This window comes from Pinus tabuliformis, chromosome 9 (genome assembly GCF_031772625.1).
Source record: "Pinus tabuliformis cultivar Carrire ecotype Pingquan chromosome 9, CPIR1, whole genome shotgun sequence".
NCBI classification, from domain to species: domain Eukaryota; kingdom Viridiplantae; phylum Streptophyta; class Pinopsida; order Pinales; family Pinaceae; genus Pinus; species Pinus tabuliformis.
The window spans coordinates 1,047,860,544-1,047,932,632 of record NC_142307.1 but is presented as its reverse complement, the minus strand read 5'-3'; positions in this window follow the sequence as shown (position 1 = coordinate 1,047,932,632).

Sequence of the window (72,089 nt, the reverse complement as noted above, 5' to 3'; positions counted from 1 at the left end):
CACTTGGGAACTGAAACTTTTTCCCCTGTCGGGCTATTTGGCATAAAAAAATTCAATAAGTCTAATGAATACCAACAAGTCCTTTCTTGGCTCCTATATATCTAGTATTATTGTCTTCACTCAAAACTAATGCCAAAATACGAGAAATAGTTGATAATGGACTAGTGCCTTTTTAAGATCCATCCACATTACAAAGCTTTAGTTGTTGAATAAGAAGGGAAACAAATCTCAGAAGGTATTGGCCTTTGTTTCAATTGCAAAAGGTCACAATCAAATTAGTCATGGAAAAAGCAATCACATCTGTACTTTGCAACATATTCATACATGCAATTAAGATATCCTCAATTGGAGTATTTTCTAGAGGATTTTCTTCATAAGAAACATCTCCATTTTTCATTGGCATTGCCTTTGGGAACCTCAAAATTACCCATTGACAAGGCAAGAGCTTGATCAAGTTCATCACCTTCTTGTGTTGGCTCCTCAGGGTGGCTAAAGAGCCACTACATAGCTAGTTCAACACTATTTGTTTCAACATGCCTCAATGCTTCCTCTGCCCTGGACCTTGGAAATCCCATTTCAACCATCATAGAAATGGAAGCCTCATTAGGTGGATGACATCTAAATCGTTGACCTGTGCTTCTAGGAATACTATTTCTACTTCCTTTAACATCACCTATGGCAGTGTATACATGGGTAATAATGGAAACAACAAAGGTAATCAAAGATGGATTACAACGACAAAACATTGGATTGCTCCAGATAGCTAGAACACCATTGAACAGTGATAGAGCCTCCAACAAATGGTTGCACTAACTATGATGCAGAGGGCATAGTTAACAGTGAAGAAGAATTCACAAGGTACTCCAAAAGCCTGCAATAGCTTTGTAATGCCTCTAACAACCAAGGTACATGCTCTAGCTTGTCATTTTTTGTTTCCATTCCTTGCTGTGACATAAATGGTACTGTCCACAGAGAATGACCTGTTGTTGCTTCAAAAGTAGTCAAAAGACTTTTAATTGTACCATGAGCATAGAAATAATTCACCACTGCTGTATTGCACATTCGCTTATGGTTGTCATATATAACTGTTGTCATGTCATCCACAACTTTCCTAGGGTAGTGACACTTTGAAGAAAGTGATGACTCAAACTCAAATGAGCTACAGTTCTCATCCACATCAAGACTTTGGATCCCTTGGAATAGTGACAGAGCCTCCAACAAATGGTTGCACTAACTATGATGCAGAGGGCACAGTTAACAACGAAGAAGAATTCACAAGGTACTCCAAAAGCTTGCAATAGCTTTGTAATGCCTCTAACAACCAAGGTACATGCTCTAGCTTGTCATTTTCTGTCTCCATTCCTTGCTGTGACATAAATGGTATTGTCCACAGAGAATGAACTGTTGTTGTTTCAAAAGTAGTCAAAATACTTTTAACTGTACCATGAGCATAGAAATAATTCACCACTACTGTATTGCACATTCGCTTATGGTTTTCATATATAACTATTGTCATGTCATCCAAAACTTTCCTAGGGTAGTGACACTTTGAAGAAAGTGATGACTCAAACTCAGATGAGCTACAGTTCTCATCCACATCAAGACTGTCATGATTTTTTTTACAAAAGTAACCACCACACTTCAAGCTTCAAGCATGCTATGGTGCTATCCAAGCCTCCTAAATCCCTAAAGGAGGTTTCAGTAGGAATCTGTCCATGACCTCTATGCTAAGAACAAGGGTGAGTGGTAGTCCCTTTATGCCATATGTGGAGAGAAATGGGATGAAGTGGTTTCATGATATCTCATGTTGATGGCCTCTGTTTCAATAATTTGTCATTGTCCATGCTAGTGACACCCTGTATCCAGTCTCTTCATTCTTTCGATGTTTGAGAGGTGGAGTTGTCAACCAAGTAGGCCTTGAAGGTCCTTGTAGGGCACATTGTCTATTAGTAACTACAACTTTCATTATTGGGGTAAGCATCTATGGTTTTGGTTTTAAAAAAAAAGTTGCAAGGGACTTGCTAGAGTCTCTATAGAATCAATGCAATCTCCCTAGTATCTTGTATTAGATGGGGCACTTGAAACATGAAGTGCTCTTTAGTCTCCACCTCCTAGAAGGAGGAGTGTCAACAAATCTTGTCCTCTTAGGGAATCTAATGATACATATCTTGACACGTAAATGGTGGTAACATGATCTTAGTTGATGTTGAGTCCATGGGATTAGTGCCTTCATATGTAGTTGGACAAACAATTTACTGTTAAGTTGCAAAAAACGCTTAGCATAAAATGCTAGCTTAGATCTAAGACATTGTCAGGGAGAAAACTAGGTGATTAGAATGTACTGCCATTAGATGTCCTCCTTGATTGATTCATTATTCTATGCCTTGGGGGGGATAATTCAAGGGAACCTATAAAGTAGGGAGTCAATAAATGGAGATAATGGAAAAATGAAGGAAAAAAGTGGCCTCAAAATCTCAATATTTCCTTCGACCAGAATGACTCAAGGAGACCAAATCTTTATAGGAAAGGAATGGAGAGACATATATGGATCTCTCTCCCAACTCAAGGTAGAGTCTCAAAGGGCCCAAAATATAACCTCTACACCAAATTCTTTTGTGGGTTGTTCCCTAGTATTAGAAATAAGCTAGAGTTTATTGTGTTTCCTCCTCAAAGCATTTTATGCAAAATTGCAAATTGGTTCTAATATCGAAGCCAAGTTACATAAGGCCATTCAATTCTTTTAGATGAAGGGAATTTTTTACTCATTTTCTTTCTACTAATTACTCATCCAAACAATATTGGGTAGAACAAAGGAGAAACTAATTTCGTATCCTCTATCCACTATGGGAAGAAGATATATGGCACCTATCATAGGAAGCTTGCCCATTCCAATGAGGAATGTCAAACATTTAGGCCAAAGAGCTCTGAAAATAAAAATACTTCCTTTCTAAGCATTATTGAGAAGTTGGAGACTTAGAGGTTGATGTCAACAATCCCAACTACATTGATCCAAACTTGATGCTAATGCCCAAAGATAGCCTTACCAGCAACAAGGAAGCTCTTTGTACATAGAACTATCAAATCAAACAAAAACTAGAATATATGGTAATTGATAATGGCAGCCAAAATAACCTTCTCTTGCTTCATTTTGAAAAGGAACTCAAGTTACCAACCTCAACTCATCCCAACACACATTAGATTGGATGGGTCAAAGATGCACATTAGCTTGTGCTAATCATTTGACAATAGATCAAACTGTTGCTAGAAGATGGAAAGATTTTTCCCAATATCGTATATGTTATTACAAACAAAGATGAGAAGACTTATGAAAGTAAGATGATGATAACAAGTGCGACTAATTGCTCCTTGTTAGGTCCTTATACTATTGGTGTAACCTCTTATTGTTATTAGCACAACCCCCTTATTATATTGTTGTTCCCATGTAGTCCCCATATTGTTATTATTGTGCCCCATAGAAGCCCACTATTGTTATTATTGTGCCCTTACATTATTATTGTTATGTCAGATCTGATTATATTATGACCCCTTAGACTCTTATATATAGAAAGGAGGTCTTGTCATTTGTATCATCTAAGAATTGTTCATTTGTGTAATGTAAAAGAGGTTTCCCCCTCGAAGAGGCTTATTTCCAAGGCATTGATCTATCATTTCTATGTTTTTGTGAGTTGGTTTCATAACACTCATTTTCCTTGAAGTAATATAGGTGGCATTTAAAAAATAAAAGGAAGACTACAAAAGAGGAATGCCACAAATGTAGATATATTGTATTACATAAAATCCAAAATATAATGAAGTCAATTAATGGAATAATTGATGGAGAAATCAACATGGTCATTGGTGGTTGTTTGTCTCCTAAACATAGGAGTTACAATTAGATGTTTACAAATATGCTGATACATTCCCACTTGCCACTTGTCACCTAGTATTATGCTCACCTCTTCCTCCTTTCTTGCAAGGAATTGATCCCTAAATTAGCAAATGGAAACTATTATGTCTTCCCTCACAAGGAAGCCACATGTTTGCCATTGAAATGGGTGGCTGTGATATTTCTTTGGGTGATGAATGGGTAAGAACACTAGGGCCTATCACCATGGATTTCTTGGAATTATACATGAGTTTTCAAGAGAATGGAAATTTCTAAATGGGTGGCTGTGATATTTCTTTGGATGTTGAATGGGAAAGAACATTAGGACCTATCACCATTGATTTCTTGGAATTATACATGAGTTTTCAAGAGAATGGAAATTCCTACATGCTCAAAGGTTTCAAAGAAACCACTACATAAATCTTGTCTTTGAGGTTTCTGCGAGTTACATCATTGTTTAGATTCTCTTCCGGATCCATCGCATAAGGATTCTTTTCCATCGACGTTTCGAACCAGCAACGATGGTTCATCTTCAGGATGTGAGAAATTATTGAAAGACTGGTCTTATTTTTTTCTATATATATAGAGATGCTTAGCCGACAAATATGATTAATTTAATAATAATTATTATTATTTATCTATTTAATCTATTTAATTAATTTTTCATTATATTTGTTTTCAATTTTTTTTTAATTGTTATTTTTTTTAATTCGTTTTAATTTTAGTTATTATAATTATTAATTGTAATTTTGATTATATAATTATTTTAGTTGTTTAATTTTTAATTGTTATAATTATATAGATTTCATAATTGTTTTATGCAAATTTTAATTATTTGTTTATTTTAATTGCTCTTTTAATTAATTATAATTGTATTGGTTGTATTTATTATGATTATTTATTTATTTTAATTATTATTTTCATTAATTATTAATTTTTAATTGTTAATTGTTAATTGTTATAATCATATTGGTTCTAGTTTATTTATTAATTGTAATTTTTAGTTTTAATTATTATTGTTAATTGAAATTTAATTTTAATTATTCTTTATTTTAATTATAATTATTCTTTATATTAATTTTAACTATTTCTTATTTTAATTATAATTATTTTTAATTATTAATTGTAATTAAATTTTAATTATTCCTTATTTTAATTATAATTATTTTTTGTTTTAATTATAATTCTTTTAACTAATAATCTTAATATTAATTTTTATTTATTTTAATTGATTTTAATTTAAGTTATTATAACTATTTTAATTATTAATTATTAATTCTTTTAATTAATAATCTTAATATTAATTGTTATTTATTTTAATTGCTTTTAATTTTAGTTATTATAACTATTTTAATTATTAATTATTAATTATTAATTATTAATTATTATAAGATTTTAATTAATATTAATTGTATTTATTATGATTATTTATTTATTTTAATTAATTATTCTCATTAATTATTAATTATTAATTATTAATTGTTAATTGTTATAATTATATTGGTTCTAGTTTATTTATTAATTGTAATTTTAATTTTAATTATTATCATTAATTGAAATTTAATTTTAATTATTCTTTATTTTAATTATAATTATTCCTTATATTAATATTAACTATTTCTTATTTTAATTATAATTATTTTTAATTATTAATTGTAATTAAATTTTAATTATTCCTTATTTTAATTGTAATTATTTCTTATTTTAATCATAATTCTTTTAATTAATAATCTTAATATTAATTGTTATTTATTTTAATTTCAGTTATTATAACTATTTTAATTATTAATTATTATAATTTTTATTTTATTTTTTATTTTTTAATGGTTTATAATTATATTGATTTCATAATTGTTTTATGCAAAATATTTTTAATTATATGTTTATTTTAATTGTTATTTTAATTAATAGTAATTGTATTGATTATATTTACCTTGATTATTTATTTATTTTAACTACTATTGAATCGAAAAGCTTTTGAAAAAGGGCCATTGGTTTGAAAATGGGAGATATGTGAAACGTGAGGGAAGACATTGGTTTCCATTTTTCTAATTGACTAGGCGAAAGACTCAACTATTTTCTGTACTTCCTCATGGCTGACATGCTATGGGTTTTTATCATGGGACCATTGGGTCCATCAAAGGGGTCAGCCAAATTTTATCCCAACATAATGAGTGTACCAAAAGAAATTTGTTGAGAGGGGCCACAAGTAATGGTATGAGATGGTCCACAAAAAATGAAAAATTAGAAAAGTGACACCACAACAATCAATGTTGCACAAGGATTTTGTTGAGCTAGGTCTCCTATAACAGTATTGGCAGGCCCTAGACATATTTTTTCAATTTTAGGGGAGTATTACTGCAGTGATGAAATTCCAAAACTCTTGATACTACAAAATGTGTAGGAACTTTGTTACCTATGTTGTAAAAGCTATGGTATAGAGGAAGAGGCTAGGATTTGTAGGGTCCTAAGGATAGAGGAGTGTCAAGTTCTATAGATCTTAATATACCTATGGTTTCCATCAATAGTAATCAACCAAATCTTTCATTGCACCAACTAATGGTGATAGATTATACCCTTAGTCATACTACCCAATTCCCTAGTATGTGAGAGTTATCTCCCAAGTGTTATTCTCCATGTACTCATGGCAATAGGATGAATAATAGGGTTAAGTAAGGTTAGTTTCAAGTGTACCGAGGGGGATTTTGATATACTTGAAGGAACATGGAAGATAATTCCATATGTAGGTGTTATTTGATACAGTGCTACACAAAGGGGTGCCAACAGATGTCACAAAGGTGTTCAATAAGGTAATGCCTCTATTATTTTCTACATGTATTCTTCCCCAATTATAGGCTTTCCCATTGAATGATAGATATTTGTGTTGTTTAAAGATGTTGAAACACATATCTAACCTAAATAATGTTTTTCTAAAATTGGAACATGCGTTGTTGGCATGAGAAAGTGCTCTGGAACACTTGTATTTGTGGTGTTTCTTGTCAGTTGAAATAGAATATTTAGAGAAAAAAGGTCATAATATAAATTCAGGAAGAAATTAAATAAGATACATAGAATGCAACTGTTGAAAGAAAATAATAGAACTAAAATTGTAAAATAACACTTTAAGTAATCCTTTATTGATATTCCAAACTAAATGCAATGTTCACTTGCCTTTTGTAGGGGGAAATATTCAACATGAGGAGCTCCAAATACTACAATATTGATTGATAACCCATTACATAGCTTCTACTACTATATATATAGTTTCTAATTGACAAAAACTGTAACCACCTAATGGACATCCATTAATGAGGCCTCAACCACTAACTAATGGACCTTCTTTAACAAGTTCACTTACATTTATTGATTTCACACTATACTATTGTGTAGATCCTTATTTAATAAATATGGTTGTCAATACATTAACAATCTATTCCACTAACTATGGAAATTAAGGTGGTTGTGGAACCCTAACAACAATGCAATGTTGTCACACTCAAACTTGACAAAGGCTCAACTAGCCTAGGACTCAAAAAAACTCAATGACTTGACATGAATCAGTGACTTGGGAAAGACTCAACAAATACAAATGAACCTCAAAATACAATAAATTCAGTGCCCAAAAATATGGCGAGTCTCGATGAGCATGGAAATTTTATGGTGAGTATAGGAAGTGGTGAGTTTTTTAGTGAGTGTGGGGGCTAGATAAGACTCCACAAGACTCAACAAAAGACTCTTGGATGAGTCAAACTACATTGGTACAATGTGTATAGTTTCAAAAATTCTTATCTTGCATTTTATTGTTATGTGAGTGTTCTCTCATTGTTGTCTTTTGTGCACATATCAGATTTGCAGGTTTAGAAGCTTCTAGCTATCCAGAGCTCTAGATTTTTGCATTGGTCAATTCATTTCAGTACTGTTTTGGATTGGTGTTCAAAATTCTTAGTTCTATGAATATAAAATACTATGGTAGGGGTTTCTCTATTTTGATTTTTGAGTTACAAGAAAACAAACTAGTTGTTTTGAAAGTCGGGCCATCTTAATTGTGGAAGGAAAACCTCAATTGAAACCATGGCATACAAATTTCAAATTTCAATCCTTTCATAAAAAAATTGAAACTATGTAATTTTGAGTTTGACTCCTAAATTTTTTTAAACAATTTTGGTATGAATCATCCTGGAAGATTATTGGAAATTATCTAAGAAAGTACCTGAAAATGCAGCCTCCCATTGTTGGTCACATGACTTGTACTATTATTTTTGGAAATAAATCTTCATACAGGTCTTCCTTTGAAATTCAATGTTTTTACCTAGAAACAAGGTTTAGATTATGAAAAGGTTACCCTTCAGTGTCAGCCTTGCCATGAATATGGCATATAGCCCTACTATTTCCCTCTCCATTGTTGATTTTTGTGTAGCTTGGGAGGTACTCCAAGCCCTAGGGTTTGGGGTTTGGAGGGTAAAGTGCCACAAGTAGGCTTGTGGGCTTGGAACCCAAGCATGGGGTTTTGCACCTGTTAGCTACCTATACCAATAGGTTTCATTTTTCATGATTGGCAGGGGAAGTGCCAAATATGCTCTACTTTGGTGATGCAAAGATCTCATATTTTTGTGGAAAACACCTATCTACAGTTGATTGATACTGTCCTACTTCTAAATGGGTGATCCAACAGTCTAAACTGGGTCATGCCATATTTCAATTTTTGTTGTAGATTAGAGAAAGAAATCTGTCCAAACTGTTCAATCTTGGCAGATTAGTAGTTAGGTAGAGAATGAAGGTTCCCAACTGCTTAATATGGGGCCTTGGAAGCAATAAGGATAGTTTTAGATAGAAAATCAAAAGAAAATGGAAAAAGAAAAGAAAAAGAGCAATTGAGGGTTTGCTAGTCTAAGTGCACCCTCCCTGAAGTAATAAAAAATGCTAGGTAATAAGATGGGTAGGTAGATGGGGTTGCAAAAGCATGATTTCTTTCATATCACTGGCCTAAGCAAAGGAAACACATGGTGGCCAGTGCAGGTCTTCCTATTCAGCTTTTCTGTGGCAGCAAAGTGAAGCATGTCTAACTTCCCAATCATTCCCTGTCAAACTTCTTTCTAACATCCCACTATCACCTTTGTTCATAACAGAAATCAAACTTATTTGTTGATTCTTGTTATATAGAAGAGCCACATTTCTTGTATAAAAATCTTTTCATTTTGATCTACTCTCCTAACTAAGTTTGTTCCCTAAAAACTTAGTGTTTGCTTCCTCTCTTCCATATCTCCCACCCAATACTAACTACTAACTCTATCATTACTTAACTCCCTACGTTCCCCTTTTCCCTATTATTATATCACTTTAATGTGAAAAACCCCAAAAATATGTATATTCCCCCCTAGGCAATATAGCCTTAAGTCCCAAAGGGTCGGAGCACAAAGAAGTTTAGCGCTAAGGAAAAAGCGTGCTAAATGGTCTATTTCGGGATTAAATCAACATCTGGTTGATTTAACAGCCCAAGCACATTTCACCAACAAATACATGAAAACCCATTTGTTCTAAAAAACATTGCAAAACCCGCAAATCCTCCGTTGTCCTAAGTTTTGTTCCTGGCGCGCCTTTCCAGAAATATCAATTGTTTATTATCCACTCCCCGTCGTATTGTCCGATCAGATCTGCTCCCCGTCGACCGTCGGATCTGGGCCCTCCCATCCGACGGTCCTCTGCAATATCGAGCTGCCTCTGGTGGTGGTATTTTAGCACCCGAAAATGTCAGAATGATGACGTAGGGCATTGGACACGCGTCACAATTTAATTGCATCGGCCGGCCTCCTGCCAAAACCGCGCCCGTACGTTAAGCGGTCCGAAATTACCGCTTACTGCCTTCTGTTTACCACCCGCCAAGTCGCCTTTACATCACCTCCACGCCATTGCCCAGTCAGCACTACATCAGTGCCCAACCCGCCATCGCTCCGAGCTGTCTGCCATGTCCCGCATCCACGTGGACCACTTACAGACCGCCACGTCATCATTCCATACCATGACCCCACCTATGACGTCATGCTGACATCATCCAACAAAAGCGCGCCAAAAGCCAAATTTTCTATATTTTTACCCAAAATCACGTTTTTTCGCACTTTTCACCAAAAAACTACTGTGCCTCCTGCATGAAATTTCACGACGTTCTCACCACCAACCTGCAGAAACTGATTCAAAGCCGTGGCTGCCCACAATTCGGCTTGGATAAGCCTCCACCCATCGCGCCGTGACCAAGTATTTACCAATTCTTCCTGCACCTGGTTCAGTTTGTTCTTCACTGTAAAAAACGCCTGGAACTGCCATTTTCTCCTGAAACTCAAGCTTCCTTGTCCTGCAAGTGACTCAACTTCTCCCAAGAGTGACCAATTGTGCCCCTTTTATGCCAGAGCTGCCCTGTTTTCGCTGTAAATCCTTTTTACCTCAATTCGTCGCGCATAGTCACATTTGCCTACATTCCTAAGTGAAATTCTACTTGAAGAGCACCAAACACATGGAGACACCAGTAGCTCTAAACATTGCACCTTTAAATGCCCCACACAGAGAGAATGGCTGCCCCTAGCTGATACAGACTACCAGATGGCAGAGGTAATCCCAGATTACATCAAATACCATATTCATTTAATCAATGCGCTAAAAGCCAAACATCTCAGTGGAACTGATATTCTAGGGATTTGGGACTCCTATTTTCCCATTTTCAATCTTCCTCAAGTCAATGTTCTCCCAGATTTAATCCATCGATGCAGTGCCAACTACGACCCATGTCAGAGAGCTGTCCTCAGTCCCTTAGGCTCAGTCTTGTTCTATGTCACCCCTGAGGCTATAAATCAAATGCTGCACTTTCATACTACAAAGCCATTGACTCCTCTATCCATGATGCACTTGATAGACCAAGGAGGCAAGCTGTCCAGTGCCCAAATCGTAGAGATTAATCAACTATTCATTCAATTAGGCTCTCAAACTTTGAGGTCTCCTCCTATTGGAAATGTATATCTCAATGAGTTGGGTAGGATTCTTGTGGACACGATCAGTTATATCCTGGGTTACAAGTCAACTGAGGATGTTTATGAAACCATTCTGGTTATGATGTCTGTCTTCTCCCCTCGAAAGCCTCCTTCGGTTCACTATGATTATGCTACATTCATTGCCAACAAAATTCATGAGCAATTGATGAATTTAGAGAGGGAAAGGATGTTTAGATACACTTCTTACATCTATCACTTGTTCCTATTTAATCATCCTGACAGTTTCCCTATTACTCTCAAGAAGTTTGATGCCCAGGGGAACCAAAGGTCTGTGGTATTTTGGTCTTCAATCTTTCATCACACATCCTTTTCACCATATAGCTACTGTGAATTCATAGACCTTTTCATCCATCCAGCCATGTCCTTGCTATTGAGTTCTCCTCCTCCAAGATTGACAGATGAGATGCAAAGAATCCTCCAGCTCTCAAAGGCCTACAACATTGGGCATTGGTACTTTTACCAACACCATACAGTGATCAGGATATATGGTTGTGAGTTAGCCCCATACAGGCTACCAAGATATGTCCCTATGAGACTTTTTTCCTTAGAATATTTCAGACAGTTTGGAAATGCAGACATGATCCATTTCCACAGCAAAAATAAAAAGGCACAGCTCAAAGTAAAAAACCAGCTAGGCCCATTTATTTATAACAAAAGAGAAGAGGCATGGCAAGAAGCAGATAAGATCCTGAAGTGCCTCGAGTTGCAAACCAGTTTCCTCTGGTTACCCTATGACCCCAATCACTTCATTAGTCTTAGAAGGGTCAAATATAAATTGGCTAGCTATGATCATCTCAGGTTACCACATATTGAAAAATATGCAAATCAATTAGAATGGAAAGAGGGCACCCTAGAAGAGGCAAGTTCTAAAGAGGAAATAACACAAAAAGCAACAAAGAAACTTGAGAAGGAAGCTGACTTGGAATATTGTGGACAGGTTTCTTCTTTTCATCTTACTCAACTTGGAGCAGCTGCCTCATCTTCTACATCTCCCCAGCAAGCAGCTCAAACCACTACTCAAGCAACTAGCACAGATAAGGGGAAAGAAATGGAGCAGGATCAAACACTCCCAATAGCAGAACAGCAGAAAGAACAGACAGAACAACAAGAAGAAATGGTTGAGGCCCCTGTATCCACAGAGCAATAGGTTCAAGAAAGTGTGCCTCCAAGGCAGGAAATAGCAGTGGAGACCTCGGTGCTCCAAACCCCGATGAATGAAGAGAGAGCCAGGAAGAGGGACAGACAGCAAGAAACTCCCCTTACTACATCAGCAATTCAACAAGGGGAAAAAAGGAAAATAGTAAACCGTTTTTCTGAAGAAGAGATGCCTATTGGACCATCCATGGGTATGGGCCCCCCTAGTATGGAAGCATCAGCCAATTCCTTCCAGCAGGAACAAGAGAGACTACTTGGAGGAGAGGTCAGCTCCTCAAACCAGCAAAGAAGGGCAGAGTCTGGAATCAAAAAACAATTTATGGATATAAAAGCTAAGAATGAGCCAGTCAGAATCCAGCTTTACAATCGTTTGCTCAAGATGGCTCCCACCAATCAATAGAGGCTCATGTCAGTATATGACATTGCAGAGGGGAAGATGACTATGAGCCATTTTATGCTTGCCATGCTGCAGCCACAGTCAGCTGCAGATTACGTCAGAACCAACCTAGAAGTGTTTGCAAAAGACATCCACCCAATGGACCAAACAGAGCTACATAAGCAAATGGGTGAGATGGTCTACTCTACTCTTGCAAATAAAACACTTCTAGCACACAAACTACAAAATTCTCTCCATAATACTACTGCCCAACTAGAATTGGAGAAAGCTTCTTCTCAAGCCAAAGACAATAGGATTAAGTCTTTGGAAGATATCATCATAGAGCTTGGGCATGACCCAAGTGATCCCAAAGCTGTGCAGGCGCTAATGAAGAAAAAAGATGAAGATATATCAGCCTTGAGGAAGATGGTCAAACTTCCAGCAACCCTTCACCCCCAAACAAAAGATGTTGCTCAGCAGAGAAAGGATCAAGATGTAGCAGCCATGCTGTTGACATTACACAAACAATTGGTAGAAACAGAAGGACGATTGGTAGCAACAGAGGGTGCATTAGAGGCAGCCCTGAAACAAAAACAAGGAGAGCAGATACCTCAGCCCTCTCAGCCAGTAATAAATCTTGAGGAGCCTCCTCAAATTATAAGTCCTCCCCTGGTGCAAACAACAGAAGCAAGTGCCTCAATTGTTGGGCCTCAAGCCACAGAAAAGGAAGCAGCAGCAGAGAAAGTCCCAGGCCTCGGTATGTGAGATATGATGAAGGAGCTACAAGCTCTTGAAACCCAAATGATTGAGCTGAAGGATGCCAAAGAAAAGCTGGCCCAGCTGGACGAGAAATATGACAAATCTAAGCAGCAAGTGGCAAAAAAAACTAGGGAAGTTAGGACACTAGAAAGAAGGATCAAGGAGCTTGAAAAGGAGCTCAGTATGAGAAAGGTTATAACTAAGGTCAAGAAGATCCTGTGGGCTAAGATTGGCCAGTCAATCACAAATCAGTGGCAATACATAGAGACAATTCATGAGCAAATGGATCTGCTGAACAGGGCTCATGCTGAAACTCAAAGGGCCAGAGCCTCTCTGGGAAGTATGCCTGATATTGCTACCAGGATGGTCAATGTCCTGAATAATAGAACTGGGCTTCAATTGGCAACAATGGGTATCAGGGATAGGACTGATACAATTTTGTTAATCAAAAGGGTGCTCACCCTCAGGAACTATGTACAGACATTAGAAAGAAAGTGCCAAGATATTCATGTAGAGATCAATGCTTTTGCCACCAAAATCACAGCATTGCATGGCAGAGGGCTTCCCAGCCTAGTGACCAGTGCAGGAAGACTGTTGTCCCATGAACAGTATGCTAAAAGGGTCAACAATTATGCAGCTAATCAGTTGACAGCTACAGCAAGCAGTCCAGAAGGAGCTGGGCCACCATCAGGGCAAGAGATTTATGATAAATTAGAGAATTTATTCTTCATTGAACATGAAATTAAGCACCTTTTTGAAGTGCCCCCTAATTATTATAAGTATACAGAGGCAGATGAGACCTAATCAAGATGCAGAGACATCAAATGCCCACTGAAGAGTGGTGGACGAATATGATTAAAACTTTGCTGTAAAATCAAGTTTAAATTTTGGTCTAAAAGTTTTTCACAACAACAGGAAAACAGTTGAATGAGGAGGACAGTGGCTATGCACAGCTTGAGCATCACAGATGAGCTGTCCGAATAGAGCAGTGCCCTGACGCAGTAGCATAAAGGCAAAGGCAATCGAAATCGCCGCAAGGAGCTCAGATGGCCCATAAACCCAAAAGTCAAGAATTTCTGACAAACAACAAACAACTGTTGTATGTTTATTTAAGTAGCTTTTAATTTTGCAAGAAATATCTTAGAGAGTTGGTACGAGCAGTTATTGTGCAATAACTCATTGTTGAGATATTTTTGTGATATTTTGTATATATGCACCCCCGCATAGCTTATTGGGGGTTGTTGTTTCTCAGTTGGAAAAGAGAACTCGGTTGTATATCCTCTGAAAGATATAATGCAAAGGAGCTATTGGTTTCCAAAAGAATGAATTTGGCTTGGACGTGATGTGATGAAACTATTGACTGCTGCAGGATTCTCGTGTTATGGCGTGATACAATAAGTGTTTTCTAACTGTATTTGTGTTTCATACCTTGCATAATCTATCTGTGATGTATGGTGATTAGTCTTGGTAGAAAAGAAAAAGAATAGTTTAGGATTTGTCCACTAAGAACACCCTAAACTCAATCTTTACTACTAAATATGTTTTCTCCAGGATTAGCTGCAACTATGGAATTCTTAAATGCTCCTATTTGCTCTAATCAAATGATAAGTCTTTATTCAGTAATTCTCATTTGCTCCTGATTACGATTTGTCTGTTGTTCCCTGTTGCACATTGAAAGAACTCTTAATTGCCTTTTACTGGTGTAATGTATACTTTTTCTTGTCTAAAAATCAAAGTTTGTATCATGAATACCCATCTGGCCCTGCAGTGAACCTCTCTTTATCACACATATCAAATTCTATTCATTTCTGGACTCCACATGCCCAATGGATTGAACTCTCTTTGATACTTGCTTGCCCTTCTTTGAACAATAGTCGACAACCAAAATTCAAACAAAACTCTCACCTCATAACTAGCCTAAAATCTTCAAAAAACAAAGTTAAAACTAAAAAAAAAAGCCCTCTCTGATTACAGGTAGGCTAGAACCTGTAATCCAAAGCTTGGTTAGTGGTTACCCCGACCGTATTCCCTCAGGAGTCAAAGGGAACAACCTGGGTGTTAACATAAATGGCGACTCCACTGGGGAGAAACCCAATTCCTAAACCCCTGTCTGATTCTTAATACTGTAGATAAAGCCTAAGTGCCAGCCAGACAGCCTTAGAAACTGCCTCTGCTTTGCATTTGCAGGAGTATATAAAAGCTGCCTCAGTCAATCTTTATTCAGTCTTAAGTTCCATACAGTTGTGCTATACTTGATCAGACCTTTTCAAAGATTAATATTTCTTAGAAAATTCTCCCAAAGGAAATCATAGAAGCTGGCTCCTAAGAAGAAAACTTGCTATACAAGATCTAACCCGGATCCGGATCCATCACCTGAGTTCCAAAATCCAAACCTGATTCCAAGAATCCTTAAGAAACAAAAATCGGAAGAGACTTTATCAGATTCAAGTTTCGAGGCAGGATTTCAAACTAATATCCCAACTCCTGCTAAGGTTTCTTTACATCCTCATACCACCATTCCACACTCTCCTAGTTCTTCATCCACTTCACAAGGTGTCCTTTCAACTCCTCCATCAACTGAACATACCCTTCTCATCCTCTTTCCTCCACTTGTCCCATTCGTTCCTGTTATCCCTATTGTCCCACCAAACATGGCTAATAGATATGCTCCACTGCAGTTACCTGCCAATCCAGGGCCTATGCCTCAAGATTATCAAACCAAGATATCATATTTTGATGGTACTGGCTCTTATTCAGCCCTTCAACATACTAAGAAAATGCAGGATTATTTTGAAAATTATGAGATAGATGATGATGGGGTTAGAATGAAATTTTTTGTGCAAAGTCTAACCGGAGATGTAAGATCATGGTTCAGGTCACTCCCAGTAAACTCCATAGCTGACCCCGAAGCCCTGTATCAAACCTTTATCAACAGATGGGAGAAGAAAAAGGATCCACTCCATATTTTATCTGAATACAATGCTATCAAAATAGGTCCCCAAGAAACTGTCTTGGACTATTGTGCTCGATTCAACAATGTGTACAATGCTATTCCCCAAAATCTGAGACCCCCACCTGATCTGGCCCTATACACCTTTCCTGATGGGTTTGATTCAGATATGGCATACCAATTGAGAGAAAGAGCTCCCCGAACTTTAGCTGAGATGCAAGATATAGCAGTTAGTGTAGAAGCCAACCTGATAGCTAAGAGAAATAGGACCAGAACTGAAAGAAAGACTACCTTCAAAGAAGAGCCTTCAGGCTGGGATCAGAAATTAGATGCAATAATCTCTGGTATGCACAGATTAGGTGACAGAGTAGAATCAGTTGAGAGGAAATCATCATGGGAGGCACCACAGAATAACCCTATAAGGAATCCCAATTTTAGAAGAAATCAAAATCCTAATGTTGGCAAGACCAGCCCTGAACCAGAGATTAGACCTCCGTTCCAAGAAAACTATGTTGAAGCATCCACTTCTAGTGAGCAGATAGATGATACCCACATTAATTTGATGGGCCTGAACGATGATCAACAAGTTTTTTTGAGTCAAGAAGATCATAAGGATGATGACATTAGTCAGTTCCAAACTAAATCAGGTGAATCATTTGATTTCAGACAAGGCTATGACACAGATTTTTTGAAGTTCATAAACAATACAAATTAAGAAGCAAAACTATAAACGTGACACAGCCTGAGAAAACAAAAGATAGCCCACAGCCCAAGAAGGTTATTATCACAGAGCCAATTAACGAAATTGATTCAATTACAAATGAAGTAACAGTTGAATAGGTAACCGAAGCATATCCCTCAAATCAACAGCCATTGGCTACACCGCCTTTACAGCGCAATCCAAGTAACACTTTTCAAAAGGTGAGAAAAAAGGATAAACCTCAAGATCAGATTGGAAGTCAAGAAGAAACCTCTAAAAAGTCAATTGACAAAGAAAAAGTTGTTAACCAGAACACCAAGATCCAATCTGAAAAACCTTTTGACTTAGAAACTGAAATTGGTAAATTAAAGATAGCCATTCCTCTTTCAGAGCTAGCTAAACATAACATTTACAAACAAAAAATCAAGAAGTGCCTTCAACTGACCCACAATAAGGATGATGTCAATGTGTTGGATGATACCCCAGAATTGCTCTTCGGTCCAGAAGTTGATGGAAAGACAGGAGGTACTGGAATCTTACCTTTTTATGTTAGCTTGCATATTCATGATAAAATATTACACAATGCAATGTTTGATTCAAGCGCCTCTCATAACCTTATGCCTAAGTCAGTAATGGAGAGATTGAATCTAGACATCACAAGACCATATAAGGACCTATTTTCATTTGACTCCAGCCAAGTTAAGTGTCTAGGCTTGATAAAAGATCTATGTGTTTCCCTTGTCCAATACCCAAATAAAACAATTTTGATGGATGTTGTGGTTGCCGATATCCCACCTAAATATGGAATGTTGTTATCAAGATCATGGGGAGCTAAACTCCAAGGTTCCCTACAATTGGACATGTCATATGCCACCATCTCTGTCTTTGGGCAACCAAAGAGGCTATACAGAGAATCACTCATGAAGTACATGGTGAGAAGTGAAGAAAAACCTCAAAATTTCCCTATTTATGCAGTCCATTCTGACATGGATTCCTTCATTCTGTTCAATGATGATATAAGTCCAATAAGTGATGACAAATCTGTCATACTTGAACAAGATTTGCATATGAATGAGCAATCAAGTTCCCAAGAAATCGAGGTTGAGCAATCAATTGATGAGACCATTCTAGAACACAAACCAGATGAAAAACAAGACCTCCAGCTTTTAATCCCAAGTCATAGAGAGGTTGTTAAACCTCCCCTAAATCAAGAAATCCTTTGGTTTGTTGAGTTTGATGGATCAGTCAACAAATTAGGGGCAGGAGCTGGAGTGTGGATTCATAACAAACAAAGCAATCATGCAGAAGGTCGAGCCTATAGGCTTAATTTCAGATGTATTAATAATGTGGCAGAGTATGAAGCTCTTTTGCTAGGCCTCAAACTGGTAAAATCCTTACAGGCCACAAAAGTTTCAATCTTGGGAGACTCAGACCTCATTATTCAACAAGTAAAAGGCAATTTTGTCACCAATGACAAAATACTAAGATCATACAGGTCTGCTGCTATTGAAGTACTCAAGACCTTCACTGAATTTCAAATGACCAAAATATCTAGAACCCACAACCTTCATGCACATAGTTTAGCTACATTTTCCAGTACATGCAAATTGCTTTTTGAACCCAACCATTGTTTCACAACTGAGATAAAACACAGACCTTCTATCCCAAACAATGTCAAAGATTGGCAAGTATTTGAGGATGACACACAGATAAATAGTTTCTTGGCCTTGCAGCATGAATTTTTAGGTTTAAACATTGATGTTGACTCTAGGAAAGACACAAAACCACTAAGTGAATAGGACCAAGCAACTATATCCACCAAAACAGCAAATCAAATACTTTGTCCGACAACCTTTGACAAGGAAAATATACAAGAACTCAAACAATTACATTTTGATGAAATAGTTGGTGCAGAGGCTGAGGTCATATAGCTAAAAGACAATTTTCTACCAACAGGCCTGACTCCGTTGGAGGACATTTTTGACTCAAATGATGTTCCCAAGAAACCAAAAATGCAACCCCTTAATGTTGCCATTGAAGAATGCAACATTGGAACTATTGAAAAACCCAAGATAATAAAATTGTCTACATCTTTGCCTCCCGACCAGAAGCCCAAATACGTTGATCTCTTTAAAGAGTTCCAAGATGTGTTTGCATGGAGTTATGAGGATTTGAAATCCTATGACACCTTTGTTATTCAACACACCATCCCTCTCAAGCCTAATCAAAATCCATTCAAGCAAAAATTAAGAAGAATCAATCCTATGCTTCTCCCTTCAATTGAGAAAGAGGTACAAAAAATGTTTAAAGCCGGTATCATAGCACCAATCAGGTTTTCAGACTCGATTTCAAATTTGGTCCCCACAAGAAAGAAAACTGGTGAGATTAGGCTTTGTGTTGATCTGAGGAATTTGAATCAAGTGTCCCTCAAAGACCATTATCCCTTATCCAAAATGGATCACATTCTCGAAAGAGTGGTGGGGGCTTCAAGAATTTCATTACTTGATGGATTTTCAGGCTTTAATCAGATCCTAGTCCACCCTAATGATCAGGATAAAACATCATTCACAACCCCATGGGGAACTTTCAAGTATGTCAAAATGCCTTTTGGGTTGAAAAATGCTGGAGCTACATTTCAGAGAGCAATGGATATTGCTTTTGCTAAAGAGATTCGTGATTTCCTTGTTATTTACTTAGATGACCTCACACCTTTTTCAAAGTCTGAAAGAACATCTGAAACACTTGAGACAAATATTCATAACATGTAGGAAATATGGAATTTCATTAAATCCCAAGAAGCCTCTATTTGGTTTGGAAGAAGGTAAGCTATTGGGTCATATTATTTCAAAGGATGGCATTAGAATTGATCCAGACGGAATACAGGCCATCTTGCAAATGCCCCATCCAAGAAATATTAAAGAATTACAAGCCTTCTTGGGAAAGATCAACTTTTTAAGGAGATTTATCCCAAACTTAGCAGAATTGATCAAATTACTAAACAACATGCTAAAAAAGGATTCAAAGGTGAAGTGGACAGTAGAAGCAAATCAAGCTTTTGAAGGTATTAAATTGGCCCTTACCCAAACCCCAGTCTTAACAAATCCTCAATTTGACAGAGAATTTATCATTTTCTCTTTTGCTTCCCAGCATACCATTGCTGCTGTCTTATTGCAGAAAGATGATCAAGGGAATGAAAAACTGATTGCTTTCTTCAGTAGAGCCCTTAGAGATGCACCTCTGAAATATCAGATCATGGAAAAGCAAGCTTATGCTTTGGTCAAGGCCATCAAAGACTTTAGGATTTACATCCTATACTCCCATGTTATTGCTTATGTACCAAATGCCATTGTGAAAGACATATTGACTCAAGAAAGTTTAGAGGGCAGAAGAGGAAAATGGATTGCTAACATTTTAGAATTTGACATTGAAATAAGACCTACAAAACTGATAAAAGGGCAAGGTTTGGCTAAATTGATGTCTGAAGCAAACTTCCAAGCCTTGGATATTAACCAACTGGACAATGAACCGGAGCTGGCGACTCCAAAGATCAATGCAGCCTTTGAACAATCCCTTTGGTATTCTCATATCTATTATATATTGCAAAACCTGTGTGCTCCCCCAGGATTGTCCAGAACCAAATCTAGATTTTTAAAAATGAAAGCTTCAAGATTTTCTGTTATAGATGGTAATTTACTATGGAAAAATCATGAAGGTATATTGTTGAATTGTTTAAATATGGATGAGACTAACAATGTGATGAAAGAATTTCATGCAGGTGATTGTGGTGGACATTTGTACTGGAAGTCCACTGTGGATAAGATATTAAGGGCAGGTTACTATTGGCCCACTCTGTTCTCTGATGTTAAAAATTTTACCACTTCATGTCACAAGTGTCAAATGTTTGAGGGAAAAAGAAAGTTACTACCACTTCCCTTAAAGCCTATTGCAACAGAAAGGCCCTTTCAGCAATGGGGCTTGGACTTCATTGGGGAAATTCATCCCTCATCTTCAGGCCAACATAAATGGATCCTAACAGCCACAGATTATTTTACTAAATGGATTGAGGCTGTTCCATGCAGACAAGCAAATGATTCTACTATCATTCAGTTCCTGGAAACTAATATTCTTTCCAGATTTGGTTGTCCGGACAAGATTATAACAGACAATGTTGCTGCTTTCAGATCCAAGAAGATGGCGAACTTTTTCCACAAATTCCATATCACTTTGGGTCATTCTACTGCATACTACCCTCAAGGCAATGGTTTAGCTGAATCATCTAATAAAATCCTTATCAACATCATAAAGAAGATATTGGAAGAGAATAAGAAAAATTGGCATAAGAAGCTTGTAAATGCCTTATAGGCAGACAGGCTAACAACCAAAAGATCTATTGGGGTCAGCCCATTTGAGTTGGCTTATGGAATGGAAGCCAAATTCCCTTCATCATTAGGGGTCCCTGTCATGAAGCTACTTCAAGAAAGTCAGGCTAAACCAAATAACATGCAAAGAAGAATCAACCAGATAATTTGTTTACAGCAAACCAGAGATCAAGTGTACATCAGAGTTCAAGTCCTACAAGAGAAGCTGAAGAAAGCCTTTGATAGAAGATCAAAGGCCGAAGATTTTTTCATTGGTGATAAAGTGCTTAAATTGGATTCAAGAAGAGAAGACAAGGGAAAGCATGGCAATTTTGACTCCCTTTGGAGGGGACCCTTTGTAATTCAAGGAGTACAAGGAAATAACACTTATTTCTTGGATGATACTGAAGTAGAAGAGGGCCCTGTGAATGGCTGGATGTTAAAGCGTTATTTTGACTACTTTCCATGTATATAGCATGGCTTTGCCTTGTACATTATCAGTTGTATATAGTATTTTCTTTCAGCATATAGATAGTTCAGCTTCAAAAGTTTTGTAAATAAGCAGGAAAAGGCTTTTTACTTCAGAAGTTCCACAATGGTGGAAGATTCCAGTTTTGAAATCCAAGGAGAAAACCTTCAAGTTTTGATAAGAAGTCAAGAGCCAAGGCATTCTGACCTGCTGTTCTTGGTCTTTCGAGTAGAAAAACCATCCCCAAGTGGAGCCACTGTTAGCTACCTATACCAATAGGTTTCATTTTTCATGATTGGTAGGGGAAGTGCCGAATATGCTCTACTTTGGTGATGCAAAGATCTCATATTTTTGTGGAAAACACCTATCTACAGTTGATTGATACTGTCCTACTTCTAAATGGGTGATCCAACAGTCTAAACTGGGTCATGCCATATTTCAATTTTTGTTGTAGATTAGAGAAAGAAATCTGTCCAAACTATTCAATCTTGGCAGATTAGTATTTAGGTAGAGAATGAAGGTTCCCAACTGCTTAATCTGGGGCCTTGGAAGCAATAAGGATAGTTTTAGATAGAAAATCAAAAGAAAATGGAGAAAGAAAAGAAAAAGAGCAATTGAGGGTTTGCTAGTCTAAGTGCACCCTCCCTGAAGTAATAAAAAATGCTAGGTAATAAGATGGGTAGGTAGATGGGGTTGCAGAAGCATGATTTCTTTCATATCACTGGCCTAAGCAAAGGAAACACATGGTGGCCAGTGCAGGTCTTCCTATTCAGCTTTTTTGTGGCAGCAAAGTGAAGCATGTCTAACTTCCCAATCATTTCCTGTCAAACTTCTTTCTAACATCCCACTATCACCTTTGTTCATAATAGAAATCAAACTTATTTGTTGATTCTTGTTATATAGAAGAGCCACATTTCTTGTATAAAAATCTTTTCATTTTGATCTACTCTCCTAACTAAGTTTGTTCCCTAAAAACTTAGTGTTTTCTTCCTCTCTTCCATATCTCCCACCCAATACTAACTACTAACTCTATCATTACTTAACTCCCTACGTTCCCCTTTTCCCTATTATTATATCACTTTAATGTGAAAAACCCCAAAAATATGTATATTCCCCCCTAGGCAATATAGCCTTAAGTCCCAAAGGGTCGGAGCACAAAGAAGTTTAGCGCTAAGGCAAAAGTGTGCTAAATGGTCTATTTCAGGATTAAATCAACATCTGGTTGATTTAACAACCCAAGCGCATTTCACCAACAAATACATGAAAACCCATTTGTTCTAAAAAACATTGCAAAACCCGCAAATCCGCCGTTGTCCTAAGTTTTGTTCCTGGCGCGCCTTTCCAGAAATATAATTGTTTATTACCCGCTCCCCGCCGTATTGTCCGATCACATCTGCTCCCCGTCGACCGTCGGATTTGGGCCCTCCCATCCGACGGTCCTCTGCAATATCGGGCTGCCTCCGGTGGTGGTACTTTAGCGCCCGAAAATGTCAGAATGATGACGTGGACACGCGTCACAATTTAATTGCATCGGGCGGCCTCCTGTCAAAACCACGCCCGTACGTTAAGCGGTCCGAAATTACCGCTTACCGCCTTCTGTTTACCGCTCGCCAAGTCGCCTTTATGCCACCTCCACGCCATTTCCCAGTCAACACCACATCAGCACCCGACCCGCCATCGCTCCGAGTTGTCTGCCATGTCCCTCGTCCACGTGGACCACTTACAGACCGCCACATCATCATTTCGTACCATGACCCCACCTATGACGTCATGCTGACGTCATCCGACAAAAGCGCGCCAAAAGCCAAATTTTCTATATTTTTACCCAAAATCACGTTTTTTCGCACTTTTCACCAAAAAACTATTGTGCCTCTTGCATGAAATTTCACGACGTTCTCGCCGCCAACCTGCAGAAACTGATTCAAAGCCGTGGCCGCCCACAATTCGGCTTGGATAAGCCTCCACCCATCGCGCCGTGACCAGGTATTTACCAATTCTTCCTGCACCTGGTTCAGTTTGTTCTTCACTGTAAAAAAACGCCCGAAACTGCCATTTTCTCCTAAAACTCAAGCTTCCTTATCCTGCAAGTGACTCAACTTCTCCCAAGAGTGACCAATTGTGCCCCTTTTACACCAGAGCTGCCCTGTTTTCGCTGTAAATCCTTTTTACCTCAATTCGCCGCGCATAGTCGCATTTGCCTACATTCCTAAGTGAAATTCTGCTTGAAGAGCACCAAACACATGGAGACACCAGTAGCTCTAAACATTGCACCTTTAAATGCCCCACACAGAGAGCTAGAATGGCTGCCCATGGCTGATAGAGACTACCAGATGGCAGAGGTAATCCCAGATTACAACAGATACCATATTCATTTAATCAATGAGCTAAAAGCCAAACATATCAGTGGAACTGATATTCTAGGGATTTGGGACTCCTATTTGCCCATTTTCAATCTTCCTCAAGTCAATGTTCTCCCAGATTTAATCCATCAATGCAGTGCCAACTACGACCCATGTCAGAGAGCTGTCCTCAGTCCCTCAGGCTCAATCTTGTTCTATGTCACCCCTGAGGCTATAAATCAAATGTTGCACTTTCATACTACAAAGCCATTGACTCCTCTATCCATGATGCACTTGATAGACCAAGGAGGCAAGCTGTCCAGTGCCCAAATCGTAAAGATTAATCAACTATTCATTCAATCAGGCTCTCAAACTGTGAGGTCTCCTCCTATTGGAAATGTATATCTCAATGAGTTGGGCAGGATTCTTGTGGACATGATCAGTTATATCCTGGGTTACAAGTCAACTGAGGATGTTGATGAAACCATTCTGGTTATGATGTTTGTCTTCTCCCCTGGAAAGCCTCCTTCAGTTCACTATGATTATGCTACATTCATTGCCAACAAAATTCACAAGCAATTGATGAATTTAGAGAGGGAAAGGATGTTTAGATACACTTCTTACATCTATCACTTGTTCCTATTTAATCAGCCTGACAGTTTCCCTATTACTCTCAAGAAGTTTGATGCCCAGGGGAACCAAAGGTCTGTGGTATTTTGGTCTTCAATCTTTCATCACACATCCTTTTCACCATATAGCTACTGTGAATTCATAGACCTTTTCATCCATCCAGCCATGTCCTTGCTATTGAGTTCTCCTCCTCCAAGATTGACAGATGAGATGCAAAGAATCCTCCAGCTCTCAAAGGCCTACAGCATTGGGGATTGGTACTTTTACCAACACCATACAGTGATCAGGATATATGGTTGTGAGTTAGCCCCATACAGGCTACCAAGATATGTCCCGATGAGACTTTTTGCCTTAGAATATTTTAGACAGTTTGGAAATGCAGACATGATCCATTTCCACAGAAAAAATAAAAAGGCACAGCTCAAAGTAAAAAACCAGCTAGGCCCATTTATTTATAACAAAAGAGAAGAGGCATGGCAAGAAGCAGATAAGATCCTGAAGTGCCTCGAGTTGCAAACCAGTTTCCTCTGGTTACCCTATGACCCCAATCACTTCATTAGTCTTAGAAGGGTCAAATATAAATTGGCTAGCTATGATCATCTCAGGTTACCACATATTGAAAAATATGCAAATCAATTAGAATGGAAAGAGGGCACCCTAGAAGAGGAAAGTTCTAAAGAGGAAATAGCACAAAAAGCAGCAAAGTAACTTGAGAAGGAAGCTGACTTGGAATATTGTGGACATGTTTCTTCTTTTCATCTTACTCAACTTGGAGCAGCTGCCTCATCTTCTACAGCTCCCCAGCAAGCAGCTCAAACCACTACTCAAGCAACTAGCACAGATAAGGGGAAAGAAATGGAGCAGGATCAAACACTCCCAACAACAGAACAATAGAAAGAACAGACAGAACAACAAGAAGAAATGGCTGAGGCCCCTGTATCCACAGAGCAACAGGTTCAAGAAAGTGTGCCTCCAAGGCAGGAAATAGCAGTGGAGACCTCGGTGCTCCAAACCCCGATGAATGAAGAGAGAGCCAGGAAGAGGGACAAATAGCAAGAAACTCCCCTTACTACATCAGCAAGTCAACAAGGGGAGAAAGGCAAAGACTAAACCCTTTTTTGAAGAAGAGATTCCTATTGGACCATCCATGGGTATGGGCCCCCCTAGTATGGAAGCATCAACCAGTTCCTTCCAGCAGGAACAAGAGAGACCACTTGGAGGAGAGGTCAGCTCCTCAAGCCAGCAAAGAAGGGCAGAGTTTGGAATCAAAAAACAATTTATGGATATAAAAGCTAGGAATGAGCCAGTCAGAATCCACCTTTACAATCATTTGCTCAAGATGGCTCCCACCAATCAACAGAGGCTCATGTCAGCATATGACATTGCAGAGGGGAAGATGACTATGAGCCATTTTATGCCTGCCATGCTGCAGCCACAGTCAGCTGCAGATTACATCAGAACCAACCTAGAAGTGTTTGCAAAAGACATCCACCCAATGGACCAAATAGAGCTACATAAGCAAACGGGTGAGATGGTCTACTCTACTCTTGCAAATAAAACACTTCTAGCACACAAACTGCAAATTCTCTCCATAATACTACTGCCCAACTAGAATTAGAGAAAGCTTCTTCTCAAGCCAAAGACAATAGGATTAAGTCTTTGGAAGATATCATCATAGAGCTTGGGCATGACCCAAGTGATCCCAAAGCTGTGCATGCGCTAATGAAGAAAAAAGATGAAGATATATCAGCCTTGAGGAAGATGGTCAAACTTCCAGCAACCCTTCACCCCCAAACAAAAGATGTTGCTCAGCAGAGAAAGGATCAAGATGTAGCGGCCATGTTGTTGACATTACACAAACAATTGGTAGAAACAGAAGGATGATTGGTAGCAACAGAGGGTGCATTAGAGGCAGCCCTGAAACAAAAACAAGGAGAGCAAATACCTCAGCCCTCTTAGCCAGTAATAAATCTTGAGGAGCCTCCTCAAATTATAAGTCCTCCCCTGGTACAAACAACAGAAGCAAGTGCCTCAATTGCTGGGCCTCAAGCCACAGAAAAGGAAGCAGTAGCAGAGCAAGTCCTAGGCCTCGGTATGCGAGATATGATGAAGGAGCTGCAAGCTCTTGAAACCCAAATGATTGAGCTGAAGAATGCCAAAGAAAAGCTGGCCCAGCTGGACGAGAAATATGACAAATCTAAGCAGCAAGTGGCAGAAAAAACTTGGGAAGTTAGGACACTAGAAAGAAGGATCAAGGAGCTTGAAAAGGAGCTCAGTATGAGCAAGGTTATAACTGAGGTCAAGAAGATCATGTGGGCTAAGATTGGCCAGTCAATTACAGATCAGTGGCAGTACATAGAGACAATTCATGAGCAAATGGATCTGCTGAAAAGGGTTCATGTTGAAACTCAAAGGGCTAGAGCCTCTCTGGGAAGTATGCCTGATATTGCTACCAGGATGATCAATGTCCTGAATAATAGAACTTGCCTTCAATTGGAAACAATGGGTATCAGGGATAGGACTGATACAATTTTGTTAATCAAAAGGGTGCTCACCCTCAGGAACTATGTGCAGACATTAGAAAGAAAGTGCCAAGATATTCGAGTAGAGATCAATGCTTTTGCCACCAAAATCACAACATTGCATGGCAGAGGGTTTCCCAGCCTAGTGACCAGTGCAAGAAGACTGTTGTCCCATGAATAGTATGCTAAAAGGGTCAACAATTATGCAGCTAATCAGTTGACAGCTACAACAAGCAGTCCAGAAGGAGTTGGGCCACCATCAGGGCAAGAGATTTATGATAAATTAGAGAATTTATTCTTCATTGAACATGAAATTAAGCACCTTTTTGAAGTGCCCCCTAATTATTATAAGTATACAGAGGCAGATGAGACCCTAATCAAGATGGAGAGACATCAAATGCCCACTGAAGAGTGGTGGACGAATATGATTAAAACTTTGCTGTAAAATCAAGTTTAAATTCTGGTCTAAAAGTTTTTCACAACAACAGGAAAACAGTTGAATGAGGAGGACAGTGGCTATGCACAGCTTGAGCATCACAGATGAGCTGTCCGAATACAGCAGTGCCCTGATGTGGTAGCATAAAGGCAAAGGCAATCGAAATCGCCGCAAGGAGCTCAGATGGCCCATAAACCCAAAAGTCAAGAATTTATGACAAACAGCTAACAACTGTTGTATGTTTATTTAAGTAGATTTTAATTTTGCAAGAAATATATTAGAGAGTTGGTAAGAGCAGTTATTGTGCAATAACTCATTGTTGAGATATTTTTGTGATATTTTGTATATATGCACCCCCGCATAGCTTATTGGGGGTTGTTTTTGCTCAGTTGGGAAAGAGAACTCAGCTGTATATCCTCTGAAAGATATAATGCAAAGGAGCTGTTGGTTTCCAAAAGAATGAATTTGGCTTGGATGTGATGTGATGAAACTATTTATTGCTGCATGATTCTTGTGTTATGGCGTGATACAATAAGTGTTTTCTAACTGTATTTGTGTTTCATACCTTGCATAATCTATCTGTGATGTATGGTGATTAGTCTTGGTAGAAAAGAAAAAGAATAGTTCAGGATTTGTCCACTAAGAACACCCTAAACTCAATCTTTACTACTAAATATGTTTTCTCCAGGGTTAGCTGCAACTATGGAATTCTTAAATGCTCCTATTTGCTCTAATCAAATGACAAGTCTTTATTAAGTAATTCTCATTTGCTCTGATTACGATTTGTCTGTTGTTCCCTGTTGCACAGTGAAAGAACTCTTAATTTCCTTTTACTGGTGTAATGTATACTGTTTCTTGTCTAAAAATCAAAGTTTGTATCATGAATACCCATCTGGCCCTGCAGTGAACCTCTCTTTATCACATATATCAAATGCTATTCATTTCTGGACTCCACATGCCCAATGGATTGAACTCTCTTTGATACTTGCTTGCCCTTCTTTGAACAATAGCCAACAACCAAAATTCAAACAAAACTCTCACCTCATAACTAGCCTAAAATCTTCAAAAAACAAAGTTAAAACTAAAAAGAGAGAGCCCTCTCTGATTACAGGCAGGCTAAAACCTGTAATCCAAAGCTTGGTTAGTGGTTACCCCGCCCGTATTCCCTCAAGAGTCAAAGGGAACAACCTGGGTGTTAACAACACCCATCAGGATTTAGGCCAAAACCATCAAGAATTTGAGCATATGAAAATTTGAGGTGATAGGGCTTGGTGTACTAATTCCTGTTAGCTTTGCTATGCAAAAGGATCAAAAAAGGATTCAAAATGCTCTCAAAGGCTGCAAAAATGCTTATGATCATGCCCAAAATCCATGTTTGCTATTCAAATCATCAAATTATGACAAAAAGTTGCCCACCGATCAAAGAAGTTGCAAGAGAAAAGCCCTTTGGAGGGCAGAATTACACTATCGGGAGGCGGAAATACCCAAAAAACCATATAAAATTCAAAAGCGTAGGCTGGAGGATCAGCATTAATCTCAGCCGTTGGATCTGGCCGATCAACGGTCCAGATCGCGTCGGCATATCGTAGATCAGGGGATGGCAGTGGCAACGACATGATATACTCGCCGATGAGCGATCGCCGATATCGCATCGGCGTATCGCTATCGACATTGTCAAAGGGGCAAGTGCAATGGCGATGGGCCGGACCCGACGGCCATACAACGCTACATTCTATATTATTTTGGGTCCGCAGCAATCGCCGATATCACATCGACACTTTCAAAGGGGGCAGGCCTTTTTCACATATTTATGCCTCTGATCCGATGAGCTGGACCTGACGGGTATTCAACATTGTATTTCATGTTATTTCAAGTCCGCCAAAAGCAATTTTCCCATGTTTGCAGCAGTGTTATGTGTTTCCAATTATAAGGAAAACCGCCAACCTTATCGGACCTCTTTTGCTCGGCAAAGTGGTTTTCGTACAAGCGAGCCCGATGCAATAGAATAGTGCCACGCATCCTCTGTACGGTTCCAAAACAGCCTCTCTATCGGGACGTAAAGGACAGTTAGGAAAGGGCTCCCGATATGCACCTCAATCGTTCAATTTCTTGAGGGCAGATCAATGGTTGACGGACAGCAACCGACGTGTAGCAAATAAATGTCATGTGGAGTAAAAGTTTGGTTGACCAGCGTAACAGAGTGATGGGCGGGAATGAACTGAGTGGCAGCATTTCACTGTTTTAAAGCCAACCAGTCATGATTGAGCAGTCTTAATGATTCAGTAGCCACCATTAATCAAAAGTATGGTCGAGGAGGAAGCGGGACATCGTTTATCTGATCAGTGCATTCAATGGTTATGGTTCCTTTGGTATTTCACGCCACCTGCTCAAAGGAGGACTGCAGAGCAACAGAGGGGTCAAATCCATTTACAACACAACCAGATTTGTATCAACAACCCCATTTCTGAATGTAAATGTGGTTGGTGGCCATTTATGGGCTCCTCCACGCATAGCTAACAGAGAGATGGTGTAATGAGACACCATATATACTGAAAAAACAGTTTTAATTAGTTTGATGAGTGTTTGATGAATGAAAGCTTATTGTAGCCTTTCAACTTCTGGAGACTGTTAATACTATGAGACCTGTAGCTTCTGGTCTTGATTTCCATTAATACAAGCTTCTTTTGCTATCACCTACTCGCTTTTCACTTCTTCTATGTTCTAGGCTCTGCCCGCTTTGCATTTAGTTGATGTGCTGTGAATATTTGGCATTTGAGGGGCTGCCATCCCACCTCTATGTTAAAATTAGTGGTTCATTGAAAATTGATTGTAGGTTACTGTTGTTCTAGTACCAGAGAGCTGTCATCCTCTCTGTATATGGAATAGTAGTCTTGCAGACCTTCTAACTGGTTGCAGATGGCCATCACAAAGCCTTGTGCATCTGCTGGTGCAATCCGTCTTCTTCATCATCATTTTTACTTATAGCTGTGAATAGTTGGTGGTTGAAAGCCTTGTAGTTTGGGGGTCTTCACCCATGTCTGGGGTAAATCACAGTAGGAGTGGTTATCTAGATTAAACGTGTTGCACATCTTCCATTTATCCATCATTTTATCCAACAAAATTGTTGAATTTTTAATGTTCCTGAGCATCACTGATATACAACCTAGGTGAGTTTCTTGGGGTGTTAACAATTCCAACTATTTGAAGATCACCCAAATTGGAGCTATAGAACTTGAGATATGAATCTTTGAAGGTCATGAGTGGGTTTACACCATATGTGTTGAGGTTGGCTTGAGTTAAATAAGCCTCTTGACAAGTTGGACGGCCCTAGAATGACATTGGAAGAATCCCTCTTGTTTAGTATAAATAAGAGGTTATATGTGATCATTTAATCATTCATTTTGTGCAACATAAGGACAACAAAAGGATATCGTAGAAGGGGAAGAGGCCATTGATTAGTTGCAGGAGACTAGGGAAAAACAATGAGGAGTAGAAGGGTCGTTTTGGAGCCCCTTATGACTGCATTGAGGATTATCCCATGTTGCAGCTAGGCCAGGGGTGTTAAAGGCTAAACATAGGACTGATATGGCAACAACAAGGTGATTTAAACCCTATTTTGTGTGGGTTGTAGGCATTAGAGATTAACTGTGGTAGGCCACAGACCATTCCACCATAGGAAGGCATCTACGCAAGGTTGTTTGTGATGGTATATGCCCAGAACAACAACACAATAGGTGGGCATGAACCCATGGTTAGGCCACATTGATTGGAGGTTGTTTGGGTGGTATATTGCGGGTTGTTGCAACATACAAGTTCCCTAACTAGGGACAACATAGATATATCAAAATTGAAGTTGAGTTTGCCTTATGTTGGGTCAAAGTTTTGACCAGTATTTGGATCAATCTACATTATAGTTTGTTGGGAGCCATTTGTTGGAGTTGCCTTGGGCATGAAGGAACTCCAACTAGGAGTAGATCCCGCTATGGAGTGATGTAGGTGTACTAGTGTGGACAGAGTCATTACAGCCTGTGGAAGCCAAGGATGTAGGGCTCACGTGGCATGTTAGAATCCCTAACCAATGGCCAGTTTCACAGTGAAGCTTGGAGCCTAGATTTGTGCAATAGCTCCTTTATTGTAGAGAAAAGGGCAGATGTGGAGAAGTTTGTGGGCAGTTGTGTGTAAGGATCTCCTATGTGTGGTGATGCCCTAACTAGGTGCAGATGCTACATCATGGACTTGGTCACTTGTGGATTGTTGGAGGGCAGCGTGAGGGTGGACTAAGTGTGAACGTGGATTGAGAACTTATGGTCTTCTCGAGGACAACGTGATAGTGTCCAAGTTGGAGTCCACTGAGCAAAACCTTGATGGGCAAAGGAAGTTGTGAGAGAGGCAATTGCTAAGCTCAAGGGTCTGATCAACCAAGAGTAGTTGTGGAGCCTGATACTTGTGTGTGGAAAAGGACTTCTACAACATATGATGGGTAGTCCTCCTAAGCCATGTTCATTTTGGGAGATGGACATCTTGCAGTGATAGGTGGTAGTCCTTCATGCCCTATGTTGGTCTTCATTGATGTAGTGCAGGAAGACCATAGTGAGTTGAAGTCCTTGACTAGCTCATGAGAAACAATTCGTTTCGTAAGGAAGTTGCTATTGACTCATTTTATTAATTAGAACCAAGAGATCTCATAGGAAAGATGGCCGAGCGGTTGAAGGCATAGCATTGGAACTGCTATGTAGGCTTCTGCTTACTGAGGGTTCGAATCCCTCTCTTTCAGTATCTTCGCCCTACTATCTATTTTCTTCTCATCCATTGTTTTTCCAATCTATTGAATCCCAATAGGACTATTTCCTAATTCCAGGATCAATCTACCTCTATTTGTAATAGAGAAAATAGAACGAACATCGGTTCGTGGTATGGGAAAAGTAAAGACTATTTTAAGAAGCAATAAAAAAAAGTATCGCGGAAGAGTTGTTCACAAGTGGAGCTGTGAACAATTCAACAGGAGTCTCAATGTGTTGTGGCCTTGATGGACTAAGGCACAACTAGAGAGCAGATTAACAATCGAGGTTTAGTGGCTAGATGGACTTGGAGCATTGATAGAGGCAGGAGCTGTAGATCGGGAGCCAAAGGACTAGGCAGTTATAGGGTACGATTGAGGGGAGTTGAGAGAGTCGACTACATCAACCAGATGGTTAGAGTATCTTGTTGAGGGTAGATTGGTTGTCGATGGACTAACACAAAGCCCCAATTTGTATCTTGTACTAGTGGATGTATGAGCGCCATTATCCCTGGTACAGGAGCCCTATTGTTGTATTATTTTTTGTTCAATATAATGAAGTTGGGTTAAAATTTGTAAAATGCTGTCTATATTCTGTTGTATAAATTAGTATTGTTAAGATTCTTGGTTTGGTAGCGTAAGAGATTTTAAGATTCTATCCTAGACCCAAAATTGTGGAAATTCAACATGGTATCATAGCGTATCTGAGCTACTTTGAGGGACAATGAATTAGAGTGTGCACAACGAAGCAACTCAGAGGGAGTTGTGGGTGTTTGGATCATGGAGCAAAGGGTTCAGCTGAAGACATGGAGATGTGGTCTTGATAGACTACATGATCTGGGTTGGGAGTTTTGGTGGATAGGTGGTGAACCTGGTGTAGTTCAGTATGCTATGTGGCGGTTTGTAGACTGTGGACTTTATATGTCTTGTCATGGATGGTTGGGACAACTCAAGGGTTTCTTTGGCATGGACATGATTAGGTTGATCGAGATGACTTCATGTGATGGAATATATATTAGCATGCTAGAATATTCATCGAATCATGATGTTGCATATCCAAGATTGGAGGGATTTGCATGATTGGTATTTGATCTAGGAGGATGAGTTCTTATAGGACTGAGCCAATGGAGATTGTCTAGGCTCAGAGGGAGTCTAACCTCAAAAGGAGTAGAAGAGTCATTGTCACTTCGTAAAATACCCTTGTGGGCACTTGTATAAAGAAAAACATAATCTATTTGTATTTTGAAGGGTCCACAGGGCTCCCAAGAACAAGCTGGCAAACCATATAAATTTAGCCTAGAGTGGGCTTAAAGAGCCACTTAGAAGGATATATAAAGGTGGAACTTTGACCTCCTTGGAGACATATCAAGCATCAATTTTTGGTTCAATACGCAATAAGAAGAAGTGTGAAAAATCCTAGAAAAGAAGGAGAAGGCCAACAAAGGAATGAAGAATCTTTAGAATAAATCAAAGGTTTGAAATTTGTCCCTTGCTGACCACATGCGTGAGTGCCCTAGGGTTTATAAGGTCCAGGATTATAGAGAAATTTGTAGGTTTGTTGGGTAAGGATGGAAGGCTGGAAAATGTTGCTTTGCTATCCTCGGAAGAGCCTTGTCTTGTTTTGCAGAAGAAAGCGTGGATCGCTGGATTGGTTTTTGGTGGGAGCCTTGGTCAAGGGTTTGGTCTTGGAAGTCTCTTTTGAAATTCATTATATAAGAAAAGAAGTTCTTTTATGTTTTCCCCTTGGAGGGGATTTCCCTGGCTTGGAGCCTATATCTTGTGTTCATATTATCTTCATTGTTTTTCTTTTGGCATTAATTTGATGATAATAAAATAAGCTCATGATCCAGGTGGATGCTGGTGGCCATCACTATCCCATTTGGACCCCCACAACTGTCTCTTTCAGCTTTTTCAGTTTCCTAAATTGTAGCACAGTTTACTATTTTTAGCAGTTCTTTGGGTCCTAAACTTACGGAGCCGTTTTGAGGCCCTAAACGACGTTTTTTTGGGAATCTGGGGCAACATGGGTCCTCCAAAAGTGGTAGTACTCGGATAGATCTTTCTAACGAGCTATCGTACGTGTCAAACGGAGATCGTATGCCAAAGTTACGACCCCGGGAAATTGATGTACCAGTTTATCCAAACGGGGCCCACAATTTGGTGTTTCATCTTCTAGGGTTAGGTTTTGGAATGTGAAGGGTTTTCCATTTTTGGTTGTAAGCATATTTCAGTATTTTCCATTAATGAAATGAAGTATTATTTTTGCTGCATCTTTGTGTATATGGTTATCTCTGTAATTTGTTGCGTTCCTGTCTAAATCCGGATCAGTGGTATCATAGCGGTCTGCTTTTTCTCTGTTTTTCTTTGCATGTCCCCAATGAGGTCGGGATATAAGGAGTTAGGGCTTGAACTGGTTGAACCTTTGCAAGACCAGCCTCGCAAATCCCAACGGCCTCCCATGGCGGATGAGAAGAAAGACGAGGGGGCAGGAGATCCTATCAAAATATTGCTCGAAGAAGCGCTCGAGCGGCAAAGGAACTCGATGATGGATAACTTTGCGCAGATCCTTCAGCGGATACCCAGAGGCAACGCATCTGCTTCCAACAGCTACTCTGGAATTACCACATCGTTTAAGGTACACGTTAATTATGAAATCCCCATCTTCGAGGGTCAAATAGACGCAGATGCCGTAGATAAATGGTTAAATCTGCTAGATGGGTATTTTTCTGTTCATGAATTTTCAAGTCGGGAAAAGATTGTTTTCGCTCTTCTCAAAGCAGCCCCCCACGTCAAGGACTGGTGGGAAACCTACTGCGAGCAGAAGGATGAAAGTACAGGCTCACTATTTTCAGCCGCACCCACTTGGAATGACTTCCGAGATGCCATCAAGGAGCAGTACTACCCTATCGGAAGCTATGAGGACAAATACATCAAATGGACCACACTGCGGCAGAGACGAGACCAAGATGTGCTGGAGTTCACAAACATTTTTCATACCCTTCGCACACAGTTGGGTATCAAAGATACTGAGCGGCATCTGGTATTCAAATACCGCGGCTGCCTACACCGATACATCCAGGAAGAGATGGGGTTCTTGAACATATCCTCACTCGGCAGCATACCGATACGCTATCAAAATAGAGCAAAAGTTCAAATAGAAGAAGCGAGACTTTGGATCTGCAAATTCGAAGCCCAAAGGACAAAGCCAAGGCGGGGTGACCCAAGACAACCCATCAAAGCCGCAAGAAAAGAACAACACCACGAAGCCGAAGAAGGACACAGGGAAGTAGTGTGAGTTCCACAAGAGTCCCGCTCATAACACAAGTGAGTGTCGGACCAAGCAGGCGTTGGTGGCTGACTTGAAGGCTTCCGAATCAGATGCATGTTCTGACCCTGAGCCAAAACCTGACAAGGGGAATGGCAAAGGGAAGCATATCATTGATGCGGATCCCAACGCCACTATTGCCACTGCCAAGATCCAGAAGAATGAACCTGCAGATCCAAAAGAGGGGGAGCGTCTTTTACACTCACAGATGTGGGTGAATGGTTCGCCGTTGCAATTCATTGTCGACAATGGCAGCCAAAAGAACCTCATTTTAGCAGAGGTCATGAAGCGGTTGGGGTTAACGACTACATCGCACCCGCAACCGTACAATATCGGGTGGCTTCATGAAGGACGAGATCTCAAAGTTTGCCAGCAGTGCCGCCTTCCCTACAGCATCAAGCCCTTCACAGACGAGGTATTGTGTGATGTTACACCTCTGGATGTTTGTGATGTATTACTAGGCCAACCATACTTGTGGAGGCGACATGCTGTGTATGAGTCAAGGCCTTGTGTTGTCATTATTTCTTTGAATAATTCATTATACAGGATACCGGAGGTAGCCCCACCTACCGCCACATCTTTGATCACTACCAAAAAAGGCAGCAAGCTCATATCATAGACCAGGAAATTCATCTGTCTGGTTCACTCGCAAAGTAAGGGGAAGATCGTTGCTACATCCATGACACCTACAAAGGGTTCCTCCACGCAACAACAACAGCAAAGGGATACGGTCATAACAAAACACAGGAACAACTTCTCCTCACCCACATGGGTACCACACAAGTTTTAGGTGGGCAACAAAGTCTGGTTGCATCGACAGAAAGAACGCCTTACCAGAACCCATCAGAAGCTCAGACCACTCCAACATGGTCCTTACAGCAGTACCAAGGCTATGGGGAACAATGCTTTGGAGCACATCATTCCTCCATTCCTTCGCCTGCACCAAATGTTCAATGTGGACCATCGTCGGCCATGCTTCCCACCATCACTGGACACATCAAAGATTGCAGGACAAGTTCAGCAGATGGAGGAACTCAACGCAATGGGGACTATTGCTTCCTAATGGGGGAGGAATGATCTAGGTGGATGTTGGTGGCCACCACCTATCCCATTTGGACCCCCACAACTATCTCTTTCAGCTTTTTCAGTTTCCTAAATTGTAGCACAGTTTACTATTTTTAGCAATTTTTTGGGTCCTGAACTTCCAGAGCCATTTTGAGGCCCTAAACAACGTTTTTTTTGGGAATCTGGGGCAACATGGGTCGGACCCATGTTTCCTCCCAAAGTGGTAGTACTCGGATAGATCTTTCTAACGAGCTATCGTACGCGTCAAACGGAGATCATATGCCAAAGTTACGACCTCGGGAAATTGATGTACCAGTTTACCCAAACGGGGCCCACAATTTGGCGTTTCATCTTCTAGGGTTAGGTTTTGGAATGTGAAGGGTTTTCCATTGTTTCTCAACAATAAATAGGCCTTCGAGCCTCATTGTAACACAATTCAAAACAGTTCACAGGCATGTAGCCGCACATCTCTTCTCAGAGATAAGCTACCATCGCCCTAGCTGGTTTATTTCCATTTCTGGTTGTAAGCATATTTCAGTATTTTCCATTAATGAAATGAAGTATTATTTCCGTTGCATCTTTGTGTATATGGTTATCTCTGTAATTTGTTGCGTTCCTGTCTAAATCCGAATCAGCTCATAAAAAAACGAAGAATAATATAATGTCACAAATAATTTCCAGGCAAGGAAATGTGAATAAGTATGCTTCCCTAATTAATTTTCCAAAAAATCTAGCGCCTCCTTCATCTTTATCCAGTGATCCCTTGAAGCGGATATAAATTTGTTTGTTATACCCGTTTAATCACAATTTTTTCATATTTAAATCTTAGCTATGTAATAGAGTATATGAAATAAGGGAATAGGTTAAAGCAAGGGAAATGACAAAGTGAATAAATAGAAATATTTTCAATATTTGGTAGTAAAATAAAACGCCTAATAATAATAATGAAAAATGGAATGCCAAATATAATGTTACCATTTTGAGCTATTTGCTTCTCACAATTGTTCCATTTCAACATTTGAATTCATACTAGTTGTCCTACACATATTCATGAGACCAATGAGGAAAAATGATCTGAATTGGGGTAGATTAGTAATGTTGTGCTGATTCCCCTCATCAGAATATAAAAATGTGCTTAAGTTTTGACTCCAAAATAGCAAGTAGAAGCATGAATTTTATGTGTTTTTACTTAAGTTAGTTTCATGAAGAAAAATTAAAACATGAAACTAAAAAATTGAATGGAAGCATGTATCAAACAGTGATACACTAGCCATTGATAAAAGAGTTCACCCCACCTGGGCTACATCTCCTTGGATTAGATCTAAATGCATGAATCCTTCTCATTACTATCAATATCAAGAAAAGAAGAGTACATAAGATGCTAAAATGGAATGGCTAGTTTCTCCTTCAAAGAAAAAACTTCCTAGAAAAGTTCTCACTCCATAGACATGTTCACCTATAGTTAAACATGTGAATCTTCAGCAAACATAGGCATATTACACCAAGACCCCATACTCTAACTTCCAAGAATATAAACAATACTACAATCAACTTTAAGTACTTAAACAATTATCTTTCTCCTTACACATATAGACAAGAATAAATAAATCTACAACACTATTGCAATGGCTACTGCAGAAAGCACATGGAGGCTAGAAGAGCCTTGCAAAGTCATCTCCATCTTCATACTACTCCATAAACTAAATCAATACTTTGGTTGACCAAAGCACCCATAGGATTCACTTTGCAAAAATCCTATCCAAAAGTGTTCCTTTGTTACTGAAACTTGTTCCAATGAGTTCAGAATGCCCAAAAATTGCAATCTAGCCTCCTTTTGCAACTCATTTGGTAAAAAATTTCCTTATTTATGACTTCTGCCAGTCTTTCCACAATTTTCTCCTCCAAATCTGTCTTACTACCAGTTAAATTCAATATATGTAGTTAAAACTAGAAGTTGCACCAAAAATAAGTGGTTCTTCCATCATTCCTACCTATCTCGCGGTTAAGGGCTGAGTGGTTACATCTGGAGTGGTGGTCTGGTAGTTAAGGCTATGGTTCCGCATCCCTGTCATGTATCGCAATTGCAATTAGCTATCGATGGAGAGACAAACGTCAACACTCCTTCAAAAACTATGATCATCGATCTAGTAGACCCAATGAGTTATAAACTACAACTCTGAAACATATCGCATTTGGGACTTATCGCTTATCGCAATCGGCTGATAATCCTAAGCCCAAACAACAGGCACTCTATGATACTCAGATCTGCTAGGATTATGAAACAAAACATATATCATATCGCATCCGGTAGTCCTATCACAACCAACACTTTCCCTCTATGGATATCAACATCCATACACTACGATAGTAGTGGACCCACTGGGGGTTATAAATTGGAATCTAAAGTTGCATCACATCTGGGATATCCTATCACTTTTCCCATTAGTGGAGAATTGATGGTAATGAAATGAAGGACTCTCTGTAATTCTGATATGCGATATATCGCATCGCAACCCATCCTGTCGGGGGTCGATTCTACAACACCTTCCCCTTTGCTAATTGAGATCACAATTTGCAATTTCCTTATCACATCGCAATCCTTCCTGCTTGGGGGCCAATTTCTAATTATAGCCTTCCTTTTGCTCCGATATGCAATATTCGGGGGCCAATGACAACTTTCCACTTGGCACTTTCCTATTCACTGAAGGGCTTTGCAACGTCATCCAATCCTGCCATGTAGACAAGTCAAACTTGAACTTTGAATTGCTCCAACTTCTGTATACGAGCTCGGATTTGAGTGATGTTCACACCATTGGATTCAAAATGATGAGCTCTTCGATATGAAGCTAAGATTTTCAAGATTCTAAAACTTTAATTTTTTTTGCAAATTTTGAGCTCCTAATCACTCTTCCCTGCTGAAAAACTTTTGGTCTCCAGAAGTTTAAATAATTTTCCACTACTTTGTACTTTGTCTACACCACAAGTTTCCTATAGCTCATCCTTCCTTCTCCTTCACCTTTGTTCTTTGGAGCCATAAGGGATGAGTCGACACTTGTCCATGCCATTATGGCCATCCACAACAAAATCCTTCCCAAGAAGAATTCCAAGAATATGAGCACCTTGGAATTGCTTATCTACAAAATCCTTATCAAGGATAAGATCCTAAAAGACTTTTCCAAATGAACCCAAACAAGCTTCACATAGTGAATACTTGTATAACTTGAGTGCTACACACATTTGGAACATACTAAATGTGTTGCAACTACTCATACAGCAATTTTGAAATGCCCTTTTTTTTTACAAAATGGGATAATTTTGACTCCCAAATTTTCCATTCAAATTAACTATCTACAAGCCAAAATAGCATTGTAATTTCTTAAAGAAAACACTGTTTCATATAAGTGATTTATTTGTGAACATCAATTTTACAAATTACCCAACTATGGGGATATGAAACTATTGAAAAATTGAAATTTACAAACTTCAGTTGGATAAATAGTCTTCCCATTTCTTACCCAACCATGTAATTGAAACCTCTATTTCAACTTTCTCTTCTTCTGAAGCTATGTTAGGGATGGTTACATCTTGCACCACTTTTTCTTTTGTTGCTTCCTCTTATGGTGCTTGCATGATTTGGTTGCCCTTACCAGGATGAAGTTGTGGAAACAATTTCCAACACTTCTCGACCCAATGCCCACTGATATTGCAGTGAGTACAAAATTTCTTTTGAGCTCCTCTCAGCTCACTTGCCTTTATCCTTGGATGATATTTTCCCCCAGTAGACATAAACATATTCCTGATGATTTCTTTCCTTTTATCGCACTTATCTACACAATGGTTAGATGAAAGGCAAAAGGTGCATGGAAACATTTTCCTCAACATGTTATTCAAATCTGCATGTTGTTTTCCGTCATGAACAACATTTGAATTAACAAAATGGTTATACCTCTGTTTGTTGTCCTTTGACTTATGTTTCTTATGGGAGGAACTTGCGTGGAAAGAAGAACTCAACTTTTATTCTTATTCAACTTTTACATCTCTCTTTGGATACTTTATACATTGTAAGTCCTCCTTACACTTGACGAACCAAGCGGGAATGATTTTGGATACAACTCCCAACGTCTTGCCTCCTCATGTCTTTTCTTATGGAAAAAGGAACACGATATCCATGAACTGTCACTAGAAGATCACTCTTCTATTGAAACATAGCCTAAGCCTTCATATTTAGGCCTCTCCTTGGCCATAATTGGATTTTTAATGCCTTGCTGGTTTATGCCAAGGCCTCCTCCCTTGTAACCCATCTTGGTCAAGAGCTTGGATCTAATGCCTTTACTGTGTTTTTCAAACGCCGCAAATGAATTTACGTCAATAATTTCACACAAGGAAGAAGCATGTAAATTATTACCATTTGCTTCATCTTTCGGTTGACACATGAAGATGTTTTTGATTTCCATTTTGATTCAATATGTGTTCTCTTGGAATCTTCGGCTCTCTTCTTTCAACTCCTTGGATTTGGTTTCTGATATAACCTCATCTTCCACATCATGTGGACAAAAGGTAACAACATTTCCATCTACCTTCTATGAAGGACTTTCTACACTAACATCTTGCATAATAGTTGTAGAAAACATGAAAATTGTGGAGAAGATGGTGGTTTATCACCATTCTTGTTACCTTCTTCCCTTGGAGAACATTCTCCTCTTAGAAGTCTAGAGCTTTCACCTTGCAATTTGGTATTCCTCTCTTCATAGAGGAATTTCACCATTTCTGCCATGTCTAAGAAATCCTTTCTAAAAGCCTTCACATCCTTTGATGTTCTTGGAGGCTCTCCTCCTTGGGACATTCTTTGATTGAAGCTTCTATTACAATTTGTGGTAGAACTTTCTGGTAGAGATTGTAACAATCTTGCTCTCCTTTCCAAAAACTTCTCCTCAATGAGATTCAAAACACATTCACTTGCAAACAACAGTTAATTCCTCCTTGCACAAAGCAAACCATAGCTCTGATACCAACTTGATATGAATTGGGGCATATTAGTAATGCTGTGCTAATTCCCCTCATCAGAATATAAAAATGTGCTTTAGGTTTGACTCCAAATAGCAAGTAGAAGAATGAATTTTATGTGTTTTTAGTTAAGTTAGTTTCATGAAGAAACTTAAAACATGAAACTAAAACACTGAATGGAAGCATGTAACAGATAATAATACACTAGCCATTGATAAATGAGTTCACCCCAACTGGGCTACATCTCCTTGGATCAGCTCTAAATGCATGACCCCTTCTCATTAGTGTCAGTATCAAGAAAAGAAGAGTACATAAGATGTTGAAATGGAATGGCTAGTTTCTCCTTCAAAGAAACAACTTCCTACAAAAGTTCTCACTGCATACACATGTTAACCTATAGTTAAACATGTAAATCTTTAGTAAACATAGTCATCTTACAGCAAGACCCAATACTCCAACTTCCAAGAACATAAATAGTACTGCAATCCACTTGAAGTACTTAAAAAATTCTCTTTCTCCATACACATATAGAGCAAAGAAGAAATAAAGCTACAAAATTGTTGTAATGGCTGCTGTAGAAAGCACATGGAGGCTAGAAGAGCCCTGCAAGGTCATCTCCACCTTCATACTACTCCATAAACTGAATCAACACTCTGGTTTACCAGAGCACCCATAGGCTTCACTTTGCAAAAATCCTATTTGTAAGTGCTCCTTTTCTCCTGAAACCTATTCCAATGAGTTTAGAATGTCCAAAAATAGAAATCTAGCCTCTTTTTGCAACTCATTTGGTCGAAAATTGCCTTAGTTATGACTTATGCCAGTCTTTCCACAATTTTCTCCTCCAAATCTGGTTTATTGCTAGTTAAATTCAATATCTGTAGTTAAAACTAGAAGTTCTGCTGAAATCAACAATTTCACCATCATTCCCACCTATCTCGCAGTTAAGGGCCGAGTGGTCACATGTAGAGTGGTGGTCCGATAGTTAAGGGTATAGTTCCATAGCTTTGTCGGATATTACAATAGCAATTGGCTATCAACAGAGAGACATACATCAACACTCCTTTAGATACTGCGATCGCTGATCTAATGGAATCGACGAGTTATAAACTACAACTCTAAAACATATCGCATCCGAGACTTATCACTTATCACAATCGACAGATAACCTCAAGCCCAAACAACAGGAACCCTTTGATAAACAAATCTGTCGGGATTATGAAACACAACATATAACATATCACATCCGACAATCCTATCGCAATAGGCAGTTTTCGTCGACAGATATCAAAGTCCATACACTGCGATAGCAGTAGACCCACCAGGGTTATAAACTGTAATCTAAAGTCACATCGCATCCGAGATATCATATCATATTTCACATTAGCGGAGAATTGGTGGTAATGTAATGCGAGACTTTGTGCAATTGCGATAAATCGCATCACAGCCCATCTTGCCAAGGGCCAATTCTGCAACACCTTCCCCTTTGCCGATTGCGATCACAATTTGTGATTGCCTTATCGCATCACAATCCTTCCTACTTGGGGTCTGTTTTCTAATGTCAACCTGCATTTTGCCCCGATATGCGATATGCGAGGGCCAATGGCAACCTAACACTTGACACTTTCCCATTCATTGAAGGGCTTTGCAATGTCATCCAATCCTACCATGTAGACAAGTCAAACTTGAACTTTGACTTGCTCCAACTTCTGCATACGAGCTTGGGTTTGAGTGTCGTTCACACTGTTGGATTTAAAATGATGAGCTCTTCAATATGAAGCTAACTTATCAAGGTTCCAACACTTTTACTTTTTTGGCAAATTTTGAGCTCTTGATCACAAACCTAATTAAATTTAATGGCATGAATAAATAATAATTAAAAAGACTTGAGTGCATGAATACCTAAATGGGCTTCTCTATATTTGGAGAACAAATTACTCGAGTAGTTTAATCTTGGAGCAAACCTCCCTTCACTTGATGAAGAAACAACAAGGTCAACAATGAATTTGTTGTTGTTCTGTTGGTCGAAGGTGTTTTGCTCTAATATTATCCAAATCCTAATTTATTATCTACTGAATAGGGCCGACCACATGAAGGTGGAAGCTATCATGGCCCTTGATCCCCCTCACATCACCTTCAATTCCCCAATACCCAATCTATCTACTACAAAATAGTTGAAAGAAATAAATTAAGATACATAAAGAAACAAATTGCAAACATTCATTCATTCGTAGATCCACAAAAAGAATTCATCTCAAAATTTTTTATCATAAAAAATATGTTTACACAATCTGAAACAAGCTTCTATTTATATAGCAAGTATAATAATTTATTATCTGATTTCTTTCTCTTTTTTGGGTGTTTAGTAAGGACGTATTGATCTTGATCCACTTAAGCTATTATGGGCCTTGTATTTATTGCTCCTATGTCTACGTTACTGCAAGGGGGGTGAAGTATCAACTATAATAAGAAAGAAATGCTATATTTATATTTATATTTATTATTATTACAAGTGTTTTATTAATAAAAGGGGTATTGGAGTGTTCTTTAGCTAGTTCGGAAGTGGAGGGAAGAAAAATGCTTTTGGATGTGGCCATACATTCCTCCTCTTATCTAGACTCATCCTGTACATGCTCTGGAGTAGAAACAAGAAAGGTTATAATTAATGCACCATTTGCATTTAAGTATTTTAAATTGTAATCCATACTAGAATTTTCTTATAACACATGAAATACCTCTAGTACTAAGATGAGCATCAATTTAAAGAGGCACTCCACCGTCACTAGGCTCATGTGTTCCATTATTACTTGGGACATTTGTATCTACATTGCTTTTCTACTTTTTACAATCAAACAAATTATTTTATGGTAAAAAACAATAACCATAATAGATTTTACAAGTAATAATTTATAAATGTTGCTTATTGCTTTTATTGACCTGATGTTGTTGGGAAAAGTATCCAATTCGGAATGCCCCTATCCCACTCTAAGATGTGATAGTGCCTTAGCAACAAACAAGGAAAACTATCTGAGTATTCTTCTTTATGAGATGTAAATAGAGAAAGAAGGATGTAACTAACCGGTGTCTTCCGCTAGTTTGTCGATCCAATCACTCTCTCTTTTGTTCGCTTCCCGCTGCCTGCTCTTTCACTGGTCCAGCTTCACCCAGTTCCTGCAAGATCACAAGAGAGGAAAACTACACAAAAGACATAGATTCACATTCATAACTAGTTTAGGATCAGATATAAACTAAATATGCAAATATAACAAAACATCATTGAAATACAAGCATATAGGAGAAACTCAAATAGCTTTATTGATATGATAACAAGGTTCAAGAGGAGATACAACCAAGTGAGTCCCGATCCAGCATCTACCTCCCAGCAAAAGAATCCCTTCCTCTCCTCCAACAAAGCATAAATCACCCAATGTACTAATCTCAATCTCAAACCAACAGCAATTCTCTGCAAAGTACAAAATTCCAGCCTCCTGAACCTCTGGGTGAGAGATCCATATATAGATGTAAGAAGAGAGGATGAGTCAGCTTATGTTTTGACTTTTGGCTTCTCTCTGTTAGTTCTTGCTTCCACTTGGAGGTTGAGAACCTCTTACTCATCACTAGTCGAATTCATTGAGGCAAGTGTCATTGAGGAAGATTTTGGAAGCTTCCAGGGTCTTTCCACCTCGTTGAATGAACTTGCCATTTGTCATTTCCCGCTCAGCGCACCCTGGTAGTGCTTCTACCTGCGTTGCAGTGCACCTAGCCAGTGTAACCTCTGCATTTCAGCACAGACAGCTAGTGGAGCCTCTGAATTGATCCTGAATTGACTGTTTTTGAGTTGTTTTTGGTGAAGAACTTCTGGGAGAAGCTGTCATTGGTTGACCTTGTTCCTTTAGGGGTAGGAACAACTCATTTAGGGACTTTGGATCCCTTGGATTATGGACATTTCATGCTCAATGCAGTAAGGCACAAAAATGTCTATAACAGTTGCCCCCTAAAGTATGAGGCCATTTATCGGGTGAAATGCTTTATTAGGAGGATCCGAAGTTCTTCCAATGCTGGGAGGAGACCTGTAATAAGATACAATACAATACATTATTTTTCATACTGCTTTCATGATCTAGCTGAGGCGGGCATTCCCATGCTCAGCTTTATAAATTCATTTTTCTGTACATAGAACAGACAATCGTCTGATGGTAGACTGATGATTTTGATGAAATCATCATCCTTTTGGTAGGATGATTATCTGTTGCAATGTTGTACATGTCAATGTCTTTATTTTTCCTGAATATATATCGCAGCCCGGATGGATGAAACTAGATCCGGGGTCTTCAATCTCGTTCGATCTTCACTCTAAGTACAAGTCGATCCATGTGAGAGATGTTCTGAAGTCAAACATGGAAAGACATCGCTTGATTACCAGTCAATGATGTAAACTGTTAACAAGCGCGAGAGGAATCACCGATAATTATAATGACCCTCAAGGTACTACAGTACAATTCACGTGGTGTGAATAAGGGACTTGGCGTCGAACACCACGCAAAATATTTCGGTCGAAGGTCATTGATGTATACCTGTCGCCAGAAATGAGAAACTTGCCATTGAGGCATGCAAGCTTCAAAGTACTGAAGGGGGTGTTCCTAGATCAACCTCTTGGATAATGAGCTGATGTCGACAAGAAGCGATCCGTCAAAGGAGGGCCTTAATGTATCCCACATCAGTGACACGGAACGGAGAAAATGATTTTGATGGAGGTGAAAACGATCTGATGATATATGGTTCAGGGTGGCAGTCATGAAAGGATGAAGGATAATGTATGGTAGTGGATGGGACACGGTTGACTTCTCTGGATGACTTCTCTTGAACATATCGGTGAGACTTGTGTGATGGATTGGTAGCATTTACCCCAAATATGGATGGTATGGTGAGACCATGGTGATGTGACCGGTGAATGAAACAACCCAACCCGACTCAGGCACAGAGTGGAAGTGTCATGTTCAAGAGCGACTTGCTACCAATAAAGTTCTTTGAGTTTCTTCCCAATTTTTCCCCAGTCATTTCTGACCAGTACCTCTTTATTTTTGTCAAGCTTGAGGAGGATAACATATGCTTGTTCTATAATTTGCCCTTCGGGCAAACCCATCGCTATGTTTTAACGAGCCTAGCGATAGTGAAACTCGTTCTCGTCTAAAGACAAGTTTGTCGCTATTAATGTTTTTTAACGAGTTTAATGACAAAGATAACTTGGTCCCTTTTCATTTTTAGAGAGTCTAAAAAGGTACGTAAAGATAACTCCAAAGTTCATTTTTCGTCATCTAATCCCTTAAGTCCGAAAAAGTATAAAACAATACAGAAGGGATGAATTTTTGATAGTTTTAACGAGCTGACCAAAACAAGTGCTCGATCTTTTTGTGCAATAATCCCTCAGGTCCAAAAAGATTAAAATCTAGATGAGGGATAGCACTTCCGGTCGCTTTAACGAGCTGGAAGGCCAAAACTCGGAAATCTTTTCATATTTTACGAGTCAGATGAAAAGAGCTTAAAGAAGACTCGTCTTTTGAGGAACGAGTGATAAACGGGTTAGCAGCTGATTCCAGGTAAGGTTTGGAATTTTCCAATCACGACAGTGTTACAAGGATGGCTAGTGAAATCACTCTTCGCAGCTGTTCCTCAAAATGGGTAAACAATCAAATGGAGGTGAATGATCGGCCAATGGAAAAGTGGAGGTGATGGTGCAAACATGACCAAGGCTTTAATGGCTGATAAATCTACATTCGCAGTGGTTATTTACCGAGTAGTTCATTTTTTAACGAGCTTAAACACGGGTTGAAACACTTGCTCGATCTTATGTTTATTTTTTAACGAGCATGAACTATGTGCTAAAACTGCTCAATTTTATGTTTATTTTTTAACGAGCATGAACTATACGCTAAAACTGCTCGATTTTCCAGTCATATGATAAGAATGTCTCATGTAATATGCCATTTTTTATGGGGCTTGCACCTCATAAATCTTTGCCCCGGAATCCTTTCGTTATGCAAGTTCGGAAATGACTAATCCTATGAGTTTAAAGGGTTAGACCTACAGGTTTAAAGGGAGGACCTAAAAATTTAAAAAATAAATAGCCGCCCCTTGCTTGCACTCCAAAAGGTTTGCATGCCCCCAGGTATAAAATAGAGTTTCAAGGTTACCCCTCAATTTGCAGGAAAAACATTTGTTTAACCGGGAGAGGCCTACCTCTTTCAGGTTACCAAAGATTGTCTCATTTGCGCAGCAAACAAAACTCTTCTTCGGTGATGTCTACCGAGATAGACAAAGGTGAGTGACAACGAGCGCCAAACACATAACTTTGATAAAATAATCTTATTCTAGAACAACCCCTCTTCCAATCACGGACGGGGTACGGACTAGTCATATTCTCCCGCGGAAACCTACTCTATACCCAAAGTTTTCCTGCCGAAGCAGACCAGGACGCATGCCCCGTGGGTTCCAGTCATATCCTTCCGAATCACTCGCGCTCATCGGGAGGACGGACCGTGGGTTGAGACATTTCTTGCGTGAAGATACCATTTAGGGATGGTATGTGACTATTTGCGATGCGTGATCCGGGAAATGAAAGCTGGTCCACGAGCTTGACCACTCTTCCTTCGTGCGGAAAACACATTACTCTAAAGAGTGAGGAGACGATTGCTCCCATGCAATATATATAGTCTCGTCCAAGGAGTAGGTTATAATCCAAGGGTCCTTGAATGACCATCACGTTCATTTGAACGGTCTTCCCTTTCAATGTGATAGGCACATTGGGGAGGATCCCTAAAGGTCGACTGGTTCCTTTATCGAAGCCTGTCAGATTTCTCATTTCAGGCAAAAGCGTTGGAAAACCAAGCGCTTTCCAAGCAATAGAGGAAAGGATACTCACAAATGCCCCCTCATCAATGATGGTGCCAACCATTACCATTCTGTATATTTGAACGATAATTCTGAATGGTATGCTGGCTGGCAACTGGGGTCTGCCTAGTTGGTTCCAGTCGAAGGACACAACTAGGTTGCTTGGTGGTGGGACCGAATAGACGGCCGGATATCGCTCTGACGAACTTCCTTCCTATGATAAAGGAATGGGTGTATTGCCCCCATGTTCGTCGGAGTCTGTATTGATGAAAAGAATCTGGATGGTGTCATCCTTATCCTCTTCAGTGACTGTATCATTCGAAGATAAATCCTCTGAAGGCAAGACTGGGTCAACTGCCGCCTCGACCTTTTGACTTTCGTCTGGTATGGATTCAGTCGGTTTATCCCCAATGATAGATGCTTCAGCTGACCACTTGAGCGGGCCAGCTGGATTCTCAACTAACGAAGGACTTGGCAAGAGTTTTTGATATACAGGAGGAAGTCGTAATGGTGAAACCGGACGATCTTCCAAGACTCTTTTAGCCTCGTCTAAGAAGGGACAACGGTGGAGGGCATGGTCGCCTTCGCACAGTCTACAGGGAGGTCTAGCCCTCCCTTTCTGTCCTGGAACTTCACTTTCGCTAGTTGACGGTGTACTTTCAACATGGCTATCAGAGGTTGACGACACTGGATTGTGCAAACGGGGAGACCAGTCCCTTAGTATCCGAGGGATGCAGGGACAATCTCTATGAAAGTGGTCTCCCTTGCAGATGACACATGGCGATTTAGGCCTGGTCAGTGCTGTGTGTGGATTTTCATCAGACGATATTTGTTTTCCCTTATTTACCTTTGGCTCCTTCTTCTTTTTCTCTTTCTTCTTCTTTTCCTTCTTCTCCTTAGGAACTTGGTTTTTAGTCTTACCAGTTCCGTCACGCGAAGAGGAAGGAAGAGAGGAAGAATTATAGGAAGTAGAAGGTTGGTGGGAAATTCTGGACTCGTCTAATTGTTGATTCGACTGTTCAAGAATAGTGGTGTTCTGAACGACATTGGTTGAGAAGAGCCAGACCGACAGGCCAATTGTCAGTCCTGGAAGTGACAATGTGGCCATATGGGGCGCACCAACATCTCCCCATGAGGAGAAGGGACTAGGACTTCCACCAAGGGGAATTCCTTGGTTGCTGGGCTCCATTTTCTCAACCTAAATATCAACGCAGGAAAAAGGGGTGATTGTTCCGTTTAAAATAAATTTTAACGACGCTTAGACACAACATGCTTTTTCAATTTTAAAGAGTCGAGAAAAAGCTAAAGATGACTCTGGTCTCCTTCGATGTTTTAATGAGCCCGAAGTGACAAATGCTCAGATGGACTTTTTTTGTTATAGAGTCTGAAAAAGGCCAAAAGGAACTGCTCTGGTGTTCTAGGTAGAGGGTGTGCCAAACTTTTCGCAAAACCGCAGAATACTTTTTAGGGTACGGGCGGTCAATCTTCCTGAATGCTGTGTTCAGTGCATTGCGATCAGTAGGGCGGCCGACACGGCTTCCTATGGATAAAGGTTTTATTCCTATAGGGGTCTCCCAATATATACGTGACGGTACGTGGGAGCACAATCCGTACTAGCACTTATCGTCTCTCAGGAGGAATCACCCAACCATCAGTGAGGCAACCAGTGACCAGGTTTTACGACGCCGGAACACGTCTCTAGCCTAGACCTCTATGTTGTGCATTATGTTACAAAGCGTTGTTAAGTTCATTCAATTTATTTTAGGTTGATCTTTCTTAGAAGTTTTCCTTTTTGGATCACCACGAGATGTATGATACAATTCCTAAATGCAGTCTAAAGATGATAAGCAAGCTTTTATATCTTTTCAACAATGAAAATCCTAGCTACAAGGGGAAAAGAAAGACACCATCTTTTCTCAAAGAGCATAGAGCACACAATAATGCACTTTTCCCTAAATCAACATACAAACTGTCAAAATGAAAATGCACATATGCATGTATTTTTGTTCACTTTCTTAATATTGATGCCTAAAAAGAAAGTTGTTGTACAAATTTGAATTTGATTTCAAGTGAAAACACAAACAAGTTCCTTTTTCAAAATAAAAAAGACGATTACGACACTTTATGATTTACTTGTTTCGACACTTGAAATGCATAAATTCAAACCAAAAGACAAAAGTAAAAGCTAAATCAACTGTGAACAGCAAACAAACTCACTCCTAAGATCAAAACGACACTTACGACAGGTCTAGATCTAAGGGCGACAATATGACTAGTTTACTTTTGTAATGGGAAACTGCAAATGATGTAACAAATACACAAAGAACAAATACAGTTTCTTTATACAACTGAGGCGGAATTGAGGCAGAGAAAAGGGGTTTCAAATAGGTACACTGATTGATAACAGGCTGCAAAAAACAGAGAGAAAACTGAGCAAAAGGAAGCAGGGAACCACAACTGCACAAGGCAAAGACTGATCAGCGCACCCCCAACATAGAGGATCTGACCTTCATCGCAGGTAGCCTTCACGGGACCTGCGTTGAAATGCAGAACCTCTTCACAGAGTCTGCGCTGAAGCAGAAACGAGAGTTGTTTCTGGGTTCTGGGTTACGGTTTGCAGTTTAATCTACAGTTTTTGGCTGGATAAAAGCTATCAATTAGGTACAATTAGGAGGATGATTTATAGGAGGACTAAGATCTATCACAAAGGGCTGTTAGAGCACTTGTGAATCAGCTGTTCAGATCATAAACAGGCCCAGTGAGTGGACTAGAGTAGTTGATCTCTACTTTGCATTTGTAAATAGCAAATGCAGTTCGATTCGGCACTCTTGAGTTTATGAAATGAATAGAAATAGAAACACAAATAAACTAAAAAGATACTATCCCCAGTGGAGTCACCATTTTGTTGTTGGGAAAAGTATCCAATTCGGAATGCCCCTATCCCACTCTAAGAGGTGATAGTGCCTTAGCAACAAACAAGGAAAACTATCTGAGTATTCTTCTTTATGAGATGTAAATAGAGAAAGAAGGATGTAACTAACCGGTGTCTTCCGCTAGTTTGTCGATCCAAACACTCTCTCTTTTGTTCGCTTCCTGCTGCCTTCTCTTTCACTGGTCCAGCTTCACCCAGTTCCTGCAAGATCACAAGAGAGGAAAACTACACAAAAGACATAGATTTACATTCATAACTAGTTTAGGATCAGATATAAACTAAATATGCAAATATAACAAAACATCATTGAAATACAAGCATATAGGAGAAACTCAAATAGCTTTATTGATATGATAACAAGGTTCAAGAGGAGATACAACCAAGTGAGTCCCGATCCAGCATCTACCTCCTAGCAAAAGAATCCCTTCCTCTCCTCCAACAAAGCATAAATCACCCAATTTACTAATCTCAATCTCAAACCAACAGCAATTCTCTGCAAAGTACAAAATTCCAGCCTCCTGAACCTCTGGGTGAGAGATCCATATATAGATGTAAGCAGAGAGGATGAGTCAACTTATGTTTTGACTTGTGGCTTCTCTTTGTCAGTTCTTGCTTCCACTTGGAGGTTGAGAACCTCTTACTCATCACTAGTCGAATTCATTGAGGCAAGTGTCATTGAGGAAGATTCTAGAAGTTTCCAGGGTCTTTCCACCTCTTTGAATGAACTTGCCATTTGTCATTTCCCACTCAGCGCACCCTGGTAGTGCTTCTACCTGCGTTGCAGTGCACCTAGCCAGTGTAACCTCTGCATTTCAGCGCAGACAGCTAGTGGAGCCTCTGAATTGATCCTGAATTGACTGTTTTTGAGTTGTTTTTGGTGAAGAACTTCTGGGAGAAGCTGTCATTGGTTGACCTTGTTCCTTTAGGGGTAGGAACAACTCATTTAGGGACTTTGGATCCCTTGGATTATGGACATTTCATGCTCAATGCAGTAAGGCACAAAAATGTCTATAACACTTGAGTGTCAATTTGTGTATCGGAAGGTTGTGTAGACCCCAAGCTTGTCCTACATTCAACCACAACTTATTAGCCATTCTTGAAAGCAAGATTGAGGTCTTACTCCATGGGAGCCTCTTTAAATTTTGGCCCCTGCAATTTTGCACGAGAACATGATTTTTTCTTCTTCTGTGATATTAAATTAAAATAGTTAAGAATTTATAATTTGGATGCAATTTTTTTTTAATACTTACAATTTTTGCGACCAATTTTGAGTAACCACCCGGGCCAAGATGTTGTTGCCCATGTTTAGTTATATTAGCCTTCGTGGCTTTGGATGTATCTAAGAGCTTATATTGAAAAAAATGAAAAACTTAATTATATGTCACAATGATGATAAATAATCATAATTACATTATTAAAAGTGCCTCATCCTTCCTAGTCTAGGTAGTGCCATCCCTTCTTTTCGAAGCACCTTCTCAGTTGCATATAACATGATGGATTTCTACTTCCTCTCTAGAGTCACTGGAGGGTTCTCATACAACATGTTCTTTTCTAATTGAATCCTATATTGGTCTCGCAAATGTTTTAAATGTAATCCTTCCTTGGAGGTAACTCCAGTTTCGTTAAAGGTGCCCTCACCGAACATGCCAACCATCTTGTTCATAAGTTGAACCTTCAAATTGGATGTTAGTTTAAATGTTTCTTAAAAGTGTACCAAAAATGCTTCAGTTAAGTCTCTGGTGACAAGTGACCCTAACAACAAGATGTGGCCACTCTCATGCTTTATGTATGCAATAAAAAGTGATAAAACCCTGCAGGAAAATATATGATGCAAGCCCAAAACATATAATGACAATATAGAAAAGTGCAATAACCCAATAGAAGGAATTCAAATGAATATTTTTTTTATTAAAACACCTAATGAGGAAGATTTAAAACATGGGTATGTAGATCCACCTCCATGGGATGGGTCCTTTTGATGTCCTTGTGCTTCAATGATCTTGTTCTTCTCTCTCAAATATGCAGAAAACCCAAAAGCAAGATGGAACTCAAGTGAGAGCTCAAATGTTGTGAGATGATATTTTTGATGGTGGTAATGATCATGTTCAAGAATGAATGGAAAACCCTCTTATTTATAACAAAGTATTGAGCTAAACTAAGAATTGGAAAATAATAAAATATTATTGACCAAATCAAAAGCTAACCATTAGGAATACTTTATTATATTTTTTGGAAAGGGAAAATATATTCAAAATGGTCAAATATCTTTATTTAGAAGATGGTTGAAGTAACTAACGAATAAAATGATTTATTAATAACTTTGTGAGGATTAAGAAAAGTGTGAATTTGAAATAATTATTAAATTATGGTTTAAAAATTACACCAAAAATAAGAATAAGGAATAATAAATCAATAGTGATTTAATTAATTATTCCAAGGTGGTTAAGTCAAATGCGTTAAGAAATAATTATAAAATAAATATTAATAATTATTTTTAGAGAAAATTAAATAAATAATTATTTATTCAATTATTCTTATGGGGTTTTTAAATTTTAACAAGAAATAATTTAATAAAAATGGTTTACTAAATTATTTCCTATGGTGAAAGTGATTTTACTATGGTAAAATTAATCCTACATGGTGTATTTCTATCCACTTAGTTAGAAATGGCTAGGTGATCATTGTTTAGGTAATAACATATTTCCCCCCATCATACGAGCATTAGGATAAAATCATATGACCGAAATACATTGTATGTTACACTTATACAAGACACCAAAGGGGAGTTAAAGAGAGAGAGAGAGATAGCTGAAGCAATACAAGGAAGTATGGAGAAATGGAGGGGGCGAGATCTACTAAACTAATATAAGTCTCCTTTTATCTTGGAATAAATTACCTAAAATGAGGTGGGGGAGGCATACCCATATCCACCGAGATAACTAAGTACAAATAATAATGGTGCACCCAACAATGTGGGATTGAGAAAAAAAGTACATGATGCATGATTTGATGGAACCGATGGGAGATAAAGTGATATAATGATAATGAGTCCCATATACATAATATGTCTAGAAAAACATAGGCCAGGATTGAATATAATAACATCTAAGTACATGAGACATAATGCCTCTCAAGATAGCATAGTGAGGGGGAATCACAACCAAAGAATCCTTGCTGAACAAGAAAGGGTTTTGAAGATCTGAGTGGATCATCTGATTAAGGCATGCATGCTATGGGCGCTACAAGCGGCAGGAACTGAGCTAGTCAAATCTATGAAACTACATCTGAGGCTGGATCATAATCTATTGTCATCCAGGCATGTGGGGGGATACCTGAAGGGCCACCCCCTCATGAGATCTAGAACGTATCACACACACCAGGGAAATGTTGGTACAATCTGCTGGATCACTAGACCATCAAGTATATGATTCTCAATTTTGTGATAACGAGTTGGAGTCGAGCACACGAGAAAAAACCAAGTCAAAGGGAAATGATGATTCCCTTTTCTTGATCTAAGGCACTGAAAAATGATGAATGTTGAAACCAACGTACACCACCCTACAGACCACTCTCTTGGAATAAATGTGCTGAAGTTGACATAAGAGGGCCTGCCAAGGGTGAGGCAATAAGGATTCCTCAATAAAGCACGAGGGTCAAAGTAATGTGACTTCTCAACTGACACCATAGATTATGATGTAAGAACACAAGATGAGAGGCAAACTGATGAATTCCCTTGTTAGAGCATGATATGCATGTTTGACCTGGCAGTGACTGACTCGATTCCATAGGGGATGGTCAATTACTCATACAAAGGCTTTTCAAAGATGGAGGAGTATAGCTGGAGGCGAAATATGAGCACACTAGGATGAATGCGACACAAAGAGGGATGATATACTGTAACATGACTCAAGGGGACTCATAATAGACTCCATGGATGCAAGGGTGACTCATCTCTGATGCTCTAAACAAGGGTGTCTCGATAGTGTTTCCACATGGGAGAGGCCCAAAGGGTACCATGAAAAAATGAGTAAATAATGGTTACTTGTGACGAAAATCGACACATAAGTCAACAAGTGGAAAGGCAAAGTGGCACTAGAGTACATGTGACTCACATGAAGAAATTCGGTTTTGATGGGTGGCAAAGTCAGACCTCATAGAGAAAATGGCTTCTGGTGAAGTTTCAAATTACCAAAAAAAAGAGAGAACCATTATAGATCTCGATGAGATATTTCCAATGTTGTTGACGGTTCGTTAAACCGAGCTACAATTTGGTCGCAATGGGTGATAATATAACTAGGGTTTTTCCTATAAAAGGGATTATTTCCCCCAAATCCAATTCATTTTTATAGCGAGCTGTTGGATAATTTGAGGAGGAGGAGAAGAAACTAAATATTAGGGATATCATAGCAAAAAAACCAACTATCAGATTTTGGATCTGCGACTTTTAGGTAAGTGGCTTTACTTGTCTAAGTATGGTCTTAAAGCTTCTTGGAAGGATGGTTCCTAGTGAAGAATTAAGGTAAGAAAGGATACATGAATGAAATAGTAGAGGATATCTAGAATCATCTATTCTCACCAATTCAAACACGAGGATTGAGTGGTAAGTGTAGAATCAAATATAGTAGAACTTTTCAATGTATGGATTGACTCATCTATGATATGCGATGTGTATATGGCTCACTGGAGAGGCAGTTGGACAAACTATCCAAGGAATGGAAGGATAATTGACCATACCTAGATAACTGGGGTCGAGGTTGATATTTATGTCAATCAAGGGAGAAGGTTGTTATAGACATTTTTGTGCCTTACATCATTGAGCATGAAATGTCCATAATATAAGGGATCCAAAGTCCCTAAACATGTTGTTCCTACCCCTAGAGGAACAAGGCCAACAAACCACAGCAATTCACAGAAAGTTCTCCACCTGAAACTGCTCAAAAACAAGTCAATTCAGGATCATGTCAACTGCTCCACTGAGCATCTGCGCTGAAAGTCAACTGCTACACTGGCTACCTGCGTTGAATGTCAACTCCAACAAAGGCTACCTGCGCTGAGCGAGTTTGGACAAGTGGCAGACTCATTCCTCAAGGTGTCAGTACTCAGGAAGCTTCCAAAATGACACTTGCCTCAGGGAATTCGACTGGTGATGAGTAAGAGGTTCCAAATCTCTAAGTGGAAGCAAGAACCTCCAAGTGGACTCAAGAACTGAGAGAGGGAGAGGACACTAGTCAGATCTCAAGCTGACTCATCCTCTCTCCAAAATAACTATATATAGATCTCTCCTCCATGAGATCTAGAGGCTGGAATTTTGTTATTGCAAAGAATTGCTTTTGGTTTGAGACTGGAAACATTGGGTGCTTAATTCTTTGAAGGGAGCTGAAGAAGGAATTCCATTCTGCTGGGAAGGAGATGCTGGATTGGAGCCCTCTGGGTTGTATCTCTTCCTGAACCTTGTTATCAATCAATAAAGCTATCTTGGTTTTCTCATATATACTAGTGTATTTGTATGATTGCATTAGTGTATTTGATTTATTTCTAATCCTGAATCATTTATGAATATGAATATATGCCTTTGTGTTGTGTTCTTCTCTTGTCGCAAGTAGCTGTTCTCTTGTGATCTCGTGGGAATCAAGTATTTGTTCTCTTGAGCAAGCGAGGAGGCAAGTAGCTGTGAACACCCAAAGAGAAGAGGATCTAGATCGAGGGACAAACGGAAGACAACGGTAAGTCTATCGATCTCCCCTCTTTCACATTTCATAAAGGAAGAAACCAGAATAGTTGTATCTATTTGTTGCTAAGGCACTGTCACACCTTAGGTGGATAGGATCGTCCTGCATAGGCATTTTTCCCCACAACAAATTGGCGACTCCACTGGGGATAATTGTTTTAGTCATTTTATTTGTGTTTACATCATTGTTTGCTTCATAGACTCAACAGCAACAATCGAACTGCTTCTGCAAAGTAGACTGTTGCTGCCTTGATCCTTCACTGGATTTTGTCTATGATCTGAACAATGGACTCACAAATGACTTGATGATCCTTTGTGATAGTATTTAGTACCCTCTCAAAGAATCCCTCTGATTATACCTTGCTTGTGTTTCTGATTTGGCCTGAAACAGTTGATTTTTGAGCATTTTATGACCCGGAACCCAAGAGAAACGAGAGTTTCTCCTTCAGCGCAGACACTGTGAAGACAGTCTGCATTTCAACGCAGGTCCCGTGAAGGCTACCTGCGCTAAATGTCAAACTCACAGTGTTGAGGTTGCGCTGAACCAGTTTGTCCTTGTGCAGCTGGGGTTCTTTGCTGTCTGTTGCCCTGTTTTGATCTCTGTTTTTTGCAGCCTTTAACCAGCATAGGTACCAGTCTGATAACTCCTTTTCTTTGCTTAAATTCCGCCTCCTTTTGTACAAAATGACTGTAAGTGTTTTTATGTGTTTGTGGCGTCATTTACAGTTTTCCTTTGCATGAGTAAAGTAATCATCCTGTAGCCCTTGATTCAGATCTGATTGATTGTGATCTTAGGAGAGAGTTCATTGGCTGTTTACAGTTGATTATACATTTTCTTTTGCTTATTGGTTTGAGTTTTCCTCTTTTAAGTGTCGAAACAAGTATTCATTTCGAAAGTTGCAAAGTGCTGTAATCTCTTCTACCCTTGTTGTTTTCGAAAAAGTGAACTTGTTTGTACTTGTCATTTAAAAGCAAATTCAAAGTTGTACAAAAAGCTTTCTTTGTAGGAATTAATACTAAGAAAGCGGAAAACAAACACCTGCATTGTGCATTTTCATTTTGATAAGATTGCATGATTGATTTAGGAAAGAGTGCATTAGAGTGTGCTGATTGCTCTTTGAGAAAAGATAGTGTCTTTCTTTTCCCTTGGTAGCTAGGATTTTCAAAGTTGTAAAGATTATAAAGCTTGCTTATCATCTTAGACTGCATTTAGGAATTGTACCATACATCTCGTGGTGATCCTGAAAGGCAAACTTCTAAAAAAATCAACTTAAAATAAACTGAATGAACCTAACAACGCTTTGCAACATAACGCACAACATAGAGGTCTAGGCTAGAGACGTGTTCTGGCGTCGTTAAGCCTAGTGACTGTCGATCTCGTGGAAGGTGGGTGATTCCTCCTGAGGGACGATAGCGCTAGTACGGATTGTGCTCCCACGTACCGTCGCGTATATATTGGGAGACCCCTATAGGCATATATCCTTTATCCTTAGGAAGCCGTGTCGGCCGCCCTACTGATCGCAATGCAGTGAACACAACATTCATGAAGATCGACCGCCCGTACCTTAAAAAGTATTCTGCGGTTTTGCAAAAAGTTTGGCACACCCTCTGCCTAGATCTCCAGAGCAGTTTCTTTTGGCCTTTTTCAGACTCTATAACAGAAAAAGTCCATCCGAGCATTTTTCACTTCGGGCTCGTTAAAACATCGAAGGATACTAGAGTCATCTTTAGCTTTTTCTCGACTCTTTAAAAGTGAAAAAGCAAGTTCTGTCTAAAGCGTCTAATAAAATTCATTCAATTCGAAAACACATTTTCCCCTTTTGTATTTTAGTTGATCGAGTAATCCGCAATCATGGAAGAAAGTCAATTGAAACCCCGTCGTTCGCGGAGGCTTGCGAGTCAACCGTCTTTGTCTCCGGAATCGAAAACAGTACGGACAAAGCGAACTCGTTTAACCGGTTCGAAATCTCCTATCAATGTTAGAACAAGTGTTCCGACAACATCTGAGATTCCGGTTACTCCAAACATTTCTGGAAACCCTACCTCTATTGAAGAAGTTCAACAGCCATAAAGGGACAGTGACACTGATCCTAGTCTGAGAACAAATACTTGCGTTACTGAACCAGTTCCATCTGTAACCGGTCCAAAGAGTATTGTTCCTCAAACAACTATCGTTGTCGAAACAAACCCTTCTTCGGCATCAAAATTTTTTTATGGACCTGATGGTCTTCCTCTTCCACCTGGTTTGATTGCGATAGAGGAAATTGTAGAGGATCCGCAAGCAAGTACTCCAACCCATTTTGGAGTAGGGGTCACTCTTTTTCCTTCTACATCAGAAGTTAGTCCATCACCAGTGGAAGTTCCTGTAGAATCGTTAGGCAATCTATCGGATAGACTTAAAATGTCTGAGCAACCGTCGACATCTAGGACTGTGTCGAACGACACAGCGACAGCAGAACCACCTGCCGTCACTCCGACGATGTTTGCCGGTGTACCATCTGTCCCAACTAGCTCGCAAACGCTAGAAGGAGTCCACCCAGGGACTATTTCGACAGTGTGGTCTGTTCCAGTTTGTTCCTCCGGAATAATATCCGGTAACTCTTATGTTGAAACTCGACAGATTGATCCCTATGGAGGTCAATTTGGGCCATCCAGTTCCCAAGGGCAAACAATCCCCTTGAGTTCTGGATTTCTACCGTATGGGGGGCAATATGCCTTTTCATTACCCCCTCCGGGAGGATATCCATACGGCAGTTCTCAACAGTATTCAGGTTATATTGGAGTTACGACAAGTGGTTGGCTACCTATGCTACCCCAACAACCAAGAGTTGTGTATTCTATGCAACACTTTGTACCTATGTCGAACATCCCGACAACACCAGCTATTGTAACAGTGTCACAAGTTCAAACGATGCCTGTTGTATGTCAACCTCAGATTTCTCAGGTTGTAATGCAACAGCCCCTTGACCCTGTGACACAACCACAATCACCAACTAGTGGGGTGACACAGGTCCAAACGGGTACAATTACCCCACATCTTGGTCCGTCGGTTAGTATAGCACAGCAGAGCATGGCTTCACAACCGTGGCTGGTGCAATACCAACAACCACAATTCTAGCAAGTGTACCAAGGTTCTGAGCAGCAGATCTTTGCGAACAGTGGACAACCGTATATTCAAAATGGTCAAAACCAACCCCTTTACAGTGGTCAAGTCCATCAACCGTATCAGTCATACCAACATCAATTACATTATGCTGGTATGCAAAGGCCTACTGTTCAGGCGATTCCATCGTATCCTGGGTACGCCTCACCTAACTTGAATCAACAGTTACCATTCGTGGCAACTTTAGAATTACCGGATTTACACCGATTAACAAATGATCTGATTGCTTACGCCCCTTGGTGGCCAGCGATTCCTCACAAACTTCCATCGGACATTCCTAAATTCAATGGAAATCCAGGCGAAGACCCGTCGAATCACGTGATGACTTTTCATCTGTGGTGTTCGTCGAACACCCTGAACGATGATTCAATAAGGCTTCGCCTTTTTCAGAGGACATTGATAGGTCCAGCGGCTAAATGGTATATTGAATTACCTAGAGCCTCTTTCGACAATTTCAATTCCCTAGCCACGACTTTCTTAACCCATTTTCAATTACCGATAAGGTATGAAACTGGAATAGAAATCTTGACCAACTTTAAGCAGACAACGGCCACACATATATCCGATCATATACATGAGTGGCGTCGTCGTCACAGGATGGTGAAGACTTACGTTCCCGATCAACTATTAGCTGAATGGTTTATAAATTCATTACTTCCTGCCATAACGGAAGATGTGGCCAAGGGGGGAGTAGTAACGGAGGAGCAAGTTATTGCTCGTGCACAGTATCTAGACTTAGTATATACTCAGTCTAGCACGCTCTACGACAAAATACCTGACGCCCCTAGACCGGAATTTTCAATTCCTCCTCCTCCTAAATCAAATAGTGACTCTCATGCCGGCGATGGTGTGATTGGCACTGCAAACGCAAAGTCGACAAAGGCTTCATCTAAGAAAGCCCGTAAGACTTCAGATCAAAGTGCAAAAGAAGAAATTCTTGCTTCGGAAGTAAATGTTGTATCAGGAGATAAAGGCAGAGAAACCAATCAACCAGGAAGCAAGAAGAAGCAAAACAAAGGGAAGAAGAAGAAACAGGGTGAGTCATCCCCTCAAAAAACTTCTTCAAACCCTCCTGGGAAAGGGAAACTGAATTATCCATGTCAAATATGTGATGAGGATCATCGGACGAGAGAATGTCCGTACAAAGCTGAGATTAAAAGATTCTTTAAGAGTCCAAAAACTTCAGCTGTGCTAACTGATCCGTTTCCCAATCCAGGTCAAAATATGGTTGATAGTGGAAATGCTTCCCCGTCGCAAGTGCTAATGTTATCGATCTCCAAGCAACAAAACGATGCTTTGATTTCGACGAGGAACAAAGATTACGGGAATCCACCGCTGTCGAATGATAAAGGTAAAGATCAACCAAGTAGTTCGACAACAACTTCGACAGAAGTTGTACCACCCATCATTCCTGAATTAACAATAAAACCGCCGAAGGGAGTAGTACACAAGTCGACATTTAATCCTCGCGCCAGAGCGACGTAGCATTATAACATAGTGGAAGATTTGGCCCAATCGCCATCCGCTATGTCGACTCTTGAGGTACTACAAAATTGCCCATCCCAAAGGCAGGCGTTGTTATCGGCTATTGGTGGGGTTGATCCTAAGGATTCCAATCTTGTATCCTTTGACCACAAAGGATACGATCCTCATTTACCAGCTCAACTAGCTTTCCTTATTCAAGTGAAAGCCCTCAACAAAATTGTTCACCGAAAAATTATTGATGAGGGGGCATCTACATGTATCATGTCGATGAGTTGCTGGAAAACTCTCGGATCTCCAACCTTGTCGCGATCTTTGACGACACTAAAATCATTCGACGGAAGAACGTACACCCCGTACGGTATCCTAAATAACTTGAAGGTTGAACTAGGAGGAAAAACAGTAGAAATAGATGTTGAAGTCATCGATGGGAATCTTGACTATAACATCCTACTGGGAAGACCATGGATATATGCCATGGTAGCTGTAGTGTCGACTTATTTTAGGAAGATCGCCTTCCCTTTTCAAGGAGGGATTACGGTCGTCGACCAACAGAACTTCCTCCCTAATGGTTCACAAGTTACAGGAAGCATTCCCATGATCCATGAAAGCAACCATTCGCTTCAAGATATCGGAGTAGGCCTACTGAAAGACCCCACATTGATGGGAACTTTCGCACTTCCACCTCCTATCTACATAGGAAATATAGCGTTGGTAGCAACCTGCAACATGATATCTTCCACGAAGGTCGCAGAAGAAAATATCGACATGGATCATGCCATGGTTTTGCCCCCAAGCCCTATAGAAATATTGTAGCAATCAATGTTTCGGGCATGGGAGGTGAACCCAAATCAACGCTCGTCAAGCGTTTGGGTAGATAGGTCTAGAGAATATGGTACCCCATTAGATACTTGGTCGAAAATACATGGCACTGATGAAGGAATCTTACAATCAATGTTGATTGACGGGGCACCATGGAATGATCACCACCATCGTTCCCTTCTTCCAGAATACAAAGAAGATACTCAACATGACCTCTATCACCCTTCAGTCTTTGAATTCCTATCAAATACTGTAAATACGGTGGATTCCGAGCGAAACTTATCCAATATTGAAGAAACTATAGCCATAAATATCTCGACTAAACCAAATGTTGTAGAGAATATTTATGTCGGCAAAGGTTGTTCCCCTTCAGAACTGGAAATATATAACGCTCTTTTTCGCGAGTTCAGAGATGTCTTTGCTTGGTCATACGATGAAATGCCAGGCATCGACTCGAGTATTGTTGAACATGAAATCAAGATGTATCCTGATGTCAAACCAGTAAGACAACAGCTTCGGCAGGTGCACCCCAAGAAAGCCGCTACCATTAAAGCAGAAGTTGAAAAGCTCCTCCATGCTGGTTTCATCTACCCAGTTCCTCTAACCGATTGGGTATCGAATATTGTCCCTGTTATGAAGAAACAAGGGACGATTAGAGTGTGCGTCGACTATAGGGATGTAAACCAAGCTTGTCCGAAGGACAACTACCCTACACCCTTCATCGACCAGATAATTGATGAATGCGCCGGATGTGAAATCTTTTCATTTATGGATGGATTTTCCGGGTATAATCAAATAAATATCCACCCACAGGACCAGTCAAAGACTGCATTTATTTGTCTGTGGGGCACATTCGCTTATCGAAAATTACCCTTTGGTTTAAAGAACGCAGGGGCAACGTTTCAGAGGGCAATGAATTATGCCTTCCATGACATCAAGAACATCGTTCAACCATATCTCGACGACCTTTCGGCTCATTCGCAAAAGTAGACTGATCATCCGCAGCATTTAAGAGCGATATTTCTACGTTGCCGACACTACAAGATAAGACTCAATCCGCACAAATGTGTGTTTTGCGTGGGTTCTGGTCGTTTACTTGGCTTTGTAGTCTCTAAGGATGGGATTCGTCTCGACCCTTGCAAGGTTCAGGCAATCATTAATTTGCCTCCACCTTCAAATTTGCTTCAGATTCAGAAACTCCAAGGGAAAGCAAACTTTCTGAGGAGGTTCATTCCAAATTACGCAGAACTTGCTAAAGGTTACACTCGTCTTTTGAAAAAGGATGTACCTTTTGTCTGGGATCAGGTGGCGCAAGCTTCCTTTGATGCTCTGAAAGATTCTCTAGTAAAAGCATCATTAATGTATGCCCCAGACTATCAAAGAGATTTTAACCTGTATCTGGCTGCAGCGGATACGACCATTGCCATTGTTTTAATTCAAGAAGTCGATGGAATTGAACATCCTATATATTATTTAAGTAAAAACTTGAATGATACAGAAAGCAAATATTCTTATGTTGAAAAACTAGCACTTGCAGCTGTTCAAGCGATTCAAAGATTTCGACATTATGTCCTCTTTCGGAAAACTACCATTTTATCAGATTGCAACCCCATGACGTATATACTGTCGCGACAGTTGCTGGGGGGAAAATATTCAAAATGGATAGCGATCCTTCAAGAGTTTGATCTGGAATTTGTAAAATCCAAATCAAAGAAAGCTCTAGTTTTCGCGGAATTATTGTGCGACCTCCCATCGTCGTCCAACGATGAAACGTCCGAAGAGTCAATCGTGGATGAGAATTTGTTTATGATATCTACAAGCGATGAGTGGTATGGGGATATCATAATTTATCTCCAAACCCAAAAGTTCAGGCCTAACACCTCTCACTCTGAACAGAAACGTATACGATACCAAGCTAAAGACTACATGATCGCCGGTGATACACTTTACCGTCGTGGTATCGATACAGTTCTGAGGAGGTACCTTACCCATGAGGAGGTCGAAAAAGCCCTGAATGAGTGTCATTTAGGCGTGTGTGGGGGGCATCAATCTAGATATGCAACAGCACAAAAAATCTTACGAGCAGGATACTTCTGGCCAACCATGTTCAAAGATTGCATAATCGCAGTCAGAAGTTGCCATGCTTGTCAAATTTTTGATAGCAAAACCAGAAGACCACCCGCACCTTTACAGCCAATAGTTGCTGTTGGGCCTTTCGCCAAATGGGGCATCGATTTCATGCAATGTAACCCCACCTCGACTGGGGGGCATGGGTATATTATAGTCGCCGTTGACTATTTTACCAAATGGGCCGAGGCGATGCCTACATTGGATAACACTGGTGAAACAGCTGCCCTTTTCTTTTTCAATCATGTAGTCGCCAGGTTCGGCGTACCACAGGCTATAGTTACGGATCATAGATCGCATTTTCGCAATCACATGATGGTTGAATTAGCTGCCAAGCTAGGGCTATCTCACGACAGCTCTACCCCGTATTATCCGCAAGCCAACGGACAAGTTGAAGCAATCAACAAGGTCCTGAAGTGTATGTTGCAAAGGATGATCGGGGTTCACAAAAGAAGGTGGCACCTAATCCTGTACTCAGCCTTGTGGGCTTACCAAACATCAGTAAAGAATGTGACTGGGTTCACACCTTTTCAACTGGTGTATGGCCTGGAGGCAGTCTTACCAGTCCAGTGTGAAATTTCGTCTCTTAAACTTGCAATTGATCTCCTCCCCGGAACTTCAGAAGAAGAGGCACGTTTCTTGGAATTAATCCAATTGGATGAAACCCGTCGTGATGCCGCATTGGCTAACGAAGCCCATAAGAAACGAGTCAAGGCGCAGTTCGACAAAAATGTCAAACCCCGTGTCTTCTCAGAAGGTGACTTGGTCTTGCTTTACGACCAAGAATCCGATAAGTTGGGAGCAGGGAAATTTAATTCTTTATGGATGGGCCCCTATATTGTTAAGTGAGTGTTAGCAAAAGGAGCCTACGAGTTAATGGATTATGACGGAATTCCACTGACGCAACCCTGCAACGGGTTGTATCTCAAGCGTTACTATGCCTAAACAGTAACCTGTGTGCTTTTGTTGTATTTTGTTTTCGCTAAAGTGTTTGTTTTGGTCGATTAATCCACCTTTTTACATTTATTGCAGATGTCGAACCTTTCTGAGACATGTGTGGGATATGCTGATGGAGTGAGTCGTAGTTCACGGAACCTGTCCTCCGCAGCCTGGGCCATTTTTGATCCAAGCGGCGAGTTAGTGAGTTTCAGAGGTGTGTGTATTGGGCAATCAACGAATAATATCGCTGAGTATAGCACATTGATAGAACTCCTCTCTGATGCCATCGCCCATGGTATACGTTGACTAATCGTCAGGCTAGACTCACAACTCGTGATACTACAACTCAATGGTATATATTATGTCCATAATCCAGCTATTTATCGTATGTTTCTAAGGGTTAAGATTTTGGAAAGACAGTTTGATTTAATTCAATACCAACATATTTCCAGGAACTTAAACACATTAACCGATTCATTAGCAAACTATGTGTTAGATAGACATTTGCGACATTTATAAAGAGAAATGCATCATCAATGTTATGCAAGTGGATCATGTAACTCAACCAGAATAAACCTCGAAAATCAAAATATATATATATATAAGTTGTTTATCGTTTACACATAATGTTCTGTAACCAAGACAAAATTGGTCGCATGACCCAAAAACTCAAAAATGCTAGGGGGCACCCTAGCCTAGTGATGCTCATGATAGCACGTCACGGCCTGTGCAATCATGTGCAAGAGACGAGTCCATCGTCTAGGTACACCAGTAGTATGCCGCTGCAACTGTAAAGGTAACTCATCGATCCGTACATCCGGAATACCGAGAGTAAGGCTCTCCACCTGCTCCTGCACAACTGTAAGGGTCTTGGCCACGTCAAGGTCGCGAAGAATAACCCTCCTAGCAGGCTCCCCTGCTGGGGCAGCGACTGGCGGTCTCGGACGAACTGCTGGACGAACAGGACCAACATCTGCATGCACACAAGAATTTGATTAAAAGTCTTGACAGAATAAAGCACAACAACATTATGAATAAAAACAGTAAACAGTGATATGGTCAAAGATTTTACCAATAGCGCCCCACTGTTCGCCGTCCGGTAACACCAAATCTGGATCACCTCGGAAATCCATGCCCACATATGGATACTCAGAATAGACCATCTCCTGGCGCTCGAACCACCTGAAGAAGGTATCAGTGAAAGTAATCTGAGGTTGACCAGCATGCCTAGACATGTGATCAACCCATCTCTGCATGCGTGGCTCGGTCGGAGAAGGCAAGTCGAGTGCAATATACTGAGGCTGCATCAGTGGTATTTTCTCTAAGGCGAAGGCAGTCAGAATAGAACCAAATCCAAAGTTCTTCAGCTTCCCATCCTTTACCTTGGTCAATGGACTTTTCATCTGAACAAGTACTGCATCACACCAGTTGAATACTTTCGGTTGGAGACACTCCAAGGCATGCTGCACATAAGATCTGTTGGCGACATGAAGAGATGCGCTACCGGCCATCCTACCAATAGTATACAGAATGGACCTGAGAGACCTGTCGGTAATCTCATGGATAACAACCTTGTCATCTCTGCTCGGCTGGGAACCTTCCCTGCAATACTGGCGGACATAATCTCTCACGGAGTCATTCCCCCGGGCCGAACCTGACAAAGAAATGGGGGCACCCCGCCTTGACAACCCAGTCAAGAAGTAAATGTCTACGATGGTCAAGGGGATGGATTTACCCCTAATCTGGAATACTTGGTTGATAGGATCCCAAGCATCAAGCATATACTGCAGTAAGGAGATCTGTGCTCTCATGCTCGAGATACGAAAAAACTTCAGCAGGCCACAGTTCCGCAGTGCGTTCACCGTGACAGGCTCATGGAGAGCAATCATATCTTCTTCTTCATGTTCTCGTTCTCGCCATGTAAGGGACATTTTGCTCAAAGATCCCTGCAAAACAAATAAGAGAATGAGTAAGATCCTGGATTTGATGAGAAACTGGCGAATTTTCATCAAAAACTGTGCCACAAAATCAGTTTTCTAGTCCCAACGCAGGTAGACAATGTTACACCTGTGTTGAAGGTCAAGCTACCTCAAGGCAGCTTGACATTCAACGCAGGTTTCGAGTGGGCAACCTGCGTTGATGACAGGGCACCCTGGCAAAACCCTAGGTGCTCAGAAAGACTGGGAAACAGGCACAGAATGGAAAAATGAAACCATGAAAAGAAAGAGCTATGGTTTAGCTCCTACCTGGTCTAGACGGCGCCGAGAATCCTCCACAGAATCTCCCGAAATCATCTGGTGAAAATCAAGGGGGAAGAGGCACCTCCAAAGCTCCAACAAACCAAGTCCAAATGAAATGGTAAAATGAGAGGTAAAAACACTTTTTAATTGCTTTTTACGTAGTTCAAAGCGAAATATTAGGGTTTTTATCTCATGTTATGTATTTCTAACTAAGTTTGATGCAGCAATTGAGAATGCAGTACTATCCTTGAAAAGAGAAAAGCTAGTTATGGTAAAAAATCAAAATTTGACTATATAAACAAGCAGTTTTAGCACAAAGTTCATGCTCGTTAAAAAATAAACGCAAGATCCGAGCAGTTTTAGCACATAGTTCATGCTCGTTAAAAAATAAACATAAGTCCGAGCAGTGTTTTGGCGCATTCAAGCTCGTTAAAAAATGAACCTATTCCGGTAAATAACCATTGTGTATGTAACCTTATCTTCCATAAAAGCCTTGGTCGTGTTTGCACCGTCACCTCCACTTTCCATTTGGCCGATCGTTTACCTCCATCTAATTGTTTACCCTTTTTGAGGAACAACTGCGAAGAGTGATTTCACCTAGCCATCCTTGTGACACTGTCGTGATTGGAAAATTCCAACCTGTACCTGGAATCAGCTGCTAACCTGTTCATCACTCGTTCCTCAAAAGACGAGTCTTCTTTAAGCTATTTTCAACTGACTCGTAAAATATGAAAAGATTGCCGAGTTTTGGCCTTCCAGCTCGTTAAAGCGACCGGAAGTGCTATCCCTCCTCTAGATTTTAATCTTTTTGGACCTGAGGGATTATTGCACAAAAAGATCGAGCGCTTGTTTGTTCGGCTCGTTAAAACTATAGAAAACTCATCCCTTTTGTATTGTTTTATACTTTTTCGGACTTAAGGGATTAGATGATGAAAAAGGACTTTTGGAGTTAACTTTATGTACCTTTTCAGACTCTCTAAAAATGAAAAGGACCGAGTTATCCTTGTCGTTAGACTCGTTAAAAACACTAAATAGCGACAAACTTGTCTTTAGACGAGAACGAGTTTCACTATCGCTAGGCTCGTTAAAACATAGCGATGGGCTTGCCCGAAGGGCAGGTTATAGAACAAGCATATGTTATCCTCCTCAAGCTTGACAAAAATAAAGAGGTACTTGTCAGCAATGACTGGGGAAAAATTGGGATAAAATCAAGAAAACTTTGATGGTAGCAGGTCGCTCTTGAACATGACACTTTTCCTCCGTACCACAATCGGGTTGGGTTGTTTCATTCACCGGTCACATCACCATGGTCTCGCCATACCATCCATACTTGGGGTAATGCTACCGATCCATCGCATCCGTGTCGCCATATGTTCAAGAGAAGTCGTTCAGAAAGAGTCAACCGGGTCCCATCCACTGCCATACATTATCCTTCATCCATTCATGACCGCCACCCTGAATCATATGTCACAGATTGTTTTCACCTCCATTAAAATCATTAGCTCCGTTCCGTGTCACTGATGTGGGATTCATTAAGGCCCTCCTTTGACGGATCGCTTCTTGTCGACATCAGCTCATTATCCAAGAAGTTGATCTAGGAACAACCCCTTCAGTACTTTGAAGCTTGCATGCCTCAATGGCAAGTTTCTCACTTCCAGCGACATGTATACATCAATGACCTTCGACCAGAAGATTTTGCTTGGTGTTCGACGCCAAGTCCTTTATTCACACCACGTGAATTGTACTGCAGTACCTTGAGGGTCATTATCATTATAGGTGATTCCTCTCGCGCTTGTTAACGGTTTACCTCATTGACCGGTAATCAAGCGATGTCTTTCCATGTTCGACTTCAGCGCATTCTCACATGGATTGACTTGTACTTAGAGTGAAGATCGAACGAGTTTGAAGACCCCGGATCTAGTTTCATCCATCCGGGCTGCAATATATATTCAGGAAAAATAAAGACATTTGACATGTACATCATTGCAGCAGATGATCATCCTACTCAAAGGATGATAATTTCACCAAAATTATCAGTCTACCATCAGACGATCGTCTGTTCTATGTACAAAAATGAATTTATAAAGCTGAGCATGGGAACGCCCACCTCAGCTAGATCATGAAAGCAGTATGAATCATAATGTATTGTATTGTATCTTATTACAGGTCTCCTCCCAGCAAATGGATGAACTTCGGACCCTCCTGGATAAAGCATTTCACCCGATAAACGGCCTCATACTTTAGGGGGCAACTGTTATAGACATTTTTGTGCCTTACAACATTGAGCATGAAATGTCCATAATATAAGGGATCCAAAGTCCCTAAACATGTTGTTCCTACCCCTAGAGGAACAAGGCCAACAAACCACAGCAATTCACAGAAAGTTATCCACCTGAAACTGCTCAAAAACAAGTCAATTCAGGATCATGTCAACTACTCCACTGAGCATCTGCACTGAATGTCAGCTGCTACACTGGCTACCTGCATTGAATGTCAACTCCAACAAAGGCTACCTGCGCTAAGCGAGTTTGGACAAGTGGCAGACTCATTCCTCAAGGTGTCAGTACTCAGGAAGCTTCCAAAATGACACTTGCCTCAGGGAATTCGACTGGTGATGAGTAAGAGGTTCCAAATCTCCAAGTGGAAGCAAGAACCTCCAAGTGGACTCAAGAACTGAGAGAGGGAGAGGACACTAGTCAGATCTCAAGCTGACTCATCCTCTCTCCAAAATAACTATATATAGATCTCTCCTCCATGAGATCTAGAGGCTGGAATTTTGTTATTGCAAAGAATTGCTGTTGGTTTGAGACTGGAAACATTGGGTGCTTAATGCTTTGAAGGGAGCTGAAGAAGGAATTCCATTCTGCTGGGAAGGAGATGCTGGATTGGAGCCCTCTGGGTTGTATCTCTTCCTGAACCTTGTTATCAATCAATAAAGCTATCTTGGTTTTCTCCTATATACTGGTGTATTTGTATGATTTCATTAGTGTATTTGATTTATTTCTAATCCTGAATCATTTATGAATATGAATATATGCCTTTGTGTTGTGTTCTTCTCTTGTCGCAAGTAGCTGTTCTCTTGTGATCTCGTGGGAATCAAGTAGCTGTTCTCTTGAGCAAGCGAGGAGGCAAGTAGCTGTGAACACCCAAAGAGAAGAGGATCTAGATCGAGGGACAAACGGAAGACAATGGTAAGTCTATCAATCTCCCCTCTTTCACATTTCATAAAGGAAGAAACCAGAATAGCTGTATCTGTTTGTTGCTAAGGCACTGTCACACCTTAGGTGGATAGGATCGTCCTGCATAGGCATTTTTCCCCACAACAAAGGTGTCCAGGGGTGGCTTCATGCCCCTAAGCATGGGATAGTGCCTCCCACAATGTGATGATGGAGGGGAATTATTAGGTATGTAAAGGTGGGAATTACGGCCCTAGTTGGATGCATTTGTGGAGCACTATTGTGTTCCAAGTGCTTAAATAAGGATTTCTAGCATTCCATCCTAATGGCACGATATCCTCTAGAGGATGATGAGTAGATGTAAGGAAGTAGGTTCCCCCCCATTTTTGTATGTATGGTTATAGCATGCTACGAGCATGCCATATGTATTTAGAGTAGTGAACTCTACACACATTTTGATGATGTGGTTCACCATTTTTTAATTTTATGGATGTCTTCTAATGGGAAGAACAAATAAAGGATGTAATAACAAAAAGAAAATGGTGGATTGCCATTTTTTCTTGGCACTGTATATATGAATCAAATGGACTGAATTTTTAGGTTCACATACATGGTGTCACCATACCAAATAGTGGCTTCAGATATAATGTACTGATGCTCACCTAGACGACACGGTGGTTGAACAACAACAATGTCTGAGGGACTGGGTTGTTTATGTAAGATAGAGGAATGATTCAGTAGATAATCCATAGAGTGATATGAAGTGATATGAGACTCTAAAGGTTCTTCTAAATGGGAAGAATAATG